Source organism: Lonchura striata, chromosome 5 (assembly GCF_046129695.1).
Source record: "Lonchura striata isolate bLonStr1 chromosome 5, bLonStr1.mat, whole genome shotgun sequence".
Lineage (NCBI taxonomy): Eukaryota > Metazoa > Chordata > Aves > Passeriformes > Estrildidae > Lonchura > Lonchura striata.
This window is the reverse complement of record NC_134607.1, coordinates 40,951,895-41,023,983: the sequence shown is the minus strand read 5'-3', so window position 1 is coordinate 41,023,983 and position 72,089 is coordinate 40,951,895. Positions and strand designations below refer to the sequence as shown.

General features: G+C 38.2%; 1 protein-coding gene and 1 long non-coding RNA gene across 2 annotated transcripts; one reads left to right on the top strand and one right to left on the bottom strand.

The window, feature by feature from the left end:
- Positions 1-28,896: 28,896 nt before the first annotated feature.
- LOC110479870 (uncharacterized) lies at positions 28,897-29,210 on the bottom strand. Its single transcript, XR_002467019.1, has 3 exons — positions 29,170-29,210; positions 29,029-29,087; positions 28,897-28,921 (listed from the first exon to the last, which is right to left on the bottom strand). It is a non-coding gene; the product is annotated as an uncharacterized LOC110479870 (long non-coding RNA).
- Positions 29,211-29,853: 643 nt separating this feature from the next.
- Positions 29,854-66,975, top strand: LRIG3 (leucine rich repeats and immunoglobulin like domains 3). The gene is made up of 19 exons (XM_021547417.3): positions 29,854-30,041; positions 37,104-37,175; positions 37,447-37,521; positions 49,529-49,663; positions 50,280-50,423; positions 52,324-52,467; positions 52,759-52,902; positions 53,306-53,449; positions 54,684-54,764; positions 55,412-55,483; positions 55,850-55,921; positions 57,004-57,167; positions 59,832-60,152; positions 60,648-60,929; positions 61,378-61,830; positions 62,040-62,198; positions 63,303-63,446; positions 63,531-63,806; positions 66,254-66,975. Exons 1-19 carry the CDS (start codon positions 29,854-29,856, stop codon positions 66,496-66,498), a joined length of 3,315 nt encoding a protein of 1,104 aa, XP_021403092.2. The 3' UTR covers positions 66,499-66,975.
- Positions 66,976-72,089: the final 5,114 nt, after the last annotated feature.

The window sequence follows — 72,089 nt, the reverse complement described above, 5'->3', positions numbered from 1 at the left end:
AGGTTAGTAGTAAAATAGAAAAGATTTATATCAGAGTTTCCACTTAATGAAAGTATTTGTGTTGGTGATCTCTGTTTAGTTACTGTTAGTAGGAATTTTGCAAGACGTAATTTTCGACAAAGCAGCAGATTATTTTATTGAGACTATTATCAAAAGTTCATTAAATTAGGGGTGTAATACAATGTAACTGTTGTTACTGATTTTTTGTATTTTTTTCTATGCTGGAAGAGGAATGACTTACTAGAGAAACTAATACATCTGCTGTTCCAAGAGCAGAAATTGAGTCTATTACCTGAATATCCTGTACAGGTAGAAAAGAAATAACTATATAATCCCATCTCATGGTACCTGTGATAACGTACAGGAAATAGGAAGAGGGACAATTTTATGGTTCTTCTGTAACACATTTATTGTTGTGTCATTAGAGGGGGCCAGACTTAACACAGGAGTGAAAAATGAGGAATCATGTGGACATCTCTTTTATATTCACAGGAGTTACTCACATATACCCGTGTCTGAGGTATTCAACCCTGTCAGGTGGAATTCCTGTCTCCACACTCTTACCAGGACCACAGTGCTTCCTCTCCTGTGCTTCCCAGGCAGTCACACTGTTAACCTGCGGCTCTGCTGAAGCTGGTCCTGTTTGAGCCATTAATTGCCCATACTGCCCTCAGTCAGATCCTTTTTGTGTCCTTTCCAGGTTCTCGCCTTGTCACAGGAAAGCCTGTCACCTCTGCTGTCACTTCTCTAAAGAAAAAAATGCCAAGAGGCAATTTGCCTACAACAGCAATGAAGTATTTAATAGCAAGTGAAATTACAGATTTGATAAAAGTGACAATGTAAATAAATCAAACATTATTTGACAGGACACCACACAATGTTATGAACAATAAACAAGAATGCTGTAAAGTCAATAGAGCACACAGCACAGATTAGAAACCAGCAGCTCTTGAAATGCAACTATAAACATGGAGTAATTTTTGAGTAAAGTCCTACAGAGACAATCTTTGACCCTAATCTGCATATATATTTTAATTAACAAATTAAATGAGGGGAAAAAAAACCAAGTCAGATATCACTACGGTTTGCCTTTGGCACTTTTGTGAGAGGGATGATGAAAAAAATCCAAAACCACTGCTTTGCTGGCATTGTTTTATGTAATTTGCTTAGATAATGATATGGCTCTTGTCATGATCAAAAGTTAAGTCATGTAGTGAATCAGGAAGAATAACCAACTGTTCTCCCAGGACTAGAGAAGGAGAACCAGAGGAGGAGACTTAGACTGGACCTGAGCCCCTGGCAAGTAAGACTTCCTGAAGTGATGGTTGCAAAAAGACAATAGAGCTCATTGTCATATAAAGGAGGATAACAGTTTGAAGTGGGAAGATTTCTCTGTGGTATGCTGCAGTTGAATCAGACTTGAAGCAATAATTAATATACAGCAAATGAGATGCCTTTGTTATGTATGAGGTCAGATGAACAGTCCCTTCTGGTCTTAAAATATTAATTTATGTATAGGGGAAAAAATACCCTCACAAAGCTTTATCCAACCTGAGAGAATCAGTGGAGTGCACATGGAATAGTAATTAATTTTCTAGTTATTATCTTGACAAGAAAATTTCAAAGCAAATCTCAACAATTTTTTAGATAATTCAAGGTTTTCCAAACTGGAAATTCAAAGATTTCAACTGCCTAAAGCTTTGTATTCTTGTCTTATCCCTTTCCCCCTCCATGTCACCAGTGAATGAATGATTCTCAGGGACTTCATTTCCAGCTCTCTTTCTCCTCCCTCCCCACTTCTCTCTTTATTATTCTCAGGAATTCCTAATTTTTGAAAATGTTACAGAGCAGTTCTAGGAAAACTGAAAGTCTCCAGTCTCAGTCCCTGGCTGTTTCCCCCTAGCTCGCTCTGAGCAGCCCTGCCTCTCACCAGCTGCCAAAACCCACACAGGGCAGCAGCCAGACCCCCCCAGCCCCACCAACACCTTCTCCCTCCCCTCTCCACCCTCTCTGCTGGTGGCTGGCAAGAGCTTAGCTTAGGAGCAGCTCCTGCAACCCACCACCACCTGCACTCTTCCCCAAGGAAAAGGATCTGGAAGTTTTATGGGGCGATTCACAGTGGCTACAGCAGTTAGGAAAATCTGGGCGTTTCTCTCCTTTTTCCTGTTTTCAATGAGGTGTTTTATAGTAAATGCAAATTGTCTTGAAGAGAAAAAACAAATGAGGAACCTCACACATGTTCATAGAGTGAAATTCAAACTGCCTGACAAAAGGACCGACAATAAGTTAATGATTGCTACAAAATCATGTACTCACAGGTTATTAAAAAAATCCAAAAAACACACTGTTGTCTTCAGACAATTTGCTAATATGCAGTATGTAAAGTTTTCTTCAGAGCTGTCTGGCACGAGAGCGGGGGAAATGCAGACTCTACCATTAGAGCTGTTTTGGAGTAGTTTTATCAACAGCTGGATTATGAATGGATGAAAATATCAATTGTATCCTTTCAAATTGCTAATTAATCTGTTTTTAATAAAAACAAAAACATTTAAAAGAAGAAAAGGTATCACAGAAAGAGTTTTCTTAAACTAGCACAATCTGGCATTGAGGAATTTGGAAGGTGTTTTATATGGATTTTTGTGGGTTTTAGCTGGGTGGCTAAAGTATACTACATTAATTTTGAGTCTGTACTTACAGACTGCAACAGAGTGAAAAGTAAACAATTAGGTTTGTTTGCTCTCTGAATTGTGATACTTTTGGCCTTTCATTGATTTAAAGGTATGTTGATCATATTTTATGCTTTGCCAGCACCTGCCAGTCCAAGATCTGAAATGCTTTATAGTAGCTAATTAGCAAAATCTACAGAATATTTCTCCCCTTTTAAGCCAGATACTGTAATGCTGAAATGCAAATACGTTATATTCACTGATGCAAAAAAAAAAAAAAAAGCATGATACTGACAAAAAAATCTTTTGTTGTGACAGGTGTTAGGAATCCTATTTTGTATACAGCGTAAAAAAAAAGGCAGAAAAGTTGATAGACACAGTCAGTAAGCAGGAATGCAAACATGTACAAACTACAACCACTCTAGCAGTAACCAAAACTGGAATATGGATTTTGAGAGGTGCTCAGTACCTAGTAATTCCTGTGCTTCTTCAAGTAAATGCCCAAATAAAACCAAAAAGAGCTCATATAAATAGGCATCTGCCAGTTCCCTTCTTTACCTTCTAAACAGGTTTCTTCTCGGTCAGAGATTACAAGATGTGAAAGGATTGTTTCTGCTGTGATGGTAATGGGAACATGTGGTAAGGAGAGGCCGAGAGAGAGCATGTGCTGCTCCAGGCAATGCTAATGAGGGGGCCATTCATTAGCACAGTAGCCTTCCCTGACATAAATCTGCCCTGATCTGTTAACATTTGCTAATATGTAGTTTACTGTAATAAATTAGAATAAATTGTACTAGCTAAATTGCCTGTGAAGTTGCAGCTCCTCTTTGCAAGACCTGAGCTGCCTATTTGGTTCATTGGCTTGTTCATTGCTCTGTGTGGCTCCCTGCACCACCAGCCCCAACTCCCCTCTACAGATCCACATGCACCCAGGAGGTCTAAGCAAAACAAAATCCCAACCGTTGAGTTTCACTTAATTTAATTCTGAAATCATGCAAAACCAGACATCTTATTTTTAGAGAAGGGAGTGAATGAAGTTCACAAATAAGTTTTCTAAAAGGCTTCCAGACAGCCTGGGCTGCGATTTGGAGCAGGTAGGTCCAGACTGAGATGTTAAGCCAAGACAGTACTGCTCAGAAGATCAAGCTCTTTTGCAAGTGGGTATTGTTGCAGCATATGCTGCCATTAGCACTGTTGATCACAGAATCTAGTTGAATGAGTAGAAAAATTAAACAGTTGCTCATTAACATGTTCCTTTTCTTAGGATGAAGTCTGACATGGGAGAAAACAAAAGAAAGGGGAAATTACTTTTGGCCATTGGTTGTGAATTCACTTATACCACTGATGCACGTGAGCAGTTTTAAGAAACTAAACAAGAAGAAAGAATCATTTTTTCCCTCCATGGGTTTAGTATGCTGATGAGCCAGAAAGCTGAACCCAGTTCATTTAAGAGTCAGACAACTCGCTCAAGTGAACAAAACCATCAGTGATTACAAAAGAGGAAGTGTGCTGCTCCCCTTTCATAAGAGCAGAAGGAACATAAGTTGAGATGTCTTTCTATAAAGCAAAACTCCACCCTCAAAGATCCTACCTATTATTTAAACCAGTAACATCCCTATGTAAAAATCATTAATAGAATCTAGATACAGTATCACATAATGGTTGAGGTTGGAAGTGACCTATGAGGGTCACTTGGTCCAACTCTTCTGCTCAAGCAAAGCTGCCTAGAGTTGTACACAACTTTCCTGCTTTCATGTGAAACTTCTGCCAGTGCTCTGTCACCCTCACAGTAAAAAGTGCTGAAATTCAGAGGGGTCCTTCTGCATTTCGGTTTGTGTCTGTTGCATCTGGTCCTGGAAAAGACACAGGCTCCTTCTTCTTTGTACCTTTGCTTCAGATATTTGTACACAATAGTGAGACACCCCCCATCAGGCTGAACAGCCCCAGCTGTCTTGGCCTTTATCCGCATGACAGACTGCTTATCAAATTCTTTCAGGAAAACGCTATATAGTCCTTTTCCTGTGAGGTCAAGTGATAGAAGATAGGATACAATGTACATTAGAATCTCTTTGATTATATTGAACTGTGTCTTTTTATAATAATTTAAAATCTTGTGTATATGATCAATAGAATCTAAAGAGTGATTAAACCCATCTTAAAGTAACTGTCTAAAACAGATGAGATAAACTATGCTCTAAAATTCCCTACTTCAGTAAAGAAGGCATAATGCAGTTATTCACACAGAAGGAGAATAAACGTGGACAAAATTGTCTTTTGTAAGTTACAGAGACCTCTAAAGAACTTGCTACAACATAAACTAAAAATAAAACTGATGTGTTTATTCTGCACAGAAGATATGCAGGAGGTATTCTAATGTGCTAAATTAATACTATGGTCCCTAAAAATGACACTCAAATTATTTTTTAAAAATCTGTTCTCAACAGCAGAAATCTTATGTCTTTGACATAACAAGATATACATGTTTCAATCCTTAAAAACAAATTTACTGGCAAACAAATTTACTACAAATATGCTATTATTTGGTTCATAGGGAAATATTACACAAGTTGGCCTAGACCACAAAGGTTTTTATATCAGCTGCTCTTACTGTGGTAATTTATAAAGCAGGATAGGATACAGGATAATTGTCATTGTAAGGAAGATATTTAATGTATTGGATATTGATCACATAGCAATTTACTGTAGAAATTCAATTTTGTTACACTAGTTTATTATTTTTGTTTCATCAATAGCCTCGGGTATGTCTGAAGCTTTTTGCACATGAAAGTATGTACAGTGGGAAAAAGGAGAAATTATGGATGAGCTTCAGAGGAGCTTTGATAGGATACAGATTCAGCTTCCTTTTAATCATCTGGATATCATCTGGACAATCATCTGCTTCTTCACAAAAGAAAACAAACAGCAGAGATTTTTGGCATGAGATATAAGTTGGCTGGCATTAAACAGCAGCTGTAGATCACGTCCCTCCATAGTAAACCCTCTGTCCCTCCCTCAGTAGTGATATTAATTTTAAATATTTAGGTTTCCATGTAGATGAGATTATGTATTTCTGGAGACGTACTCATGCATTTGCTTATGGAAAAGGGGTTGAGATGAAATTAGGTGTGTTTTATTATTTGAAGATTTGTTATACTGTGCCTGTCAGGAGAGGTTTAGCACTGTAATTAATATTTCCATGAATTAAACACAGAAGTCTAGTGCATACAGAGACAGTATTTTAATAAAATATATGGTTGCTCTATCATCTGTTTAACAGACTTTGTCAGTTCATAATTCACGTTTATTTTGAATATCAGTCAATCTCTGATTGTTATTCCGCTAAAATACCATTGTTACATTACATGGGAAAGAAATGTAAATCTATAGTACCACAAAGAACAAGACAGTCTCTTCAATATTCTCCAGGTACTCAGAATATTTGACATGAAGTTTAGGTGCTGATATATATCTGGGGTAGCACCTCTGCATATGCTTTATTGGTCCTGAAAATAATTCCAAACACTGAAAACACTGAAAGTTGAAACAACACTTTATATATCCTATTTCACTTCAAAACGCTGCAAATAATATTTTAAATATTTTTGCCAGTTTACAAGAATGTAAGCTAATAAACAAGTAGATAAACATGCTTTACTGGAATATCTGAATTCAGATTTTCAAAATCTGAAGGGTCTGAAAGGAAAATAAGTCATCAAGATAGTTCAGATACCCATTTTCACTATTGTCAGTAAGGTCTTTGACAAGTAGGAGAAATTGAAAAGTCCTGGTACCTGTTGTAACGAGAACTGCTAGACAGATGTTGTGAAAATCCATTTGATAAAGTGAATGATCCCTCAGTCCAGTTGATAGTCAGTGCACACTAATCAGAAGGATAAAGCCAGTTTGGTTTACTCTCATTTATTGTTCTATTATCTGTCTGCAAATTGGGTCTTAAAGAATTTGTGATTTCAATGTTTCTCTGGAATAACTAAGAAACTCCATGAACTAAAATCTTTCACCCAAATGAAGGGGGCTGCAATCAGACATTATCTTTCAATATTCTGAAAGAAAACTCCACAGCAGCTGAAAGCGATAGGAATGCAGGGGAGCCCAGAAGCATCATCCAGAATGAAATACATACAGAGAATGTCTTACAAGCTCCTACCATTCAGAGGCTAGCCACAATGTTATTTTATTGATAGCAGATAAGTAAAGAATAGCAATGACATTGAGAGATGGATTTTGGGAAACACAAATGCAGGAGAAATATGGTAGGCTACAGGATAGAAATTAAGATAGAAAACCACTACAGAATATAAGGAGAGGTTTTCTTATTTTACCATTTCAACATTTTTTTAAATGGTTCAAGTCCTTTATTCTGGTTGACAATGCAGGGTCCAGATAGTTTCAATGAGAGAGCTGACTGTATCTCATCACAACTGTACTGCTCCTGAGATAAAGAATACACAAACCATTCCTTAGGGTTATATCAAATAAAGGATGTTCAGAGATAAAGAATATTTATCTATTTTATTCAGAGAGATGGAACTACTATGCTTTGGAGTTTTTCAAGATTTTCATTTTCAGAGAAAAGGATGTAACATGATACACTTGATATTTCCAAAGTTGCTTTCCAAAAGTATACATGAATTCACAAAAAACAGTTTTTCTACATATATTTAGCACTTTTTTTACTATTGAAGCTGTTAACTAACTTATTCCACATTAAATCAAAAAGCTATAAAAAATATTTACATTACATTTATTTTGAAACACAAACTTAATTGAACATGTTTTTACCTAGAGAGGAGCCTGTTTATTTACCTGTAACCATACAATGTGGTGAGATTGCCACATAAATGGAGCAAGTGAGTGATGAATTTGGTCTCCAATATTTCTGAACTCTCATTATATCAGTGAGAAAAACATAAACTCAAGAGATACACAGTCAAGTGAACTTATTCCAGATAAAAACAAGTAATGAAAACTGGAATATAACAGAGAAATAGGTGAAGATTTCACAAGAGAGAATAAAAATAATTTCTTTACATCATTTATTCCTTACATTCTTTGTGACATTATATTCTAATTACTTTTCAAAGCTGATTTTAACTCTCCCCATTTAAATCAGGAGAAATGTAAAAAACTCATGATAAAATGAATCAATTGGACACCTATTTAAGTCTTTTTCTACAGTTCTACCACTGAACCTTTGACATCAAAATAGCATGTTCCTTGAATTGCTGACCAGTTACCCTTAACTAACCCATGAGGCAGTTTAGTATGTGCAGAACATAATTCACACTGCATGTGACTTAATCTTTATAGCAACAGACTTTTCTGACCAATAATTTATAAACACAAGCCATTCTTTTCTTACTCCAGAGGTAAAGAACCAGATTTTGCTCTAGAATGGGCAACACTTTTCCTCTTTTGAAATGTGTAGAATCAACACAAACTTGCACCCAAAAACCTGGAAATAGGGTTTTTCCCTCTGTATGGTGTTCATGTATGGATATGATCATCCACACTGAAGTTATGCCCCATCCTGATCAGTGAGTGTGGGGGAGGATTGTTTGTCTCACTCTGGGTGGTGCACAGGAGATACAAAATTCTTAGGAGGTTCAATAACAAACTTTGACTTGCAAACTTTAGAACATTAAGGTAGTAAAAGATAGTAGATAAATTTTTAAATGTAGCCATTTTGGTTAGAACTGCAAAAATACAAAACCATAAAAATAACACTTGAGAAAATGTTTAAGGGAAAAGGAGGAAAGAGAAAGAAAGGACAAGAGTAGAAAGGTAATTAATCACCATCCATGGATCCCACAGCAAGAGTTGATTGTTGCAATTTTGATGTCTGCTGGTCAAAGCGATGGTCACGGTCTTGCTCTGCCGGGACTGGAGGGAGCCCAGGAAACACAAAGTCCAATGGGTTAATACATGTTCAGGTATAGGTGTGAACACCCAGACACCTCCCCTGGGGTGAGGAATTTTACACTGTATGGGTATGTTTCCTAGATCAGAACGGAGGATAATTTAAGTGATTTGAATAACTTTTTGAAGATGTTATAAAGAGTAACAAAGTTACTCTTCTACTTTCAGTGTGTAGGTTTGAATCATACCCAAACTAGATATTTCAAACAGTAAAAGCTCTGCTCTAAAATCCCCCTGGGGTCTCTTTTGGGTTAAAAAAATTACAGATTTCAGACTTTTTATGGTGGAAAAGTCTCTTCCACCACATACCTGAAGACTGTTAACATTAGAATAATTCAGATTTAGTCTGTTAGAGTAGCAATAATAGCATACTTATAATAAATGGACCTGAGATTTATTACCATGAAAATAATTTAGAAAATATATAGTAGTTAAAATATTTTTAATCGGACTACATTAACATACCCTCTGTTACTATAGCAACTGCAGTGGAGTGATGAAAAAGGGGAAAATACCCAAATACTGAGAGTTTAACTACAACTGGTTTGCCAGATGCTAGGTAGAATGAACACAGCAGAACGCTATTAAAAATTGCTCATAAACTAACTCGATTTAGCCACAAAGTGAGCCCCAAAAGGATATTTTAACAGTCATTTATTAAATAAAAAAAATGGCGGTTTACGTTCACACAAGAGCAATTGTTGTGGACGCATAGAAGAAAACTGATGCTGTACATACTTCTGAGACTCATTTTGGACTGCTTCTGCTCTGATTTTATAGACTGAATACCCATGTCTTGGTTAAAACTGATAGTAGGTTCGAAATGACAAGAGGTGATCATAGAGTATCTGACTTGGAAGTGACCCAAGTCAAACTCTTGGCCCTGCACAGGACAACCTTAATCCTTGATGACCTGACAGACAAAAATATGGAATGACTGTTCAAACCTCTAAACTTCATTTTTATAGAAAAATGTAGAATAAAGCACCCAAAACATTACCAAAACCACTGCAGAAGTCTCAAAAAAGTATTTTCTTAAAGTAAGAAATACACAATTCTTTATAAGCTTTACAATCAAACCTTGGGCTGCCTCACCCAGCGTGTGAGTGCAATGGGACGCTGCAGATATTTTAGCTGGAGCCACTAGCTGTTAAGCAAACATCTTTCTTTCAAACTATTAGCTTCCCTTTTGGTTTTAAGTTACAAAGGCAAACAGAGCTAAAAGAACAAGCTGAAGAAAAGAGGCACTGAAATTCTGCAAAGGAACCAATCACAAAAAGGCATTCCTTCATTTTCTCATATTCGCACAAATGGAAATCTGAAAAGTGAAATGCTAAGGGTACTTTCAAAGTGTTGAGTATCTTGGGCAATTTAAATCCTTACGCAGAGAGAAAGACATTTCCACAGAGTTATTCTCTGCCAATATCAGAAATTCCCCTTTATTAAACAAGTTCAAGTAACAGCTCAGTGTTTCCAAACTTAAAGAAATGTGAGCTGTTATGTTTTCCACAGAGCAAAAGAGATATATTTTCTTCTCTGGAATAAGTAATTTTACATTAAGTGAAACAACTCAACCAGAAAAATATAATAATAATAATAGTAATAATAGTAGTAGTAATAGTAGTAGTAGTAGTAGTAGTAGTAGTAGTAGTAGTAGTAGTAATAATTAAAAAGTGTTCTATGCAGAAACCACAGATAACACCAGAAAGAATAAAGTCCTAGAAGCATATCCCACGTGGAAAATGGATTTTTTACTCCTGTATGTGACAGTTTCATATACCTCTGTAATGCCACTTCTGTTGCATTCCTCTGGAACTAGAAACTATTTTACTCCATGATTCAAAAGTTTGACTGTATTTGGTATTCCTGACTTTCTATCAGAAACAGTCCCTATTCTAGAAGATTATAAAATATTTGTTATAAATGACATTAATATGACTGGTTTGAAATGAGATAATTCTTAATCTATCTAAGGAAATAAGAATTTTTTTTCAATCAAGGAGCCAACTTTTTTCCTCAAATTCCAATTTGAAGTAAATCCTAGAGAACAAGCAAGGATAAAGAAATTCAAGAGACAGACTGACTGCAAATGCCTCAGCTAGGATGGTACTTTGTTTTGAGTTTCATATTTGGAACTCAAAACAAAGACAGGAAAAAATTACCAATATTAAAAATATGAAAACCAGAACTCCATTATATCTTAATGTCATATTAAGAACTTAGAAAGCAGCAATGCATCCAATCATGAGGTCATTGATAGACCTGATCCAGGATTTTTTATATCTTTAGGATTTTTAGATGATTTTCAGAAAATATAATATAATTCCAGATCTTTGATGAAAGAGAAAATGTTCCCAATGTACAGAGCAGCTAGAATTGCACTTTCTGGTACAGTAGTACTCATGAAAACCCAAGTTCATGTTCTCTGGAAAGGGACAAGTTACTTGGATGCATGGTCTCATGGTTATTAACCATCACAAAGAAACCACCACATGTTGCAAATTACTTTACTGAGATGCTACTGCCAGGATAAGGACAACTCTCTAACAGCGTTACTAATGACAGAGATACACATCAAAGCATGCCTTCTGGAGACAAGCATCCTTACAGCTCTATAAAGCAGAAAGTATCTGCAAAATAAAATACTTTGTTTATCTATTAAGAGTGTTCATACTCCAGATGTAGCCATATCTCAGGAAAAAACACCTCAGGAACATAGTTCCTATTATGGATAAGCCATAAGATGGGACTGTGGTTTAAAAAAGCAGGATAAAGCAGCAGCTCTAGAGGATTTGGAAGATGGCACAAAAGCTTGCATCACATGTTTGAAATAAGCTGAGGCCCATCACTAGAAGAAATGCTAAATCAGTAGCATACACAAATTTATCAAAAATTATTACTAGGCGAGCAATCAACAGAACTAGGAGATCTGTAATATATCTTTTATTCATTAAAAGTTACAGGAACTACAAGATAGCAGCTGATTAATACTCCATTTTCTATGAATTGCACTGAATGGAGGGCAAAACTAAGGTCATAGGCAAAGATGTCTGCATTGCTTATAAAGCCTATTGCTCTGCTTGTTTTGTGACCTAACACCACTCAAGAGTTTCTTATTTCTTCTTTGCACTTCCCTATCATCATTTCTACTTATGTGCACTGATTCTGGCTTACAAATTCAGGCAGAGACTCTTTTGATCTTTGAAAGATTTGTAACAAATCTGACTTGCTGAGACAACAGGCCTCCATGCCCCATGGTAGAACACAAATCAGTCAGTGTCAATAGAGAACTTAAGCACAAATTATCATCTAATAGGTGCTTTTCAAGCAAATGAAGACAGACTTGCAAGACATCCTAGACTGTCACAGCAGTTACCAAGCATACAATTAAAGGCCTCAGAAAAGAATGCATCAAATAACAATGTTTTTGTTTCATACTAGTAGGACAATGAATGACAGAACAAAAAAAGCAGTAAAATATAGGGGATTATAATGATCCAATGCCCATGTACTCAGGTCAGCAGATCTGAGTACATCCCTCAAGAAGTACTTTTAAGTACTTTCAGTTAAGAATGCAAAACCTAAACTGCATTGGAACTAACTGCATGGGTGACACATGGCAGCTTGCCCTGCAGTAGGCAAGAGTTATCAGTGACCTTGCCATATGCAGTTATGTCATGTATATGTCAGGATCTGAACTTAACAAGAATCTCATTGGTCAGTGACACCCAGTGCTTCTGATTTTTCTGCAAGATTTGCAAACAACATCAACAGGAATCCAGAGATTACATTAAATACAACCCAAATAATCATATAGAGAACACTAGTACAACCATAATGGTGTGAAGGGAGGGGATGGATTCCTGGAACATCCATGCAAGAAAGTCTGGCTCTAGCAGGTCAAGAAGGCTTTATGGAGAATACAAAGTAGTTACTAAAGGAACACGTGCATACAACTCAAATCAAGGGACATGGACTGGATCTGTTCATTAGTTACCTCCTAAAGTGTGAACAGACGTTCCCTCACAACAAAGCTATTCATGAAGTACATGCTGAGCTCATACAATCTCAGTGGAGAAAGTTATAAACAATATGCAATGAAGACTGCTTATATTTTCTGAAAAATGTGTTAAATTGTGCATGCTCCAAAACCATAATCTTGGAAACACCTCCAAACCAGACTTGGTGCTCTCTGTTAGTGCTAAGAGAGGATTTCACTGGGTTGGTCAATAATCCACAAGACTACTCTGATGGTCATATTGGAGGCAGCTAGTACTTTTCCTTCTTCATCACTTTTCCCTCTTCATCCAAGCTGAAAACAAATAGTATGAAAGCATCCCTTATTAAGACAAAGTAAGTATTATATGTGTATTAGAGATTAGGTTACACTGAAGCAGATATATAGCAACCAAATTTGACTGACAAAACTGACAAAATCAGTGGAGTACTGACAGATACAGGGAGATGGCCAAGAAAGACACTACAAGTTTCTTAAATGTTGGCTGTAGATGTCTATAACTGTATTCTTTAAGAATCTCTCAATCCTTACTTGGTGAATTAACTGCTTGCAAGATAAGGAACTATTCTTGGCATGTTGCTCCAGGCAGTGTGAAATGTGTACTAGGGATCTCCTGCAACAAATACCCAGGCAGGACTTTGATAGCAGTAGTCTCAGGATTAGGAACAATTTAAGGTACCTGACTGCTGCTATGGGCCTAAGTCACTTGCTCTACATTATTTGAAGACAGTGGAAACTGATTTTTCACTTAAATGCTAGAATTCTCTGCTCAAGCTATCCTTCTGTGACTGAATGGAAGCTGAATTTACCAGGTTAATAATCTAGAAAATATATGTGGAACACTGAACACTGTCCTTGACTATCTTAAAGCAGAAATAAACTCTTTTTGTCTTTTTTTCATAGACTGACTTCATTCTATACATCACCTTTAAGAATGTTCTTTTTCTTTTATTCTTTTTCTTTTTCTATTTCTTTTTCTTTTATTCTTTTTCTTTTTCTTTTTGTCTTTTTTTTCTTCTTTGTCTTTTTCTTTGTCTTTTTCTTTTCTTTGTTTCTTTTTCTTTCTTTCTCAGTATTTTGGGAGAGAGAGGGAGGGAAGGAAGAGGAGGACATCAGTAGTTCCCTTTCCAAGTCATTTTCCAAATGCAGATTATATTTTTCTGTATATACAATTTTCATCAACTTGTAATATCCATTTTGCCTGTTGCTGACAGTCCTTTCTGCTTCTTTAAGGCAGAAAACTAAGAATTATTGAACTTGTCTACAGACAGCTATATGTCTTTATGTCTCTTCACTCTGTAGAAGCTCCTGGCTTTGAATACCACAAAGTTTTGGAGAAGGAAAGCATGAAGAGATGGAGTCCATCTGCTAGTAACAAGAGCTTCCCCTGACAAGCACTAATATTTGCAATTGGAAATCCAAAGAGTTAATACCTGTTTCAAAGACTGCTTCATCTGAGGCACAGATAACTTCACTTTCCCTCTACCCGACTACAAATCAGAGCTGCCGGTCTTCTTATTATGTGGCAGCCAGTCAAAATTTGGTCTAAATTGGACCCTAGCTTTCCTCATTCCTGTGAATCAAAGAATCACAAAATACCTACCTATTTCTAGACACAAACAAAGCTTCTATTCTTACTGACATTTGACAATACTATTCCAAAAAAGAGCTCACACGTCCACAGGCAGTGTGATTCCCAGAGAGCTCCATATCAATGCACTGAGAGAGTTGATTACTGTACATAGTTATGAGGTAATTAATATGTATTTATTACTTACTATTTTATTACATGTTTATTTTGGAGAGGTAATAAACTATCTGCAGGGATTTTTTAAAAGACATTTTATATCTTAGACTTGTCCTGGCTTGAAAATTACCAAATTGCCAATTTTGCTGGCAATGGGAATGGGTTTTGTTTGGTTTGAAAAAAATATGTCCTATTGTCTCAGGTATCAAATTCCAACTCAGAAACAGCAAAGGAAGTTACTTTTTTCACTTAGTTAATTAAGAAAGCAAAAGACATATTTTGTCCAGCTTTGACAAGTTACTATGAAATCAGACTATAAAGCTGTAGTCCTTCCATGAATTCCATCCTTTCCAAAGTCTGTGCAGTCACAAAACCTGCATGAAGTAAACGGGCATTTGCCTATCCACAGTTCATAGCCCATATGCAAGGGCTGGTTTATGATCTGTTTTCCATTTGTTTCACAGGCATTGCTCACTGTCCAATGGATAGGATATTTGGTCGAAACCTAAGGAAATAAACTAGTTAGAACTGAAGCACTGCAAGTTCCTGACTTGTATGCATTGTTGCATTTGCATTGTGGATTTTGGTTTTTCGGTTGGTTGGTTGGTTGGGGTGGAGTTTCTTGCTTTGCTTTGCTTTATTTTTGGGTTGGGGGGTTGTGGGTTTGTTTGAGGGTGTTTTTTTGTATAAGCAATCCTCTTAACAAAAGTTTGTGCTCTTTTTTCCATTACTTAAATGCAAAACCTTGTTCCCCTTTCAATTTGGAGGTAGAATGGTAGAAAGTGAAACATTTGATTAATATATTCCTTGGCAATTTCCCACCAGCACAACCAGAGATACAATTGTTTTTCATAATAATATCTTCTCTCAATAATTCTTAGTAGAGGTTCCCTTTAAACCTGCCATGGGTGAGCCCTGGCAGTCCTCAAGTGCAGTTGGTTTTACCATGCTTCTTTAGGTATGTAAATGAAGTAGTTTTAACAATATTTTTCTGTATTCCTTAAGGAAAGAAATAGAAGTTGACTGCTTTTAAAAATCTGAACAGTGACAACCATCCCATTGACTTCAAAATTTTTACATGTCTTATTTTCTCATTCTATTTCCTTTCAATATTTTGTACCCATACTAAATTAATTTTTAAATGAAACAATATCTAAAAAGTGCTAAAAGGTTTTTTCCCCATTTTCTTAGGCAATAAACATCTTGAGACTTCACAACAGGTCTCTCATTTCTTTTGTTAAAACACATCTTTATTAACTATTTCAGCTAACATTAAAAGGTGCAAGCATTTTGCTATTCTAAGAGCTTTTTGCTGTGCTGAGCTCAGAGGAATAAACAGACTTGAATTTAATAGTGATGCTCTTAAAAAGTAATTTCCAAGGCGCTGTCTGGAAGGATTAGTGCCATTTAATATGCTTAATCAGCTTCTAAATAGCGAATTTGTAAAATCAAAAGCAGTTAATACCTAAAGTGTGTTTAATTGTACAAACAGAATTCTTTTGAGAAAGGAAAACGTGTTTGGTAACATCTTTAGTGCCTATCTATTCTGTCTGGCCGAACATTTAATTTGAGGGTTTACTTATTCTGTCAATAACAGGCAAGAAGCGCCCCGCGGACCTGAATGGGAGCGCGGCCGGACCGCTGTGCCCCCGGAGGACACCGCAGGGCTGGCGACACCCGCTCGGTGATGGGCTGGCACCCCGGGCACCCACCCCGGGGAGCCAGAGCTTATCCACCGGCTCCTGCAGCTCTAACTACAGCTATGCACTGCAAAGGGCTCCTGAAAGCTTCTTATGACCTCTCAGTCAAAGGCAACCTGCAGAAGCAAAAAAAAAAATAGCAGATAAATACCTTATAAATACCCAGTTAGAATTATTATTTCCTGTAACCTAGGAGTGCTCTGCCTATTTCTTAAAAGCAAACATAATTTGCAAATGCTTCTTAAGTGGCTTGTCACACCCATGTCTTCACATGAACTTAATCAAAGTGTCAAATGTCCCGTTGGGTGAAACAGAGTCCAAACTTTCCCCTCTGCTGCAGCTAAAGCAGGGTACTTCCCTGGTCTGTCACTTGTACACCTACTTGTACACATGAATTTTCTTGCATTCTAAGTAGTCTCCTTTAAAACAATCTAATTTTCAAAGTACATTTCACTGTATATATGGATTTAACTTGTTGTACAAAAAATCTCCAGAAAACACTGTGCTCCTGTCTTTTGTGACCTCAGATATAGGAGTAGACCGCTGGAATTAAAAGACCCTCACATTCTTAAAAATAAACAGCTCTATAATTTTTTGCAGAATGGAGGCCTACATTCCTTCTTGTCTCTATTTCTAATATCTACAAGTTGCACTTATTATTTGCTGTCCTTTGTTATGTTTACAATCTTTACCAATTCTTAATATATATATAAACCACTTTTTACGTATTCTTTAAGGCTGCAAATTAAAACAAAGAAGACAAGACACAGCATCAGAAGCTGGACTTCAATGATCCTTGCAAGTCCCTTCCAACTCAGGATATTCTAATTCTATGATCCTACAGGACATTTTTCACCAGTGTCTTTCCAGACCCTTTGTTGGCTTTTACTGAAGTTTTCAGCTGAAAATTTGATATGTCAGGGATCAGTTAGGGAAAAAAAAAACAAACAAACAAACAAACAAACAAACAAACAAACAAACAAAAACAGAAGAAAAACCACAAAAATCCCAAACCACCACATCAGATTTAATGATACAGTCTATTGACCACTCAATTTACCAGAATGTAATTTACCAGAATGGACCAAATTTATTCCCAAAATAATTCACCAAATCCACAGCAGCTGTAGGACTGTGTTAAGGTCACTGATAGACAATATGAGATAACACTATTAACTGTGGCATAGAACAGCATCTTTCTGAGGATGAGAAATGCCTAGCCTTTTCTTTCATGTGGAGAAATATCAGCCTTTTTAAAACCATGCAATAAAACACCCATTAGCTGCAGTGTTATCCTCCTTACTTGACGGTTTGTTTGTTTTTTTCTTTTACTGTATGTGTGGCAATAACAATATTCCAAGTTTAGCATCAAAGAGACTAAAAGTTGCAGTTGTATAACAATTTGGTGAGTTTGAAAGAGTGAAGCAAAGGTTTCTCATCTGGGAACTTCTAATGCCTCAGCAAGGAGGATGTTTCTATCAACACTGCAAATCACAGAAATCCGTGGGGTGCAGCAGGATTTGCAGGTTTTCCTGCCAGGCTGTTGAGCCTGAGGCTGACAGAGATAGTCTCAGTTGAAAGCTGCACTAGCTGTGCTTGGAACCTACTGCACTTGTGACAAAAACACATGCAGTACGTCAAGTTAGATATATGCACAGAAGATTAAAGTACATACAAAATATATGTATGTGTATATATGAATTTACATGTGCAATATACAAATGAGTGTCTGAGCATTCAAATCAAGAAGCCAGGATAAAATTGTACATTAAAGAACTGTAGCATGCATGCAAACTTTGTGGCTTTAGACAAGTTTTAGACAGCACTAGAAATGGAAGAACTTAAAGTACAAGCCCTGATGCATGCTGTCAGGTTTGTTTTCAACTATTTTTCAAATTTTGAGCCCTTACACATTATTTACCAGCATTATGAATGTCTGCCAGGCTTATGAAAATGAGCTTGTTTTTCTTGTACTGCAGGTTCATGATCATTTATACCACACCTGTGCATTACTGGAGTAAATGGAAGTGCATATTTGAGATAAATCAGGTTTGAATCCACAACTGCATTCTATCAAACTGGACAGTAAGATTTTTAATTATGTCTTTAGGATCTTATACTAGCTTTTTTTGAGCTACAGATTGATCCATTCTGATCTTGCATAAAGCAAAACCAGGGGAGACAACATTTGAGACAGCAAAGCTTCAAGATCAAAGATGAATGGAAAAACACCTGAATTCATTTGAAGAGGCAGAGTGAGGTTTTTGAAGTTCAAGGGGCTGTTATGTTTCTAGACTCAGAATTGGTGCAAGAAGACTGGATTTACCACCACATTAAATAGTAGGGCACAATGTATTTGACACACTCTTTTCAGAGGTAACAACCATTTCAGGTGCACCTAGGACCCCTAATGCCTTGCCACTGGCTCATATTATGGCAGCCAGAATAATTTGTGGGGCTAAATGACAAACCAAACAAATCAATAGAGACAGGTTAAAATAACTCTAACAAAAAAATCATGATCTGGTTTCATCTAAGGCACCTCAAGCAGCTGTGCTCACACTGCGCAAAGGGTGGTTAGGGCAGGTCTGAGCAGGCAGTGTGCTGGATGGGAAAATCTGAAGCCACAGCTGCTTGAGAAAATTGTGTGGGGAGCCATTCACAGGGATACTTATTCTGTTTGCTCTCCACTGCCTCACCCTGTCAACTTGAAAACTTGTCTATAGGTATGGAAAGGTCCCCCAGGCCACAGGCAAAAGGTTATTCAGGCACACCTGCTCTGCTGAGGGAAAAGTGCTAGAGACAGCTTAGGGAAACATACTCAGAATGCTGGCAGCTATACTGACTTTCCCCATCCACTGTATTCAGCGTTGTTAGAAGTCTAACTCTCAAGTCTAGTTCATGAAGGTGAACCGGCCAGAAAGGGTCCTTGCCATCCATTTACTGAGCTTAGAGTTCTGTGTCCAAACCTCCTTCTTAAATACATGCTCAAGGGCTCTTTGAATAAATGACATTTTTCAATAGTCCAGCTCTGGAGATCAGTGTATGCTCCTAAATAAAGATGACAACAAAAGATTGTTTGCATTTGCAAAGCAGCTCCTCTGGTAGAATTATTCATTTCTGTGAACTGCTTTTTCATATTTTATTATTAATTATACACTTAATTTTATCTGTTTAAGAAAATTAGAGAATGAAGTATTTGGAAAGCAGTAGAATAAGTTCAAGATATTTAAAATGCAAGAGATGTCAGACAACTATACCTAAAAAATTTTAAACAAAATTCTACCCTTTTATATTTAGCTGTTGACATTTTTTAGACAATCACATTTATTTTTAACTTTGAATGCTCTCCTGTTGATTTTATTTTAACATAATTTATGGTTGATTTTTTATGACATACATTCATATATATGTGTAAAAAGAACATTTATTTATATCTTATGATATTAATTTTTATAATGAAAAATACACAAGGCTAAGTATCTTGGATAGATATCTTTTCATCATATTTTTAAATAGTATTATTTTACAAATAAGATGCTAGTCCAAGGGTTTAACATTGCTCCAGGAGAATTAGTCTCTGAGGAACACATTGCTCAGAGCTGCAGTGAAATATCCACCACTGAAAATTTCAGCACTTTTAATTCCATCTCAGTGACATCAGTGGGATATCTGAAATATTACTCACATGCACTACTCTGTAAGGCCATGTATGATTTTATCAAAATTCTAGAAAACTAATTTTGTGTTTATCATTAACATTTTTTTCTAACAAAAAATCAGAACAAAAATATTACTGTCGTAACATGGTATATTTGTGGCGGATTTTTTTTTTTTTTCATTATGATTACAATAAGATGTAACTTTCCCAAAGTTTAAAATTATCAGCAAACCTCTTCCTGTTTACTTTAGTTTATAGCTTATTTCTTTTAATCCCCTCACAAAATTGGGAAATTCATAGTGTAGCAGTAGCTTAGCCAACTTTATGGAGACTTTGCTGATTATTTCACAGAATAACTAGGTTGGAAGAGACCTTCAAGATCATCCAACCCAACCCTAACACCTCAACTAAACCATGGCACCGAGTGCCATATCCAGTCTTTTTTTAAACACATACGTCACTCAAAGGACAAATCAATTATTGAGTGTCTGCAACTCAATGAAAGCCATGGTTTCTTAATCACCACTGCCAGACTTGTGCCCAGCCTGACCACGTGTGATAGCACTGCTTTAATTTTGACACTGTACATGTGCACCAAGGTACATAACACTGTGGCACTGTGCCTTCTCATCCTCAGATCCTCATACCTCAGATGTGGTAGGATGCTGACAGTGTTGTTAATACCTTTCTAGAAGATTACTTTTTCTAATGCTAAGGTCAGTACTGTCCAAGGAGAACTGTACACTAAACTGTTTGTCTTGCAGCAATGTTAATGAATTGAACCTTGTATCCTGTTTATTTCCTCTCCACAAGCTGAACAGTGCAGTGGTGTGTCTTTAATTTGATATTTGTTCAATATCTGTTCCCCCCCCATCCCTAATCTCCTCTCCCCATCTGTCAGTATTCCCTAGCTCTCCAAATTGTCAATCCTCCTTTACCCTGCCCCCTTCCCTGGAACCTTCCCTGTCATTCCTCCTAGCCCCCTCCTCTGCTTCCAGAGCATTCCCTGTCTGTTTGGTGAGACTCGAAACCCTATTGCTTACTTTGTGTTATTCCACTCCCCTGCTTCCCCTGATAGGTTTGTGATGGGTTAATTCTGCCCTAAACTCCTCCCCTGCTATTCCCTCATTGGTTGCTGTTCCTACACCCGTCTCCCTGAATTCTTGTATAAAACCTCTGCTCCCCCTCCCAAGGGGGTCTTGGGGCTCACTGAATAAAACCATCCTGTTCACCCCCAAGTCCCGTGTCACCTCTGTCTGTCCCCACACCACCGACTGGGACAGCAGAGCTTCGCAGGGGGAGCGGCCGCCCGTTCTCTTCCCTCTCGCCTGGCACGCTTCCGCTCGGGTATCGCGGCGAGGGGAGCGCATGCCGCGATACTACAGAACAGCAACAGAGAACACAACTGCAAGAAGAATCCCTGAACCAGAAGCTCCTTCTTTGGAGATTACAGTACACTACCAGGAAAGTATCTGAAGACTTGACATATGCAACTCTCTGCCCTGCTAAATATTTTCTTTGATAGATTGAAGAGTGTAAAGAAGTTAGTGAAAAGATGAAATTACTGAGAGGAGATTACTAGATTTCAAATCTGTGAGGGAAAAAAAACAAAATAAAACTTCACAACTGAAAACATTATGGAAATGCATGCTGATGATTATCTTAGCTTACCCTAGCAGAAAAAACACTTGATAAAGTTACTTGGGGTCTAAAGAAATCCCATGGCCACTAGGAAACTGGCAAATCTCAGTTTCGCAGGGTCTCCTGGCAACTACTGGGGTATTGGAAAGTGATACCTTAATTTCAGAGACTTGCCAGACTGACATTGCCTCAATGTCAGAGATGTACAAGAGGTCACAGAAACTTTTGCTTGTATAAGGTTCTCCAAAAGGATTCATACCAGGATCCCTTGAAGTTTCTTCTGATTCCACATTAACAAGATCAAAGCAAAGAGTGTGTTGCAGACCATTGCTCACCAATCTGGCCAGCTGGTGCACAGGAATGGTGTTGGCTACAGCTCCTGCTGGGATGTAGCTGGCACTCAGCCCATTCAGATCTGCAGGCTGCGTGCTGCTGTCAGATCCAGCCTGCTCTTTGATGCTCCAGCTCTAAGTCAGACTTTATTGGCAAACATAGCTATTTGAAGTAACCACTTGAACAGCTGTGGTAGTGGTGCAATGTGTGTTTGGCCAACTCCTTACCTGGATAGTGCTTGATTATTTTGTTGCACATAATGATTGGGAAAGCAAGAGGCAGCAGACAGCAGAAGTGGGGGACCAAGTCCAGGTAACACTACAGCAGTGTTATTGGTTTCCCAGTGATGGCAGTGGGATAGCTTTGTGCAAAATTTCAATTGCTACTTGCTGCACTGCAACACTGGGTATTCATTCTGTTAGATATGGAAACTCTGTCCTCCTGACCTTGCTATCAGCTTTTTGTAGCCGACTCCGTTCCTCTCCTTTAATATGTGACTTCCAAATAGGATACAGTACTTCATCTCAGTTGTCAGCAGAACATTATTTCTTTCTCGCACATAGAAAACTCCAAGTGATATATCCCGACATGTTTCCTATATTGTTATTGTTAACACATACTTATTTAGTTTGTGATGCATTACCAGATATTTCTTCCATGTGGTCCTCATTTTGTATTTGTACATGGTACTTCACTTATGCATAGAACTTCCCCTTTGGTTTACTAAGTCTTGTAAGATTTAACCAGTTAATGAATCGTTACTAGAACTTGTTACATCAGCAGGAAACAAAGTAAACTATTACAGGGGTATAATAAAATTCAAACCTACAATTCATATTTGTGATAAATTTTGCTTACTATTGTTACAATGATATTTAAGGTACTGTCCTGGGTTGATGCTGGCCAAATGCCAGGCACCCACCACAGCTACTCACTCCCTACTGTAGCTGAAGAGATGAGAAAAAATACAACAAAGGGCTTATGGGTTGAGATAAGGACTGGGAAAGATCACCCATCAAATACCATCATGGGCAAAACAGGCTCAACTAACAAAATCAGAGAAGGATAATGAGAAGTAAAATAAACCCTGAAAAATGCTTTCCTCCCACTCCTCCCTCCTTGGAGGTCTATCACCTACTCCAGTGGCTCAAGGAGGCAGGGAATGGGGGTTATGGTCAGTTCACCACCTGAGGCTTCTCCTGCTGCTCACGGAGAGGAGTCATTCCCTGGCTGCACCACGGGGTCCTTGCCATGGGAGACAGTTCTCCACAAACTTCTGCAATGTGATCCCAACTCACAAGCAGCAGCTCCCCACGAACTGAAGCAATGTTTGTCCATCACATGGGCAACAGTCCTCCCCAAAACTGCTGCAGCACGGGTCACTCTTCCATGGGGTGCTGTTGCCGTGCGAGACCGGCTCCGGGCAGATGCCTGCGGGAGCACGGCGGGAGGAGGGGAGAGGCGGTGCCGCTTTTCCCCTTCGGCTCTGCGAGGCTCAGTTCTAGCGCGGGAACAGACGAAATGGCACACGGGGCTCGGGTGCAAACACGTGTTTATTGTGGGAGCGTGTCCCCGAGACACCGGGACACCGACCGCGGGTCGGTTATACCCCGTGCCGGGGCGGGGGGAACCTGAGCCACGGACAATGGGACGGGAGGCAGGGGACAGGGGCAGGGAAATCCCGGGGACCCGGGCGAGGCAGGAGCAGCGAGGGGAAAGGCGGGGAGCGGACCCCGTGGCGAGGGGGAGTGATAAGGGAACAAAGGATCGGGACAAGGGACCGCGGCGGGAGGGGGAGTGATAAGGGAACGCAGGGTCGGCGGTGGGGGGGGAAAGAAGAAAAAAATTACAAATCCCTCAGGGTGCAGTCCTGCAGTCCCAGCATGAGAGCAGGGCTCCTCTCTCCATGGGCCTCCCACAGGATCACAGCCTCCTCTTAGGCATCCACGTGCTCTAGTATGGGGGTCCTCTATAGGATGCAGGTGGATCTCTGCATCCCCATGGAGCTCCATGAGTTGTAGCAGCACAGCTGCTTCACCAGGGTTATCACCACAGCCTACAGGGGAATCTCAGCTCCAGCACATGCAGCACTTCCTCCCTCTCCTTCTTCACTGACCTTGGTATCTTCAGAGTTGTTCTTCTCACATTTTATCACTCTGTTCTTCTCTTGCCAAAATAAAACTATGCCACAACTTTTTTAATCTTTCATCTTAAATATGTTAGCACAGAGGCATTATCAGCCTTTCTGACTGGCCCAGCCTTGGCCAGTGGCATGTCCATTTTTTGAGCCACCGGGGACTGGTTCTGCTGGACACTGAAGAAGCTTCTAGAAGCTTCTCACAGCAGTCACCCCTGTAGCTTCCCCACTACCAAAAGCAGGCCATGCAAAACCAATACAGGTCCTCATTATAGAAAGAAATTTGAGAAATATGCTCCCATATTATTCTATTTAGCTTAATGTGTATGTTTGAAGGCAGATACTGACAATCATCTGAAAAAACAGGATCTAGACTAAACTAGTCCTAAGGTTCTTTTTATACAGAAGGAGAAAATCTCCAAAGACTGATTCACTCTAAATTCTTTGATTGTCTATTTTAGAAAGGTAGTAATCACTTCCTGGATTTGTCTTTTTCCACTACAGAAGAAATACAAATGCTTTAGAAGAGATACCAAACTTCCAAATTGCTAAAATTACACAAGATGAGTCCCAGCTGTAGCTTATTCTTCCCCTAGAACAGACAATCAGACATAAATTTTTCAAAGATTTAGGGCCTAACTCCCATTGATTCCTCACTGTGAGATTCTTTAAGCAGTTGACTTCAAGGAGAGCTACACACCTCAAAGTAGTGAATAGTTGAATACTTAACATCAAGACTGCAAAATACTGACATAAAGCTTAAAAATCGGTCTGTGACTATTTGAGCAGATACAGCCTTCAAGCCCTTTTTCCTGTGGCAAAAACTTTCGTCCCCACTGCAGAAGGTACCATAACCCCCACTCCAAGGAAGGGGAGCAGGGAAGAGCCAAAGACATTACTGTCTGGAAGAGCCACTGCTAAGTTCAACAGAGCACTCTTTCAGATTCCCTTTTGGACCACTTCTTGGCCTTTCTCACCACAAAATGTTTACTTGAGAGATTATTTAAAAACCCTCAACAAACTAAAACAACAGGTAGAACAGACCTCGCAGGTGTTTTATTACAGTAGCACCATCCTGAAATTACATATACTTATTTTTATTCAAATTGACATTTCAACTTGAGTGTTCCTTAATGACATAAAACTAAGTCTTATTTTTTTTCTCTTTGAAGTTACATCACTGTAGCTGTTGATTGTTTAATTGCCCTTCCAATCAAGCACTTAACTTCCTACTTAGCCCCACACAGGACATGACTTGAAGACATTAACAATTGTCACTAATGCAGATTGCCTTAGGATGTTTTAAGTTTATTTGTAATGGAGGCAAACACTCACTGTTTGGATGAATTCTATAAAAGCTGAACATTTTCTGCCCTAGGCAAAGTTTTCAGAGAGTTCATATGGTTTTTCTGGTCGTAATCACTGCATTCAAATTATGTATAATTTGGTTTTCATGGTTTCACTGTTGGATCACATAAAGTCAATTATAATTACTACCAAAAATAAATTTCTGCATGCACCTTGGAATATTCACCATGAAGTTATGACACACTAGAAGGAGATTCACAATTACTAGGAAATTATTTAAGAGTATTTTATTATTTTCCTCAAATGCAAATGAAATTGCAATGGTTAATCACAGGGTTTGAAATAAATGGTCATGAAGTCTTAGTGCTACTATAATCTAAAAGTAGTATCAATTGCAATACCAAATGGGCAGAAATAAAGGAAGTTAGAAAAGCTCTTCATTTAGAGTAATTTCCATGAAAATATTTCAAGACATAGGATGTGATTATTGTTTACACACAAAGAAGTGAAAAAACTCCTCTGCATACAATACAGAGGTAACTTCCAGACAGGTGCCTGAGGCAAAACTTTCTCTTGCCTATTGCAAGGTATTTCATGTAGGCAAGCAGCCTCCAAAAAAGCATGTCCTGCTCCACTTCTGTTTTATAAGCAGGATGGGTCTCACTGGTTCATCTCTCCCTCCAGCTGTTATTTTAGAAAAAAAAAAATTGTTAGCCTTAAGATTATTCTTTTTAATGGACTAAATCGGTGAATCTCCAAAAGACAGTAATGATCTTGAAAGCACAAACTCATTTCCTTCTCTCGGATAGCTCTAAACATCTTCTTTGACAATAAATAAAACTGAACTGTGAAAGTTTAGGAATAAGCAGACAGGGCATTAATTCTGCCACTGCTCCTACAGGATCATTTACTGACAGGAAAGTAAATAGATTGGCCATTGGTTTCTATCTCACTCTATCAGAAGTGAAGTGTGTCAAAGTGTAAGCAATGTTGTTCTGCTTCACTTCTGCTTTTTGCTGCTGAACCCTACCCAAATCACTTCATTTACCCAAGAAAAGTAGAAAAATCTGAAATTAATACCAGACATAGATTTGGATTACAAGGTGATCCAGGAGTACATGGGAAGACTTTGAATTCCTGAGGTGGCCCTAGTGGACAAAATAATTTAAAATTTAGTAGATGTAACTGTTCAGTCACTTTGACCTTCGATATTAATCCTGCAGCTCTAACTACACATAACTATATATGACTATATGTAATTGTCTGATGTAATGACTTGAGATTCCTTTGCAAAATGAATAAAAAAACTGCAATTAGATTAATTGAACTTTTACTAATGTTATAAAATATGTTCTAATTGGAATTCAGAACAGAATATGCATAGTACCTTAATTCAGTTTTGCTTAATTTAGAAATAGGTACATTATTTTTAATAATCTGCTAAACCCAGTCTGATTTAGGGTTGACCTTTTCTGGAAGTAGATTATTTTAAAGCAGTACCTGATTTCAGTGCATTAATGATATTAAAAAAAAATCATACTTAGGTTCTGGGTGTGTCTTTAGCCTTAAGTGAATACATATTTTAAATAACATATGTTTGGACTTGACTCTGATTTACAATAATCAGAAAATGAAAACGATACCATTAGAATCAAGCCATAGCACCCAAAACTGGGCAGTAGCTCACTACATAATCCTCTGTACTACCAACTCATCCACAGCACTATGCTTCACAGTGTTGTGGAGGAAACTAATCTCATTAGCCAAAGAGAGAGCCTGAGAGTCTAGTTTTACAAGAATTTTCCTCTGAAGCCATGCTTACCCCTCTTCAACATCATTCCCTCAGGCTGACCTGTATTCAGGCTGTCATGGAAAGGACCTGTCTTTGCATAACCACAAGTAAAGTCTCTTCCTCGTGCAGCTACATGGAAAACTGGCTAAGGAAATTATTCCATCTCAGAATTAAAGTGTGTGTGTGCTTTATTATTTTTAAGGGGTTTCAGTCAAATCAGTCTCGTAATCCTGGTGAATTTGCCATTATGCTAGTGCCAATGCCAAAGAATAGTCACCAGAAGTTCCTTACTACATGTGGAGATAACAGGGTAGATGAATGGGAGACCTCTTATTTTGATATAAGCCTACTTTTAAGCTTCTAAGATATAGTCCAGCCAAACTTGTGAAGGAGGGACTTGTATTTGCTTATGTTCAGTCACAGTGCACACTCAACCTAAAACCAGTGATGAAAACATTCCTGGAACTGAGGGCTGCAAGAACTTGCAGTGCTCATATGAGGTCCCTGAGACTTCTGAAAAGAGCATATCTCCCTGTAGGAAGAAAGACTTTCTGTCATGGACTCTGAAATACACCTAGATATATATAAGCATTGTAGGATTCATAATATTGATTATTTTGAGAAAAGAAGCTGCAAAGACAAATGAACTAATTTTCTGAATTGATTTACCTTGCTTAACTAGCTGCATATGTTACTAGCACTAAATAAGCATAAGGTTTTTCTAAGGATACAGTATTCCCTGACTGCATGAGTGGTTTTCAAAATTACAAAACCAGAAGTTCCTGCCCTTTTAATCTCTTTCTTTCCTTGCTTTTGTTTCTCAGATTCTCTCCTGTTTCACAGTTCACATAAGCACCATATATATTATTGACTGCTATGATAAAATAAGTTCAAAATGCTTTGTTTCTAATTTTTCTTTTCCTTGGATGTTAAAACTGACAGCTTAATGATTCTCTTGCCACTTACTAATGAATCACCACCCTTACCAACACTAAAGAGAAGCTCACTTTTCCCAGAAAAGTGAGGCCTTTTGCTCTGCACTCTGGGAAATATAATACAAAGCTTAGTTACTTTAAATCTACTTTAATTTTTGTAGATCCTTCAATAATTACCTGGAGCAATATAAAGATCCTTCTCTTGAATTTTTGATTACTTTGCAAAATTAGCAAGTATTACCTATATGTAAACACCACATGTTCAAGTGTCTATCTTGGTGTTACAGTGTGAAACAATTGGATAGTGACAACAAATGCTGGAACTTGAGAAAAGAAGCTTTCCCATTTACTTCCATGGAAACAAGTACAGACTAATCATGGATAGCTTCAAAAATCGAAATTGAGCACTGTCCTTCTGTCTGTTTAGAACAGCTTAGTGTTTCACAGGCTTTGTTGATCGAATGTCACCCCAATGTTTTCCAAAGGAAGACTGGAAAAAAAACTGCAATACTGACATGCCAATGGTACAAGGATAGTTTTCATTCACTTTAAATAAAAAATAACTTGTAAAGACATGCTAAGTAATTTCTGTCCTTTATTTTGTTTCTTCGCTTGTTTGCTTGCTTTTATATGTAGAAAAAAGTGTGTTCCTGCAGCATTTGTTTGTTTGTTTTCCCATGGTAATTTCCTTAAGTAACACAAGTGGTCAATGGAGCACAAGCTGACAAAACATTGCAGAGCTCTGCACATCCTATGCATCTGAAACAGTCATGTTTAATTGTAGTTACTTAGGACTTGTCAGTCTGGCTTGCAAACTCATGACTCCTGGCTAAAGAATAGTTTTTTCTTTAACAAAATCCCCATATCATGAGATATACGTGGAAACAATAAAAACAAAGTTTCAGCCTTACAACAATTGATACGGGAGGTGTCAAAATTCTCGAGACTCCAAGTTCACAGCGTCTAAGATGTGTGCCATCTTTCAGGTGCAGATATGAAGGTGAGTGGGAAGGCAGCGTTCGTGAACAATTTGATGGCGGCTGCTCCTGCAGAGTAGGGGAGTGTGTAGCCTTCAGTAACGGAATCCGTTGCAGGGTCCGCACTTACATATGGAACTTGAACAATAGGTATTTACTTAAATTACATCGATTACCTCAGACATGTGGAATCTGTACGTCCTGCCCACTTCCCTGAACCTTTGGAGCCAGGATCCTGTGGGGAACGTAATGGGCTTAATTACGGTGTCTGGACTAGCCATGTAGGACCCGGAAGGCAGGAGTTAACCTCACCTCACCTTTTACATGCCAGTGACCCCAGGCTTGGCTGGGAAGCCTGGGGCCTCTGGAGCAGCTTCTGGATTACCACGACACACCGCTACCTGGTGTGATGGCAAAGGGAAACGCCGCGCGAGCACGGCCACGCTGCCCGTGCCTCCTCACCTCGGCCCGGGCGTGCTGGGTGACGCTCGGGGCACACAGGGCCCGCTCCCGCCCGCCCATGGAGAAGTCGAGGAGGGCGGCAAAATCCCCCAGTGGCGGCCGCCGTGCTGCGGGGCGGGGGCCCGGGGGTGCCACCGCCAAGGCTCGGCAGCAGCGGGGCACGAAGCCGGCCCACCCGCCCTGACCCGCCATCCGCCCGCCAGCCCGGGGGCCCGGCCGCGGCTGTCACATGGCACGGGGAGGGGGCTGCGGCGGGGCGGGCCGTGCTCGGGCTGCCCGGCCGCGCGGAGGCGGGCCGAGGTGGCGGAAAGTTTGTGGAGTGGCTGGCGGCGGTGGCGGCGCTGCGGTACCCTCCCGCTTTCTTGTCTTTACTTTTTTCTACACACCCGTCTCCCATCGCCTTCCCCTCTCAGCGGTCGCTCCGGGGCATGAGCGGCAGCCGCCACCCGCGCTGAGAAGGAGGAGGTCGTGCCGCGCTCGGCTCTGTCCGCGGGGGGAACGCCAGGGACGGGAGCGCGGGCAGCGGCTCCGAGCCCGCCATGCTCCGCCGGCCCCGCTCGGCGCTCGCCATCCTCCCGGCGCTGCTCCTGCTGCCGCTGCTGCTGGGCGGCCGCCCCGCCGCCGCCCGCTGCCCCGCGCCCTGCCGCTGCGCTGGGCGCCTCGTCGCCTGCAGCCGCCTGGAGCTGAGCGGGCTGCCCGAGCGGCTGCCGCGGGGGGCGGTGCAGCTGTGAGTATCGGGGCGGCGGGTTCCGTGGCGGGCTGGGGGCGCCGATCTGCGTCTGCCCGCCCGCCCGCCATCTTCTCCCCCGGGGCCGCGGACGGGCCGGCTTCGAGGGGAGCGCGGGTGTGGTGGCGGCAGCGCTGGGGCTGCGGCCGGGCTGTCAGCGGGCGCGGCGAGGTCGCCGGCGGCCGCAGCGGGACAGCGTCCCTTGGGGCGGCTGCGGCCCCGAGTGGTGATGGCGATAAGCGCCTGGCTGAAATGGGCCCGGGAGCGCTGCTCAGTGCCGGAGCGGGGAGGAAAAAGTTCTGTAGAGTTCTTGGACAGTGTGCAGTAATCATCGCGTTAGCGCTGATCGGTGTTGGGAAGGCTCCCATCGGTTTTCTTCCCGCGGCTCTTCATTCCTGGGTAGTTTTGGCGCTGGCGATGGTGCGGGCCCGGTGCCGCGCAGCGGCCGAGCCCAGGGCAGCGCGAACTCAAGTGCCAGCTAAGGAAAAGTTACTTTCAGTGACAAACTTTTATAGAAGAAGCATAAATTAGGTCAGTTTTCTAAAAGCTTGAAATGGACGAGGGGCTTCTCACATTTGTTTTTAATCGCTTGTCACTGAAAGATCTATATTAGTAGTATTAATTTTCTATTACATTTTCAGTGCAGATCGAGATAAGGGCTTTAAAGTAAACAGGAAGACTTTCAATTAGTTGTGGCTAATTCTGTTCAATTGCCTCGTCTGGAGGTCATGCTGCTTTACTCATGAAATGTGGATGGCTGTATTGACACCATATGGAACTGAACACAGGCATGGCTCTGGGAGTTGAATATTTCCAGAACTGGTATACGAAAGTGTGAGGGGAAAGAAACTTCTTTTTTTTTTTTTTTTTTTTTTTTGCTTCTCTGATTGAAACGTACAGATCTACTACTTCATCTGCTTTACATTCAGCAACTAGTTTTGCTTTCTATTACATTTCATTCCTCTTAGTTTTTTGAACTGTTTCAGTATGCCCACTTAAGTTTTCTGACAAAACCTTAGGATTTTGTTTTGATGTAAGGTAAGCTTTACAGTTTAATTTCTTAGCTTAGCAGACATTAATGCTGGTAAAATTCAGCTGTAGTAAATAAAAAGGGCAAAATCACAGAATGTTAATTTTTTAGAGTTGCTTTAAAAAGCATTTTTCGTTAGCAGTAATCCAAATTTGTTTTTTCCACTTATGTTCCCGAGAGACAATAAAACATATTGCAGGGATTTTTTTTGTTAGCACAAGGGACATTGTTCTAATTAGAATTCCCTTGGTAGTGTAAATTGCCCTTATGTAAGTTCACATTCCTTTAAAAGTGTGAGAAAATAAGTTCCGCTTGTATAAATAAGCTTTGGTCTGTTTTAAGAAACCCTGCTGTGATTACTCATTGGACAGCTGTGTCACTTGCTTTTAAACTCACAGAAGTACATCTTTGTAGGTGTCACCAAACCATGTGGTCTGGCCACTTTTGTGTAAATATTTCTTTTGTTTGTGACAAAAGCCTTAAAAGTACCCAGCTCTTTTCTTCCTTCCCCTCTTAATAAGAACAAGGAAGAGTGTGGTGTTGTCTGTTACCTCCAGCTACCTCAGAACTTGGACCTGGGATTGTGCAATTTGGTAATTAATACGTTCAGCTTTACATATGCAAAAAAGGTTTGACTAGTTTGGATTATTATTGCAACAAACTGCACATAACAAATTGTAAAAGACTGTTTATGAATTTTACTGCTATATGTCTAATATGTTTTCCATGACACTCTATAGTGGGTATAGCCAAAGGCTAGCAGTTTAATTACAGGCTTTCCAGTCCTCTTGAGAAAACAACAGCCTTTTTTACCACGTTCTTAACATACACAGGCGAGACCCCCAAGCAGGAGAGTGGAAGCTCTTCTGCCTGAGAAGGTCTAGGCCCATGTTAGGCTTTACACCTTCCTTTGCCCATCTGTACTCACCCGTACAGAGAGCAGGTTTTTGAAACTCCTGCTGCATACTTTCATGCCTGTTTTGTTAACATTCCCTACTGAAATAAAGTAAGAGTGACTTTTGAATGGACAAAGGGGAAAAAAATGAACCTGATTTCTTCTTCCCATTCTTCTTGGTGGCAGGTGTGAGTCTACTGCATTGTATGGAAGTGTCTTCATAAAGTAGAGTGTAAACAGGCTATAATTGTCAACTTCACCGTGATTTTAGCTAAATATGGCTTGTTCTATTACCTTGTGTTCATGAGAGGTAACAGTCTGCTGAAAACTGATAAACATTTATAATGGCTTTGTGTACAGACAGTTTTGAAGTTGGATTTCCATTTAATTCCAGGATGTGTATCTTGCAAGAATTTGGGGTTGTTAGAGCTGGTGGAGGAGGAAGAGTGTTGAGCATTGGCCAGAGTTCTCCATGTGTGCAAACTCTCATTGGCACTGCAGTACCCTTTGCCAGGTTCACTCAGGAATGCTAGAACTGTCGGTGGGGCAGGAGGGAAAATCTGAAAAATGGTTTTCACTTGTGTTTGTATTACATCTTTAGTATTTACGTTTTATAAATCCTCTAGTTCTCTACCAGAATTGCCACAAAAAAAAAGCTGTATGGTTTTCACAGCTGTTTTTCAATATTTTCCAGACTAAAGCTTGAACATAGCAAGCTGATTTATGAGTCACTTTGGATCAGTGTCTTGAAACAGCTACAGCCTGGCTTTTTGTTTTTCAGCTCTGCTGATTTCTGCTGAATTAGCAGCTCTATAGGCCCCAGTGGGACTGATTAAGGAACTGTTACTGGATTTGCATTTTAAAATTTGACTTGGGGCTCAGGTTTCTGAGTTCTCTAAGGAAGAAGATGATAATTGTGACTAAGTGCTGTAAATTAAGTTAGAGTCTAAAAGTTATATCTATAAAATGTGTGAAGAAGCACTTGCCTTCTCCGTCTATGCATTAGGCTTCCTTTCAGCTTTTAATCACACAAACACAGATGTTCAGAATTAAGTTTCAGCTAATGCTGGGACTTGTGAGTTACAAAAAATGATCATACAAATGTAATGGAACAAAAATGTCCAATCACTATTAGAAATATGAGGTAAAGAACAGGTATATATGCTTACTTCTGCTCTAAAGAATTTCTTAATATATATCTGATTTCTGACTTTTTGGAGTGTGTTCTGTTCTATCTTCTATAACTTTTGAAATTCTAGTAGCAAAAGTAATCATAGAGGGCATTTTCTTCCCTCTTGTAATTTGGTTTTAACATACAAGGAAAATTCAGAAATGGAAAACACATAGTAATAATGTTTGAACAATGTCAGTTCCATTTTTGTGAAGGAAAAATAGAATCTAATTTTCCAACTTTTTCTTTGTGCATGTTTTAAGGTATGGTGAGAAATGCATTGGACTGAAATAAACTTCTAGCTTTGCAACTGGGATGATGGATTTTTATATTTAAAAAATGTGCCAATCCAGTGCTTATTAGTTTGAGAAACTTCTACAGGCTTAAGCTTCACTTAGATTATCAGTAAAAGGCAAATGTTTTAACTCTTGGTTCATTTCCAACCACTGTGATTGAACTTGAAATGTAACTTGCAAGTATTTTTTTACTGAATTTTCTTGAAATTTCCTATGCCAGTAGTACTGAAGTAATGTTAATAAAATATTTATATGTATTTTTTACAACTATTGGTAGACAAGCATATATACTGGATGAAACAGGCAATTCAGTATTGTCTGGAGGGTTAGGCATTTTATTTGGTTTTTTGCTTTGGGATTTTTTTTTCCATCTTGTGTTTGACAACCTGGTGTAAGTAAACCAGGCATAAGAAATTTTTATGTATGTATTTTTTAAAGTAGGTGCTACTTGGAAAATGTGAATGTATCTTTAGTGTTAAAAAACAAACACCAAAAAAACCCAGTTTGAAACCTAGTGTTAGTTACGCTCACGGTTGCCTTGATAGACTCCAGATGGATGTGAGCTTGAGCTATGAGTGAAAGTGTCTGGCTCCAGTGTGGTGATCATGCACAGCAGTGGTTGTAATTGCAGGATTTTTATAGTTTAAGGACTCTGCCAGATTTTTTTTTTTTTTTTAACATGTTTTAACTCCAGCAGAACAAATCTACTCATGTCTGTTACTGTCTGGTAGGTCCTTTAGGCAAACTTGCCTTAAATAAACTTTTTGCAGTTTTTAGGTGTAATGACGAAATGCAGGTTTTTAGCAGTAATGTTGAAAACTTTGTTGAAATAATTACTGTTTCCTAAGTCTTGTCTGAAGCGTGAACAACAGTAACATGTTAGGCACTAACAGCCATAACTGAATTTTGGCTGTTTATTTGCAGAGTTCTTATAATCCCTACAGACTAAAGCCAAATATTGAATTAAATTCAAGGGCAAAAACTGTCTCTACTTGGACTTTAAGGACTAAGTTAGATTGCTGTCTAGATTTTTGTAGCAGCATACTTTTTCAGTATTTACCCTTCAGAATGCAGTGTGAGAATTTCAAATCTGTGCAGCTTATGCCTTCAGATGTTAAACAAAGGGATTTTTCTCCAGTGTATGGCCTGGAGAATGTTTGCACTAAATCTTTAAGCAGTGAAAGATGCAGTCCTCTAACATTAGTGTGGTTAACCCAATATATAGGAGAACTCAAAATCATAATGGTGGAACTAAAATTCGTGGGCTTTTGAAAACATTGACAATGTATTGGTTTTCCATTGTTAAGAGGAAAATCTGTAGGGTTGTAGACACCTGAAAATCAAGGTACAGATATATATTAGGTGCTTGAGTCCAGAGCTGTCTCTGAAAACATCCCCTCTGTGGCAACGTGGCCACGTGAAGGTGGTGTATTCCCCTTCTGTAGGTGGCTCTCCCCCAGCCCTCAGCCCCTTCTTTTGTTCTGGAAAATGCCATTCACACTTTGAGCTCTGCCCTGTGCAGTCCTGGCTTGTGAAATGGCACATCTCTCTCTTTTCCCTGCCTGTGGCTCTGAGCAAGGCTCACGTGCCACAGCTCAGCAGCTCCCTGGGCCTGGTCCAGTTGGCTGGCTCAGAACACACCTTACAGCTGAGTACTGGTGGTACCCCTCATAATACCCATACTTCCCTGGGATTATTTTTTATGCTTAATTTTTATTATTACTGGGGGATTTTTTTAACTGCCAACTGTAAGAGAGGACAAAAGTGACAATTAAACTGTCCTGGCAACATTGAACAAGTCATTTGGGAGAATCTAAAACAGAGTTTTACTATTCACATGTTCTGCTAAGGAAGCCTAGGTGCCTGGCTGAGTTGCAGAATTACACCTGTGTCTGAGGTTGTGTAATCATGGAAGCAGGGAAATTGGAGTTCTCTGGATCTGTGGGTTTTCAGGGCTTAGTCACAGAGCTGAATGCCTACCACAGACCCTGAACTTGACTTTGTTTAAGCCAGCTCTGGTCTGAGTGCAGCAGGCATATTCTGTTCATCAGCTTTTTTCACTTCTAGAACTGTGGATGGAGGGTAAACACATCCATGGCAGTCAGGCCTGTGTTTGGCATGCTCAGCACAGATGACTCTACTGAGTCATCTTGCCCAGAAAAAGTGAGGAATCATGTAATTTCCTCATAGATTCAACTTGAAATGACACTTTATGCTTGTGTGGCTTGATGAGGACCCCAGGTATGGTGGATGACTCTTAAGTGCTTAATTGGTGTGGGGAAAAGTATCATAGAGTGTGAGCAATTTTTTTTCAAAAGTGTGCTTTTTCAAGCACCCTTTACCTGATACTACAGCTGCTCACTGCTGAGGTGCACTGATTCATTTCTTTATATGTCTGCATTATAAACACTCACTGGAGTGAATTTAAGAACTCCCTAAAATAATGTCATTTTTGTTAGCTGGCTTGGATAAATGCAGTGTTTTAACTTGGAACAAATGCTTGCAGATGCCTGGATTGATGCTGGTGAGGTAGTGATAATCTGTAGTAGGGGGACAGAAAAGTGCATGTTTTGGCGGATGAGTGACTGAGAAAGGGGAGGCCTTCAACAGAGCTAGTAGTGGTTGCAAGATGGGTTGTGGGGTTGTGAGTCTGTTCCACATGTGCAGAGATTTAGAGACGTGCAGGTTTGAGTTCTTGCAGTTAGCTTTTCTGTCTTTTACTTTATGGTCACTCTTATTTCTGTTACGTTTCCAGTCCTTCTGAGGCTACAGCAAAAATTTCTTAGGACTCTTGTATGTTGTCAAGTGTTTAAGAGGGTAAAGATGCATGACACTGTAATGAAAAGTATTTCTTGTGGTCAAAAAGTGGTGTTGCATTTTTAGTACCTGGCTTGTTTGGTAGCAAATGCTGCAAAGGTGTTAACAATTGCTTATAAGCTGCATTAATATATACTGGGATCCTCCACATGGCACAAGCTAAGCATTCAAGCTACTTCTTCAAGGGTAATTAACTGTGGTATTAATATCGCCAGTATACAGACGTCTTAAAACTCAGTATTTGCCCTTGCTATATCTGTTTTGTCTTGCTATTTCTTAAGACTTCTGTTAAATTTAGTTATGTGGAAATGGTGTCCACAATTTTGTGGAAGCATGAAAATACAATTGCCGTTATGGGCAGTCCTCATTGTGGATTTGTGAGCTGTGCATTGCTTTTGAAACGTGGATGAGAAGAGTGAAATACTATGATTATCCAAGGAATGAGACTGCAATGGCTATTCTTTTTTTGAATTTTCCTTGTTGAAGTAACCAAGAGGTTGTTATAGCCATGTTTTTTGTTGTGAAGGGGTGTGTGGAAGAAGGGTTGTTGGTGTATCTGAGTCAAAATCTTATGATGTTTTCTATGGGTCCTGTGCACATTACATTGAACTGTTCTGTATTGTTCAGAGATACTAGGAATTTCTTTGACACTGCTAGCAGTGATCAAAGGTATTTGCATTTGTATATTTTTACCTTGTGTAAGCAAATGAGTTTCTGTTCTAATTTTGCTAATTAAAAAAAAATCTTTATGTACTTGGAGACAAGTGAGAACATAATTTGGATTGAAATTGCACTTCTTTACCTGACATTGTATGACAAAACTGAGAGGGTGTTTATTTTTGTAACCTCATAGGGACTTAAGTCACAACAAATTATCTTCAATCAAGACCAGTATCTTGGATCACCTTCACAGTCTTCAGGAAGTGTAAGTTAATTTGTCTTAATTAAAAACCATACCAAAACATAAACCCCAACCAAAAATACCCAACCTGTGTTTGTGAATGCTAATTGTATAGTTATTTGTCTAGGAATGGTTGCTTGAACAACAAAGATACTTGCTGATATGATATTTTACATTAAGTGAAACTAGAATTATTTTTTAATTTTGAGGTGACACAGTTCAGCAGTTTAGCAAGTCCAATGTACCTACTTCTGATTAACATAAAAGCTAACTCTCACTTTTGTAATATTAATAGGAAGTTGAACAACAATGAACTGGAGATCATTCCAGATCTGGGACCAGTCTCAGCAAATATAACTCTTCTGTCTTTGTAAGTAGATCTTACTCTTGTCCCTGGTTAGTGGAACTAACTCTACAGGGTTCATGGAAATATGTGTATTACATAGATTAAAGTAAAATAATTAGAAATAGAGCAGCTTGTGGTTAGGAAGTTGATTATGTCATATTATTTAGTAGTTCTTTAAAATATGTATAATTGAGCTTAATCCCTGTAGTTTTTGTGCTTCTGAAATAACAAAGACTGCATTAGAATTAATTTATGTTGTGGTAGTACCCAGAAGCCTCAGTCCTGTTGTGCTAGGCATTGTACAAGCATCTGTAAATGTTACACAAATTTGTACAGTGCTGTCTTTAAAACAAGACTTATATTCTGTCGTTATGCATCTTGGCTGAGATCCTGATGTGTTAAATCATGGCAGAATTCCATTAATTTCACTGGACAATACAGGGAAATCCCCTCGAGATGCAGCTTCAGAACAAGTATCTGGGTTAGAAGATGTTTTGCCAGTGTCTTGAAAAAATTTTTTGAGCCCATTTTAATGTGTGGCACATGTTTTTTGACTGCAGTTAATACATAAAATTCTGACACATGATTATATCCATGTTCATTGCTTTTCATGAAAGAAATGAGTAGGTAACTTGGTGTTCATTTGTAATGTGAGTATGAAGTTATAAAAGGCATATAGAGCCCATAACCAAAAAAGTTGATTTTAAAGGAAGTCTTATTCCTGATGTTTTAATGATAAATTAGTTGGATTTATTTTCTGTGATTTAGTTTCAATAAACTGTTGAAGGAAGGTGTAGAAAATAGTTAGTATCATACTATTAGTTAGAAAAAAAACCTGGTTTGCATGTGTGGGATTTGTGTTTTATCAGTGGGAATCTAAAGTGTCTAAAGTAATATGTAGCCCTCTGGCCAAACCCTGTCCTTGAATACAAATTGCAATTACCTTTCTTGAAGAATCCTGAAGGGTTAAAACAATACAATAAACTTTGGAAAGCTGTTCAGTTAATTAAATTGATCACTATTCAATTGCTTACATCTGGTGATTTATAGGGGTTTGTTTTTACTCTAGGCCTAGGTCAGCCAAGTCAGCTGGTGCAGCCGCTGTGTCTGGGCTGCTCTGTTTGAATAAGAACTAAGTGACATTTGATACCGATGTGGTTTCTAACAGATCAGAATCAGAAAAGAATGAAAAAAAAAGCAGATGGTGTCTGACAAACTGTTGAATTTAAGCACATATTTCATTTTGCAGTAGCATTGGCATTCCTTTTACACTGGCATAATATTCTGTAGTTCAAAGCATCTAATTGATCTAAAAATTTTATTTCTCTTATATATATTTACCACCTTGCTAAGGTCCTTTTTAGCAAAAGGGTAGAAATATTAGCATAATAAAGTGGTTTATATAGTCTTGCTTTTTTTCTGAATTCTTAGCATTTCTCTTTCTCATGGAAACTCAACAATTATTGTTTAGAGGAAGCTAAAATAATTCTTTTGCAGCTGTGCAAAAATTTTGGTATTCCTCTGAGAGAATAAATAACTGTCAGTCACTGTGGAATAATTTGTTTCATATCCTTATGTCCCTGGCTTGGGACATTTACTCAGGCAGTCAAACATGGAAAAATCTTTGTTAGATCTGTGCTATGCACTGTATAGCCTAACACTTGAAAGAAAAAAAAAAGGATTGTCTAAAAGCTTTTATCGCACTATTAGTGCAGTTAAAGTTGCTCTGGGTGGGTGTTAGCTTGTTTTCATTAGAATTCTGTGTGTGGATAAGGAGATTGCTGAATGTAACTGTGCTACAGCTGAGATTTAATACCTATTCTATGGCTACAGCAGAGATTCCTGGAGTTTAATATGGGAGAAATAATTACTTTATTGTTTTGTCTTAACTTATGAATTCCAACCTACAATAGTTAAGATAATTGTTTGTTCTATATCAAAACAGAGGAACATAGAACATTAAATTAGAGTTGTATTGTATTGTCCAAAAATCTTGTCTCTTTTGCATGGACTTTTCTTTAAAACCTTGAGTACAATCATAGAATAATTTAAGTTGAAAAAAACCTTTAAGATCATCATGTCCAACCATTTAACTCAGCACTGTCAAGGCCACCACTAAACCATGTCTGTAAAAGCCATATATGCACATCTTGTAAGTACTTCCAGAGATGGTGGCTTAATCCCTTTCCTGTTGCAGCCTGTTGCAATGCTTCCCAACCTCTACTATGATGAATTTTTTAGAGAGCAATAAGGTCTCCCCTGAGCCTCCTGTTCTTACTGGTTGGATATTATTTATGTAAAGATATTAAATTTAATTTCATAGAAAATAATATAAATAAAAAGAAATAAACATACAGCTGTTTGGCATAAAAATAGATATGGTATTGTGGTATCATAAATGAACAAATAATCTAATACTTCTTTTTACAAGTGAAAAAATATGTGCATTTGGTTTTTCTGTGGTGGATGTTATTTGAAGGGATTGAATCCAACTGATTTAATGTATCTTACGTTATGTGAACAGAACTCATATGGAACAATTAGAATTTAAGTTTTAGAATCACTCTTCAGAGAAACAACTGATGACTTTCTCCAGGATTTTAAGCTTTTAAAAGAAAGGAGGTTGTGAAGCCTTTCCAAAGCAAACCACTGTTTCCATGTTGAGTCTTTGTTCTGGCTTTAAATGATGGCAGAAAAGAGGGTGATAGTTTTCTAGATTTGATTACACATCTTATGAGATACTTATAAGTGGTTTCATTACTGTCAGTTGAAAAGCCAGCTGGTTTTTTCCCAAGGAATCTTCAAGGAATGCTGTAGAAGTGATACCCTCTTTTCTTGCCAATATCTTCATTATTGAAGAAGCTCTATTACAAGATTTTTTTTCTTCCACTTGTGAAGAATTCTCACTGGGCTGAGGAGCCTTAGAATTTTGCCTGTTCTGCAAGAGCACTGCTGGTATGTCTCCATAGTAGTGCAGGTATCCCCACACAGCCATGTATGTCTAAATTCTTTGGATGATATAAACAAGTATGGGTGGATTATCATGTTAGTCCAGTTTCCATTTCTAGAGCTATCTCATTTCGAGTTATCTAACTGATATTTTATCTAAATGAGATATTTCCATACTAATGAATTATTCAGGATAAACATACCCAGAGCAGGAGATGATCCCAGTCTGTCTGTAACATGAAACAGCAATGCTAACATTTTGTTTTTACCAATGCCAGTTGAGGGTTGAGCATCTTGGGAATGAAAAGTATCAGACAGGCACGCCCCCTCACCACCACCCTGGGAAATGTGTGAAGGAATCAGTATACAAGGATATTCAGGCACACTCTGCTTACATGGCTGGAGATCTATGTATGATTTTATTGATGTGATGAGTATATATCTTGTTAGAGCTTGTAAGTGTCCTGGGAATCTGGATACTACTGTGAGCAACATGGGTGGTAGTTTGGGGTATATCTGGTTAGGAGGCGTAGGTCAAGTCTCTGAAAATTAAATTGCAGGGTGTTTTTTTTGCACAACCACCAAGCCCTTTTATATACTTTCTATAAGAGAAGGCATGAAGAGAGCAGTATATTAAGACAGGAAGAGGGAATTTTGGGTATATGCCAGAGATTGTCAGGACAATAGCTCCAACCAGGAGGTCAGGTCCCCTACGTGCTGGTAACATACGCTTTTGAGGAGAGTACTGGATTTAACAACTGCTTACCACAGGTATATAATGTACAGATACTGCACGTGGTAATGTAAGTGTATTTATCTATCCCTAGAAGTAAAATATGTTAGAAGTTTCCTAGTTTGCATTCCTGAAGTAAATGTAAAAACAGCTAAATTAATGGAGAATTTCTTTAAAATGCTGTAGTTGAGAATTACTCACTTCCTGGAGAAAAAAAAATTTATTTTTTACTGTTCCAAGATAGTTGGATTGCTTTTGTATCAGGTACAAAAATGGGCAGTAATGCCCTCATTCCAGGAGAGCAAGTGGAAGTTCTGAGTATTGTTTCTATTCTAATGACATTGCTTATCCAAGGTGTACCAGTTCTGTCCCATTTATCCTGAAAATCTGTCTGAACCAGTGATCTTGACACCTGAGAAGAAAACTAATACTGCCTTTCAGGTCTATCACAGTTGTAGTTTTGGACCTAGGGGAGAAATCCAGAAACAGAATGAAACCAAATAATGTTAAGTACAGTAGCCTTGTCTAGAAGTCCTGTTTGTTGTTTACCTACCAACTACTATTTGCATAGGGGTTTTACTTTAAAATTCTTCCAAAAATGTTAACTACTTTTAATATTACTAGTACTTCGAAAGGAAGAGACTGATTTGCAAATTCAGCAATGTTATGTAAGATTTTGTTTAAGGATATACAGTTTAAATAAGAAATGAATGCTACTTTTACTTGCAGAATTTTTAAAAAATACGTAGTTGTTGCACTGCCCAATATCATTGGTACACTGTATCTTTGAGTACTGTGAAAAATGGAAGGTAGCAAGTGACTATGAAGGGACAGAACAGCTTTGAGTATTGAAACATCCTGTCTCTCCAACTTGAATTTATTGTTCTTATGAAAACATATGTGTAGAATTAGTATTAATGCCCCCACGTTTTTCATTACCCACATCTACGATGTGTTCCATAGTAATGAACTTGTAGTCAGTAGGGACTAGAAGAGATATACATGCCCAAGTCTTTAGTGCATATAGTGAAATTCTAACATTAAACTAGTTTTCAAGAATTGAGTGTTTTAAATAGACTTGTAATTTTACATTTTATTGAATAGGAGATATTTTATTCAAAGGCACTAGAGTATATGGCATAGGTGATTCAAGTTGTTATGTTGTAAGAACTGATCATGTTAGTCTAGAACAAAAACAAATATTTGGTCATAGTAAAGCCTGAGAGGAAAATGTAAAAGTTGTGGTGTGGAAGTTCAAGAGTGCACAATTCAAGAATGTTTTTCAAGTCTTATATTAATGTGTGTCTTATATTAGGTTCCTGCCTCACTTTTTTTTAGACTGTGAAATCTTCTGTTTATGGGAGACATAATGAAAACGTGACATGTTAAAGGTTCTCTGCTGGGGGAATCCTCCAACCCTTTCTGTACAGGAAGCCTTTAAGGCAGGGACCATTCACTTTTGCGTTCTGAGATACTTAAAAGCCCTGCCAAAATTGAGGCGGTTTTTTGAAATACGGCTGTGTGTTTGTTAGACGATGAACAGAATCCACAGACCACTTCTCTGAAAGTTTTCTATAGCCTTTAGTTTGTAATGTCTTTCTGTCAATATGTGCTGAATTTAAATTTACTGACTTTGAAGATGTGTCTTGTATCCTGGATGTTTAAAGTGGTAAATGAACAAAAAGTACTAACAGAAAAGGTCAGGAGATAAAAATAGGACAAAAGAACTGTAAAGTAGGCAGTCCTAGGTGACTGCACAGGTCACAGGTTTTCGTAGTAAGAAATAAATATTCCAGCTTTAAATTTAGCTTTCTGATCAGCCACTACAAAATTAGCCTGATTACTTATCTTTATGTACAAACAGAGTTATTGAAGAAAAGTGGCAATTAATTCCTCTGCTCTTGTGAAGGAAATCTTTTTTAAATATGGTTTGTCCCTTTCTGTTTAAAATGGAAAAGTGTATTTATGTATGTTATGTGATAATGGGCATCCCAAGTCAGGCTTCAGATAGTCATATTGAGAAATAAAATTCAGCTAATTGAAGTAGACACTCAAAATAAATGATTCATTTGTCCCAGCTGACAGTTTGATAATAAGAGTGATAGTTTGCATTTTGTGGCAGTAACTTAAACCCCTGTGAAAGGCCTTCAGTGAAGACAGAAGGATTGGTATGAGAAGTTTGCCTCTTTGTCATCTCACAGTGGTCTGGGAGGGAAAGGCTGTGTGAAAAATCCAGGAGAACGCTGTCTCGGTATGCAGTTAGAAAGCTGCAGTCACAAGAAAGATGTTTAGATGAAACTCCTGAAAATGAAAGCTTACATTCAGTAGGAGTGAATGCCTTTCCCTTCTCTGCTTGCCAGAGAAAGTGGTATTGTTTGTTTATAAAGCTAGCGTACTAAACTGGAGTCTGGATCCCAGTATGAAGAAAACATTGGTCAAATATTTTACATCCTTGTCATCTCTTCAGCTACCACTTTATTATGGGAAGGATTAAGATTTGGATGCTGCCTGGAAGAGTTTGTTTTGAAGAAGGTTTGAAAGAAGGGATAGAGGAATGCCAAACTGGGCTTCAGGCATAAGGCTATTTGGAGAATGTCCCAAAACTAAGAGGAGTGGTAAACCATGTGTGACTTGGTCTGAAGTTGTGAGCAAAAAGCTAGAGCGAGGAACTTACTGGAATTAGTTCTTGCAGTCTTTGACATTTGGTGTGGAGACTTAAGAGGAAGTAAATGAAAGAATTTGAAAAGAAACCTGACTTAGTCAGACTTAGAGACATGGAAACTCTATGACAGTGATTTAGGCTGAATGATGGGAAAGAGAAGTACATAGAAACCCAGAGTTTGTTGTAGCAAAGATTGTGTGAGTGAGAGCCTAGATTAATGCTTTTGCAATGAGAATGGAAAAGAATGCAGATTTTAGAGCTATTTGCAGTGGATAAATCTGTCATGATTTTCTGATCAAGATGGTATAGGAACAGATGAATTAAAAAGGAGTGGCCTACCAAACTAGAAAAAACTGTTCTGATTATGACAGAATGGAAGGGTGGTAGAAATTTTACAGAGGAATAGGGTATATTATGTGGAAAATGAGAAAAGTGAGAATTAAATTGAGAAGTCAGGCTTAAGTGTTTGCATTGTATTTTAGAGAATTGGTGGTGGTGGTGATTGTAGTAGAGCGCTGAAATCACTTGTGCTTTGAGTGGAAGAGAAGGGGATGAGATAACATTGGTCACCTTGAATGATTGAAGTTAGGAGTACATCTAGAGGGGTGTGCAGTCTAAACTGCCTAGACTTTGGTCTGCACCCTCTAAAAGGGAGGGTTGCTCTAACAGTAAAGAATAGGTGTTCTTTTTACCTAGGAACTCTATACATTAGATTAGAAAAATTATAATACTGGAGGGCACTATGCTGGTTTTATCTCGGTCATGTTTTAAATTTTCCAAGATTTTAGCATTAACTGTCATACAGCTCACCAAGTCTGCAGTGGGCTATTATTACTGTTGTCAGTTCTTGCCAAAATAGTTATGTTTGCATTGCTTTTGTTACAGTTGTTAAAACAAAGGGATGAATTTACACATTCACTTGCCTATCACATGCTGAGTAACTTGTGATTATTTTGGAAAAGCCAGAAAACTGAATTGGAAACAGACATCAGGGTATTAAAAAGAGAGTTTGGAAGGAAAATTTAATTAGTTGCATATTGGCACTATGACTGGAATCAGAAGAGAATTGTTATGGAAGTATCATGTGTTTAAAAGTTTAGATTTGTCACTTTCTTCTTCTTGCTGAGGAAGATGTATCTGATCACAGAGTTGTTTCAGTCTGCATCTTTTGCCTTTCCCAGATTATGTTTGATTTGGGAATCAATAAACCTTTCATTTCAAGTTTTGGACAGGGTATCAGTAGCCTACAGAGTTCTGAGTTTTAATTTTCTGTTATGCTTGTATAATATAAAAAGCATGAAATATAAAGAGTCTTTCTGACATCTGACTTTAAAGCGGAATGAGAGGCATGGATCATGGAATGAAGGGGACCTTCAAAAGAAGGAACAAGAAGGCAAGAAGCTCATGTATGAGAGGCATCAGACTTGTAAACCTACCAGTAGAACTGGAAGTGAGCCAGAATCTGGGCTGTATTTCTGCTGACTTTGTCTTGGAGAAAAACAGTTTCACTTGCAATACTTCTATGACTAACACTTGCAAATATTAAAAAAAAAACCCAGACTTTCTTAATTCAGTCCAGTTGGGTGTCTTTATGGTAAGAAGAGCATGTAGTCCCATTCATATCAGAGGCTGCTTTTTTTGTAAGGGTAGTGTTCAATTTAAAACTAAAATTTCAGTATTTTAAATAATGTAATTTTTCATTGCAATGTTGCCCAGTATTCAAATGAGTAGAAATTGAAGAAAAAGAAAACATTTTTGCTCTTGAAGTAGTAGTTACTGAGGCTCTTCTGATAAGACTTCCTCAAAGTTGTCCAGTCTTACTCTAAAAGCAACAAGGTATGTATCTTCTATCAGTTCCAATTACAGTCTTGATCCTTTTTTTAAATATAATTTATTTTTTTCTTTTTGCTTCAATTTTCTTCCACACAGTATGTTTATATCATAGCTCTCAAAGGAGTTTGGGAGGGGCGGAGGGGGACTGCAAAAAAGAATATGCCAGCTGTATGAATGTTATGTCAGCTAGTGAGTGATGGGAAGAACAGGTGAAAAACACAGAAAAATTTAAAAGGAGGCTGTGAGTTTTAGTAGCACGCAATGAAGAGCACCCAGAACATGCTCAGATGTGGACAGTCATGTTGGTTCTGTAAGGACTGTGATATGGTTTCCTCCAAAAGCTCTAATTTGGTCAGACTATGCATCCATGAGCTTCCGTGTGTCGGCCTCAGCACTGGTCAGAAAAGATGCATCCAGTCCTAGCAGAAGTCTTTTTTTTTTTTCCTCTTCACTCCTGTTTTCCATCAGGAGATTCTGCTATGGTTTAATTTGGCTTTTTGTGATTCAGATTATTCTGCTTCTCAGGGCTTAGTTGAGGGACAGGAGGTACTGTATTAATACTGTGTCCAGATATACACATATGTTAAGACAGTTACTTTACATCTAACAGTTATGCAGAACAGGCTGTGTGGACTCTTCTCCAAAGTTGTCTCTCTATACAACTTGTTTTTTACTAGGTTGCTCCACCTCCAGACTCCTACACGTACTCCTTGTCACAATAGTAGGGTGAAATCCAACAAAGAAGTTTTCAAAGCATTGCAGAACAGGATACAGCTGGAAGAAGAAGTTATACTGGAAGTGCAGGAGTGGTTTTTTGTGCTGAGATTTCAAAGAGAAACAGAAGACAGGACTTCAGGTCCTAATTTATTCCTGCCTTGGATTTTCCATGTTACAGTGTGCATGATGAGTTACAACTCATCAGGACCATGAAGCTTACATGGATATTTGTCTTAGGTAGAAAACATTTAATACTGACAATCTTTATCAAGAGACAGTATGACTATGTCATAGCTTTAAAAACTGGGGAGGGGGGGATATTTCAGCATTTAAGAGCTTTCATATCTAAAAGGTGTTCACTAGATGCTCAGCAAAATGGATACAGAAGTTTCTAACCTGCTTTGTATTTCCCCAGAGTAAGGAAAGTACAAGTCATTATGTCAGATACATAATTATATGGAATGAATCTTAAGATCAGGATTAAGAGTGCTGTTACAGGATTTCTGAGCTATTGGTATGTTTAAAGTCATGAATGTTGAGAAGGAAAGCTAAGATTTCTTATACCCATAATGAGAACTGGTATTCTCTCTTAAGCTGGTATTCACACAGGCTTATGTAAAAGTAATTAAATCAGGTTGTATGCACTCATTGTCGTTGATTTGTGGGTTTTTTTGCTGCAAGTCAGGGTGTAGGCACTCAAATTGCAAAAGGTGCTTTCAAATTCATGTGGATATTTTTGGTGGGTTTATCTGCATTCCTTGGTGCTCCTGTTGCTTTAGCTGTAACAGGAGAAGTTGTAAGGAAGCTGCAGCATGTTGCTGGTCCTTTCACATGAAGAAATTGTTATCGAATTGCTGCAGGTTCGTTTCTGGGAGAACTTGATGTTCTGGTTTTCTTGTTGCAGGGAATCTCTGTTTCTGTCATCTTGCCTTCAAGGTCTGTGAAATTAAAACAATGGAGTGTATGCAGCTCCTTTTGTCTGAATACAGCAATAGTACCATCTCACAGGAAAGATTAGCTTTTGGGTTTTCTTACCCCCACCCTCCTCTCAGTGAAAAAAGTTTTATGTCATTGTCTCCACACTCATGCTCTGTGGTTCTGTCTTGACAGTTAGATAGGCTTGTGTTTTCAAACATGTCCTCGACTAATTTTGATTATGATTTGGCAGTTATGAGGAGGGTGATACACTGTTCTTTTTAATTTGCTTAAGTGATGATTATGAAGAAAAATCAAATTAGAGTTAAACTTTCTTACTTTAAATAAAGTTGGGTCTTAAAGTAGAACTATTTGGTTATCTTCAATGCTGAATAATCTTCTAGGTGTGAATTATTCTACTTACATTCTTTTGAAGAGAAACTGGACTAGGGTGTTGGAACAATAGGGAGTGAATCTAATTTTGCAACTCAGTAACTTCTACAAAAACAATTAAGCAAGAAGGTGTAGTGAGAGCTGTTTTGATTTTGATTGAGAGATGGGCTGGGACTACGATGTGTAGTGCAGTTTCAGTGAGCAAAAGAAGTTGCTCGTGACTCCTCAATATGGCCTTACCATCTCCAAGAAAGAAAAATGTTCACAAGCTGTGGGTTTTTTGTTTAGTGGTTTTTGTTGTAACTTGGTCTGTGTCAGGTAATTTGCCAGTTGGTTTAAGTGGTACTCTGAAGATGGTGTAAGAGTTTTATTCGGTTCCATTAGGTCCAGCTAAAGTTTGTAATACAGGGGCTATTATCCTGCCAGTTGTGAGGAATTTCTGTTTTATGGAGCAATGCTGACACAAAGACAGTACTGTGCAAGCCGTCTTATAACTGAACACTTTCACACTGCAATTTAGGAGGTGGGCAGTTCAGGAAATTGCTGGCTTCTGCTGGAGCACACTTTTACTGCAAGGAAAATTTTATTCATCACTCAAGTAATTGGCAGTTTTAATACCTTGTTAGTAATTGCCTTGTAAACAAACTAATGCATAAAGGCAAGGCTCTGTGACCTGTTACGTTATCTAACTCACATTCTTATTTGGCTGGTGGTGGTGTTTGTTGTTGCTTTTTATTAAAGTAATTTGTTTCCATTTATTATAAATACTTTCAGCTAAGAGTTAAAAAATGCAGTGTGGCTATACCAGACGGCCTAAAGAATGAAATACGATACAAGCTCAGCATTGGAGAGGCTGCCGGATCCCTTACCCATTCCCATATGTGGTCAGAAAGCCCATTAATCTCACTTCTGGTTCAGTTTGTGAGTTAGGACTTTTTTGTCTTGAGCAGTAGTTCCCCCACACCCCTTGAATAAATGAGAGTTGTCCATGCTACCCTAATGTGTGGGTTGCTGTTTGATCCAGAGCAAGCATTTCTAGTAAACACCTTCCGGGGTTAAGATTCTTGTTGGTAGTTTTATTAAAATCGCTTTTGCCTGCAATCTCTAGGATCTGGGAAAAGCTTCTGAATCTTGGTAATTATCAAACAAGGTGTAGAATGTACCACAGCTAGAACTGACTTGAATTTAAAAAGTAACAAGAATTATTTCAGGTTACATTTGTTTAATTGGTTCTCATCTGCTTTCACCTATGTAGTGGTAGCCCTGAACAATAATGCTGCTGATGTGTGGTGTATGATTTGACCAGTGTATGATTTGGATCACCCATCCTTTATAATCTAGCTCTGTGTTTCTTTATGGAAATTCAGTTGGACTTCTGTGCTAAGGAAGTTTTCAAAAAACCCCAAGCACTGTGTTTAGCTACCACAATATTAATTTGTTTAAAATAGAAAACAGCTCTAACCTTATTTCATTACAATACTGTGATATACTGTTCCATGAAAGTGACAGATATTTCAGCTGTTCAGAAATAGGTGATTATAGAGTCTTGCATCTCCTTTTAAAAGCCAAGAATTGCAGTAATTTGATTATATTGCATTTTTTTCATCATTTCATGGAATTATATTTTAAAGAAATATTAATGAAAATTTATTTAGACTATTCCAATTTGTGATTTTCAATTAATATTATGCATAGAGAACATTATGTATTGCTTTTCTGTAATTCAAAATTATTTTTGAGTAGGAGAATTAAGAACTAATATTTGCCCGAGTTGTGTAGTTCTTTGCTCTGGAAATGACAGTCTCTTACCTACTGCCCTTAAACTTCAGGACCAGTAACAAGATTGCCAACATTTTGTCTGACCATCTGAAGCCATTTCAGAGTCTAGAAACTTTGGACTTGAGCAACAACAACATATCGGAACTAAAAATTTCATCATTTCCATCATTACAACTCAAGTATCTGTAAGTAAATTTTTTTTTCTTTGAGGTTACTTTCAAAAATCTTATTGGATAATTTAGATTGGCAGTGGTTTATTAAGGTACTAAATCTTATTTTAATTGGAATGACATTAATATTCCTACCTGTCTAGTTTAACATAAGCTACTAACTTGAATATATGAGTTGTTACAATGAGATGTTTTAATTCATTAAAAAAAGCTAAGGCCATTATCTTGAGATGAAACAAATAGATGTGTCTCTTGAGAGAAATAATTATCTGATAAAATGAATTTAAGTTCCCCATGGATAGGCTAGTTTGTATTCATATGGAGTCTGATAGACTTCTTGTGAATATACTTTAATTCTTATTCAGGAATATTGGAATGCCAGATACACTGACTAATAAAAAAGGAACAGGATTGCCACATACTATCTTCTTCCATTACCACGCTCTGGCAGAGTAAAATGGTGGTGGTGAAATACTATTTGACTATAGAAAAAGCTGTCAAGAGCTCTAATTAATATGAAAAAATTCCATTTATAAGTGACTGAGCACCACAAGAGTTTTGTGTTTCACTACTTGGTGTTAAGAATTTATCAATAACTGTAAATTTAACATTCTAGACATTGTTTCAACAGGTATATTAACAGTAACCGAATAACCTCTATGGAGCCTGGTACCTTTGACAATTTGTCTACCACACTTCAAGTATTGAAACTGAACAGGAACAAAATTTCAGCAATTCCTCAAAAGATGTTTAAGCTGTCCCATCTGCAGCACCTGTAAGTGTAACCTACAATTGACTAATTGTTTTCAGGTTTTCCAAAGCACTGGCAGTGCTTGAACTTTAGCCTTTAATTTAACCAAAAGCAGAGTGAGACAGAGAAAACATTACTACAACCCTTACTAACTGCAGCATTGTACTGAACAAAACTAGTCTTATATGTTGGTGAGATGTGAACAGTCTTTGTGTTTAAAATTGTGTTTGCCTGTTAAAAGTTAAAAAAAAGAACTGGAAAAGGGGTAGTAGCAGTATTTCTGTAAAAAAGCATCAGGAAAATAGTAAGAAAAGTAAACTTCTATAGTTCACTGCAGCAGTCATTTACTTTTTGCTTTCACAGTGGAATGAAGGAATTTAATTTGCTTTCAGATGACATGACAATAAGCAATATGCTTGAATAAATAGACCTTCAGCTTTACTGATACGATGCTGTCCATATTGTTTTACCAAATAAATAATATAGTTACATGAAAGAGTCTGTGGCTTTTGTTTTAATTGGAAAACTTAGAAAGTGCAGAAAATGGACAAGAGAATGGGTTGCGCTTTGTCAAATCCTGGATAATTACTTTCCATATCAGATAGTCAGGAGTTAAAAATTACAAAGTCTCTTAGGTTAGCCTTGAAAGTGATAGGTTTTGAGAATGCTGAAATATTAAGAGTTTTTGACACTTCTGGAAAGAGTAACTGTGTTTCTTCTGTATACAAGTGCTGGAACAGTTTTATTTAGGCCTCAGTAGAAGAGAATGAGGACAGTCCTGCGAAGCTCAGGATTTGTTAATGATCTTGGTAGACTTTCAGATTCACCTTAAATTTTGGATGTTGGTTATATCCTTGCTTAAAAATGTTCCCTTTGTTCATAGTCATTATGCTGACTGAGTTATGTTAGGCAGCTTATCTGCAAGGAAGGCAAAAAATTTGTTTTACCACCTGACAGTATTCAAAGAAGAATGGAGAAGAACTAAAGCCTGTTCTTAATGAATGTTCTTCACTTTTTATTCATATTTAAAGACAGGTTCATAAGATGTAGAGTTCTCCCTCAGGTCTGTTACCAGGTAGATTTTGTGTCAGACTGCCATAGAGACAAGCTGAATTCTTACAGGGTTGTGACTGAAAAATAATGATGGTATAACTATGAGGAGAAGATTATTTAGACCTCTACTTTGCATGAGGAAATAAGTTTTGGAAGGAGACTTAGGAGTCTTAGTAAACCTAAGACTTCGCTGAAGGGGCAGGTGATCACTCCTTTTACTACATTTAGGTAGTATTGCCTAATCCTGTCACTTCATCTTGCCCTCCAGCCAGTTATGCCCTGCATCTACCTCACAGGATACACATTGCTCCCAGTTTCTGACCTGCACAGGATGAGTGTAGTGGCAGAATAGTGAGTGCCAAGACCACTTGAGAAAGAGGGAAGGCACTATAACTGTGTAACTGGTTGTGGAGGAGGGAGAGATGTAATAAGTGCTTGGCTACAGATACAGAAAGAGATCACCCAGGATGCACAATTTTTATCTAGTTATCACAACTAAAATTTTAACTTCTTTTGACTGTTTATTGATTGCAATTACAAACCAGCCTTAACAGCTCTACTGCTGGATAAACACCACTCTCAATTTTGAATTTGGGAACAGGATTAACCTAGACATTCTAGGTCTACAAGAATTCTTTAAGTCTGAAAATCAAGAAACTACCAAGTACTTGTTCTCCATATCAGAAAGGCAGGACAGTATTAACATGGTTGAACATAATGTGTTACAATAAAATATTTGACATTTATTACTTCTTGTCTTTGTTTCTTGTGCAAGAAAAGTGTTTAAATAAGTTGATTCCATAGAGAGAAGAAAGATTGTTGTCATGTAGGTAAAATTACTTTGCTGTAACTGTAAATTCTATTGATGCAGGGAGCTGAATCGCAACAAAATAAAAAAAATAGATGGGCTCACATTCCAAGGACTTCCTGCTTTGAAATCATTAAAACTGCAGAGAAATGGGGTTACGAGGCTCATGGATGGTGCTTTCTGGGGTTTGACCAACATGGAAATCTTGTAAGTATCAAACTTTTGCTGGTAGGTTCTGCTGATAACATATTAAGTAGATTTGCACAAAATTAATAGAATTGTGTGGTAAAATTTAAAGGCATTTTTGAACTGAATTGTGTTGTTGCAGTCTGAAAAGGAGCAAGTAGTCAGTAGTGAGTGTGTAAATGCATGCAATACAACTCAAGATTTAAATAGGCGCTCCAGCTATCTAGCCAGTGTCATGAGGTCAGTGGTGGACCTGTGGCGTAGCATGCATGCTGCTGAGTTTCTGAACCTTACATCTTTTTCTGTTTGTAGGCAGCTGGACCATAACAACTTAACAGAGGTAACCAAAGGCTGGCTTTATGGCTTACTGATGCTGCAGCAGCTCCATCTCAGCCAAAATGCTATCAGCAGGATCAGTCCTGATGCCTGGGAATTTTGCCAAAAACTCAGTGAACTGTGAGTACCTTTATTCTCTTCCATTCCAGGTACATGCCAAAACATAAGCGTCTTAACTCTGACCTGTGAATTTTTCATAGCAAATTTTCCAAGATTACTACGATTTTGCTGTAGACAGTTATAGACAGTTATATCTGGAAGTTATATTGGAAGTTAACTGAGATTGCTCCATTTCACTGTAGCAGTTGTACTAAAGCTGTAACACAGGAATTTTCAAATGAGAGAAATTAATTCTGCAGTAATTTGTGATTTGTTTGAAACAATGCAAAATGCTGTGTGGTTGGAAGTGGTGTAGTGTGTTCTGTGATAATCATCAGGAGAAAACCGGTGCTTCACCCCTGAAAATTCATGTGAGTTGAACTAAGTTAAATAAGTTTTGGTTTTTTTTCCCTTAAATTTTCAGAGATTTGACATTCAATCAATTAACAAGGTTAGATGATTCAAGCTTCATTGGTTTAAGCGTGCTGGTTGGACTGTACATTGGAAACAACAAAGTAAATTACATTGCTGATTGTGCCTTCAAGGGACTTTCTGGTCTACAGATTTTGTAAGTTGACAAACTCAATTTGCAAGGTCAAAACCCTTAAGAAAAATCCTGTATTTATAGGTTTATTTCTTTTCTTTATGAAAGAGACAACAACATTTTGTTAAATTCCTCTGATCAGTGTATAATTTTCTTACAGTAAGATTTCTTTCCAGACTACTTGAGAAAGGGAGGAGTTCCTCTTTTGTTAAGGCTGTGCACAATGGATGGTGGTAACTGTGATACACACTTCCAGTAGGATTGCTTGGGGGAGAGGCATATGTTTTGAAGGCAGCAAGCAAAGCGCTGCTACCCACAGTTTTAGGGATCTGGGTCTTAGTTGTGCCTTAACTGAATCATTTTACCTCATAATAGAAATAAGAAGACAAAACTCATTGTCATGACTGGACAGTTGCTTTAAGTATTAGACCATGTTTTGAAATAGCATTTCTTAAAGGAAGGAAAGAACTAATCTAAATACATTCATCTTCATTAAAACCTTCTCATTGCATACCACTGACCCATCTGTGAGCCAGATGAGCAAAACAATTGCTTTTGTCTCTAGGCTTTCTTTTCGGGGGTTTGCTCACATACTTATGCTTAGGACATCTAGCAAGGATGCAAATTAGAGTGTACACTGTGTTTTTTAAGAAGAGACTTGGAGATCATAAAGAGAAGAAGTTAGAGAATTGTGAGCTGTTTAGGTATTAAATATCAGGCATTTTCTCCTGGGCTTTTCTTTGTCCTCCAGCCCAACCCTGTAGATTGTTTGCAGACACACTATTCTGTACACAAATCTGTAATCTCTTTATGCTTCACAAATAATAAGCAAGTGTTTGGGGGTGTTAATATTAAGGACTTAAAAAGATGTGAGCATGTTCCATTTCAAAGGGACAACAGTTGGTCCTTTCCCTTCCTTCAGTGCATGTTTGCTTAAATAGTCCTGTGTCTGAATACCTTTGGATGGGTATGTGGATTTGTTTGTTCACAGTTCTAAAAATTGTTGAGTTTGTGATCTTTTTAATTATCAGTGGAAAAAATACTGATAGTCTTCAAAGTCTCTCAGTAAAAATTGAAATTTTAAAGTTAGTCAGGAAAAGCTTCTCTTAAAAAGCCCACAAAAACCAACTGAACAAAAATCCAACCTAACAGAAAGCTATTGTAGATTTTTTTTAAGTACTACATGCTGTTGAAGAAGTATGTGCCTTGCTCTTTTTAATAGTTTTTGTGCTTTGATTTCCCCTCCCCTTTTAAACAGGGATCTGAAAAACAATGAAATATCGTGGACTATTGAAGATATGAATGGTGCTTTCTCTGGCCTAGATAAACTTAAGAAGCTGTGAGTATTGATACAATATTTGTATCTTATCATGCCTTAAAAAAATAGTTTATTATGTGTCTTTTAAGGAACAAACAAAACACTTAAGGGTATTATATTTTCAGTAGCAGAGATTATTTTTCCTCTCTTACCACTTTGTTCTCTGTAACATCTTCCTTTTCCATAAAAGAAATTCAAGATTCTCCAAGTCAAACTAATCTGAAACATTTAAATATTATTAATATTTATGGACATTTTTATCAAAGAATGAGGTTTTCCCACACTAAAAAATAATAAGTGTATCATATGACAAAGGCATAGTAGCAGGCTTAGTCTTCAGTAATGTAAAGCAACATCCAGTGGAAGTGGCTCAAATTCATTGAATTTTTCAAATGCAGATTTATGAAATTAAAAGATGTTTATAGAATAATCCATGTCACTTAAGTGCACACCTTAAATGTCTTCTAAAATCATTGTAAAATCTAGTTATTTATTCAAGGGGAATAAATTAGTACCTTTTAGATGTGATGAGTTTTGCTGCATTGGAGATAGGTGAGTGGTGAATACTAGTCACAATTCAAAAATAAATACCAAAATTGCAATTATTCAGCTCAAAAATACTCTCATATAATTGCATTTCTTTTGCATTGTGTGCTTAAATTTTTCAGGCTGCTCCAAGGAAACAGGATTAGATCCATTACAAAGAAAGCATTTTCTGGTTTGGATGCACTTGAACACTTGTAAGTAGTAGAAATCCACATTTAACCCAAAATAGGAAAAAAATGAATTTTGATACTAACTGAATTTAAAGTAGGACTAACAAGCTTCACTTAGGACTTGGGATGAAATGCACTTACCATGATTACTAATGTGATCTTCAGAAGATTTTTCAGTTTTGGATTTACACTGAGTGTGAATTTTGGAATTAATGCAGAAATTTTTATGTATTAAGCATGCTATGAAACTCCTTATTTGCATCGCTTTTGATTTTGAGCTTGAGCGTCCTTTGTATAGCACTAAAATATCAAATTATTGCTTGAGTCAAATCCATTCAATTTAATAAATTACTATTTTCTTCTAATCCTGTTTTTCTTTTTTGTTCCTAGAGATCTAAGTAACAATGCAATTATGTCAGTTCAAGGAAATGCATTTTCACAAATGAAGAAACTCAAAGAATTGTAAGTTTCTATCAAAAGACATAATTTCTGTTAAGTATATAGATATTATTTATACATATAAATGCATAACTAAAAGCCTTGTGAGACATTGCCTGACTGCTGTAATCTCTCGGAAATAACTTAAAAAGCTTCTGCCAGTGTTATAGGGTTACATTTGGGGTTACCATAGGAGGCTGCATTAATTTTCTGCTACATTTGTTGTCTCTAAAGTCCTTATTTTAAATTGGGTGATCTCTAACGTGTTTTAGATAGGGAGACTTTAATGCAACGTGCTGAAAGACCAGCAGTGCTATCACTGAGCTAAAGCTCTCTGGAACAGTAAAATGCAGTGCTTGCAATTGGGTCCTTCTCGCCTGTAGTAGCAGAGAGACAGGTCTTCAGAGAAGTTGTGAAGCAGTCACTGCGAAAAGCGTATTTTAGTGAGGATGAGTTTTTGTCCTCTCACCCTTTTTTTCTGTTGAGCAATGCAGAACAACACTGGCTCACAGGTTGGGTGCAGAGGGTCATACTGAAAGGGTTGACATCAGATTGGCAACTTGTCACTGGTGGAATTCAGCAGGGCTCCATCCTCAACCCCATGATCTTCATAAATGACTTGGACTCAGGACTGGAAGGGATACTGAGCAAGTTCACAGATGGTGCAAAACTGGGAGGAGCTGCAGAGAGACCTCAACAAATGAGAGGGCCGGGCAATCAGCAACTGTATGAAGTCCAACAAGGAAAGTGCTGGATTCGGAACCTGGCACAGGGCAGCCTTGGGTGTATGGACAGACTGGGGAACGAGATGCTGGAAAGCAGAGCTGTAGAAAGTGACCTGGTGTCCTGGTGAATGGCAAGTTGGATATGACTCACCAGTGCCCTGGCAGCCAGGAGGGGCCACTCATGTCCTGGGGGGCATCAGGCACAGCATCACCAGCTGGGCAAGGGAGGGGATTTGAGCTGAGCAATAGTGCAGTCTTTCTCTTGCAATATGCATGTTTAACCTAAAGCCTTAGTTTTGTTATGAAAGTGTGCTCATACAGATCTGTATTAGAAACAGAAAAAAACAAACATTGGATTTGATTTTAATTGCTTTTTCTTAGGCACTTCAACACATCAAGTCTCTTGTGTGACTGCCAGTTGAAATGGCTACCACAGTGGATGTCAGAGAACAACTTCCAGAGCTTTGTAAATGCCAGTTGTGCTCATCCTCAGCTGCTGAAAGGGAGAAGTATTTTTGCTGTCAGCCTGGATGGGTTTGTTTGTGGTGAGTGTAGCCTCTAATTCTCATTCTATAAAACAGATATTGCTGTGTGCTTGAGATTCTTTTGTGGTTCCTTGTTATGTTGTGATTTCTGTAACAAAATTTAGAGGATACTTAGTCACATTTTCTTCTGTTCCCAAACTGTGATGTAGATGCTTAATGCTTGTGGCTGTGTACAAGACAGGGAGCAATGGTATTTTGACTTCTATACCAAGTACAGCTTGCTTACATAGAACATAGCATGGGAGTGAAAGCTCAGTACTTTGTGAGGGTAAAGGTACATGCCTCTAGTTTTAAAAGAGGCTGTTTAGATAACTATCATCTTTAAGTGAGACATATTTTGGCGAAATTATTTTGAGGTTGGTTATTTTTAAATTTTTTTTTCATACTCCATTAGTCTTGAGGTTCTCTCAGGGCTGATAAAATGTCAAGGTAAAAAAGCCATACTGGCCTCAGATCTGATGTTTTTTATGTATGCTTGTGTGCTTTAAAAATTACTTGGAGTATGTAAATTATTGCCTTTTAAATGTGTTTAAAAAATACCTGATTACCACAGTCATGATACTAGTAGTTTTTATTTCAGTTTGACAGATACTAAATGCTAGCAAAATATTTTTTACTTTAGGACCTGAGAATTTGAGGTATAGCATCTGTTTTAAAACCAAAATTTTTCTGTATGTGTTTAGTAGCATTCATGAACAACTGTGTTATGTTCTCTAGTTAAAGCAAAGTGAAACTAAGCATTCAGAGTAAGGACATGTTTGATTACTCTGATATATAAAGTGTGAACTTTGAAAATACCTGGAAATTTAAAAGCCAACTAACTGCATTTAATGTATTTTTGTTGAATAAGTTTTATTTTTCTTACTAAAGAAAATTCAAACATTATATTCTTTGGAGACAAAAAGTGTCTTCTCAATAATTTTGTCTGATAGCAAATATAACTGGCTAATTTTTACTGTTGCTACCCTTTTTCAGTGGGAAAGCAAGTCCAGAATATAAAGTAGTGTACCAAAATGTTGGTTTTTCCTTTCCTGTTAGCAGTCAGATATTTAATAAATAATGAGCATATTCTAGCTACTGCTGAGAAGAAAAGGTTGACATAATGCAGGGAATTACAGATTACTCAGTGGGTGGAGGAATATATATGGACATCCTAATTTATGCAAAATGTATTCTGTCAGAAAATTAAGCTGGGGATTTAAATATACATCTTCCATTTGTTAAATTGGGAAAATTGTGATCTTTCTTTTGGCTGCTGAATGCTATTTGTAAGAAATGAATTTTAAACGGTTTAAGATGTATTAGCAAAAAGTAATGTAGTGAATCAGTTTTTGTGCTTGATACTTAACATAATTGCCATGCAGAAACAACTAATTAAAGTCATTGATTGTTTCAGTTACATCTTTCAAGTGTGTTATCACTAGACGTTCAGGTGTACACACCTTGCCTTACAAGTTTACAATGGCTGCTTTTGCTTTAATAGAATTTTTAGGTGGAGTGTGTTGACTCCTGTCTGAAATTAAAAGGTGTGTATATATGTGGATGTCTTTGTGATACATTCATTCAAATATGCTCTTGGATTATTCTATTGTGACAAAACATGATGCTAGTCTTATCCTGGTGTGTTCTATATTCTGTACTGTATGCTTATTTGAGTGGCCTTTGTATCACCCCTTCCTGTCAGGTAATTAAGATTGAAGTATGTTCTGCTGTCCTTTCACAAGGTTTATTTAAGTACTTAAGAGTGTTTTACTTAGTTATTCCTGTGCAAAGTCAGTGATTGTATTAACTCAGTTTGCAAATGGCAAGATATGGTTATGAAGCATGAAAAGCAAATGGCCTGGGAGGTTCTTAAAGCCCATGAATCTGCAGGGAGGAATTTTGGGGGCACAGGGCTTTCCCTGCTGTTCCTTTGTTCAGAGATTGGACACATCTTGAAAGTTGGGAATATACTACTGCTTTTGGTTTTTGAAGACCAGGCATTTACTTGCCCACTCATTTTGTGCATACACTGTACACACAATTGAATAAATAATTTAGAAGGCAGCTAATTCTGCAAACTCACAACATAGCACTTCAAAGGTAACATTCCTATAGTAAAGGGACCTCCACAAATTCTTGAAATTCTTCTGTTCTGCCCTGCTTAAGGGACCTTCCATTGCCTTTGGCCCAAACAGATGCATATCACTGGTACACTGACTTTTGTACATGATTTTTTTTTGTGGGTTTGGGTGAAACGCTCAACTGTAACTTGCAGTTTCTGATAGCAGAAGAACTATGCTTTCAATAAAGAAAAACTCACAGCAGCCTGAGGTGTTGTAAAGATGAGAGGTAGGCTTCATGATTGATGTTCAGAGTAGTTCTTATGGATGTCAGGGGGTAGTTCTTCTATCTTTAGTGCTGCTATTGAAGAAACTATGCACAAAGTCTGCTTTTAAATGTGCTTTTTCTTCAGTAAGAGATGGCTTGGCACAATAAACTCATAAATACAGCATCTTTAAATGCCCTAAGGCTAACAAAATTTAAAACAAAATTGTTGTGGATCTATTTAATAAATACTTACCTGACTCTTCTGTCAAACCTATAAAATTAGGCTTACTAACTCTCTGGAAAGTGTCCTCAGGCATCACAGCTATTTTTTTTTTTTTCTTTTCCTCTGTGCAGATGATTTTCCTAAACCACAGATCACTGTCCAGCCAGAAACCCAGTCAGCAATTAAAGGCTCCAATTTGAGTTTTGTGTGTTCAGCAGCCAGCAGCAGTGATTCCCCAATGACTTTTGCATGGAAGAAAGACAACGAATTGCTGCAAGATGCTGAAATGGAGAATTATGCACACCTCCGGGCCCAGGGTGGAGAAGTGATGGAGTACACCACCATCCTTCGTCTGCGCAATGTGGAATTCAGTAATGAAGGGAAATATCAGTGTGTTATTTCAAATCATTTTGGTTCATCCTACTCTGTCAAAGCCAAACTTACAGTAAACAGTAAGTATGTTATGTTTTGTTTGTGGGCTTAGAATGATTTTAATCAAGATAGGGATTCATAGATTTTCCATTCTCGTCATCTGCATCTTTTAGAAGATCCATAATATGAGATTATTTCTTAAAAATTTATCCATTTCCAAGGTCACTGTTCAGTTGTACCTCCAGTCAGTGTACTGAAACATAGTATAGGAAAAAGAAAATACCATACCCAATTCTTAGTAAATCTGGGAAAGTCAGTGTTACAAGATGGAGAAAACTTTTTCTCAAGATGCTATGGAAAGGTCACGTAGGATGGTGTTAGCAAATAGCAGATTTTGGTCTAGGTGGTCTCACATACTTCACAAATTTCCCTCCTTTGATGCTGGCTACTGATCAATTTAGATTGTATGTTTCTCTAGTGTTTTTAGGCCCATTAGGAGTGTTCAAGAAAATACTGTACAAAACAGGAAAAGTATGTTTCACGTATTGATTTTGGTGTCACCAACTTTTCTTTAGTGCTGCCTTCATTTACAAAAATCCCCATGGACTTAACCATTCGAGCTGGGGCAATGGCACGTTTGGAGTGTGCTGCAGTTGGGCATCCTATCCCACAGATTGCTTGGCAGAAAGATGGTGGAACAGATTTTCCTGCAGCACGCAAGAGGCGCATGCATGTCATGCCTGAAGATGATGTATTCTTCATTGTTGATGTAAAGATTGAGGACACAGGTGTTTACAGCTGTACAGCTCAAAACACTGCTGGAAGCATTTCAGCTAATGCAACATTAACAGTACTAGGTAAGTTATTGGCAAACCTTAACAGCACAATCAGTATTATGATTCAGAATAATGAAAGTTAGTTATGTTTCTCAGTGTATACACATCTGGTACGCATGGGATGGAGGGAAGAAGGGGCTTCTGTTTTCATTTAGAGACAGTAGATTTGTTTAACTTCTGATTTCTTGACCTTTTATTAATAATTTTTATTGTAGTTCTGTGCAATCTTAAGCATGTATGATTTGGCATTTTTACCTTTTAAGGTAATCAAGCATGTAAATCAGATCAATTGGCAAATAAATTGTAGACTTCAAGTACAATTTCTTGAGTTTCTTCTTAGAATGAGAGTAAGCTTTATTAGGCCTTACTGATGCATTTAATTTGGATTTTCCTCTTGAGCTGTGAAGGAAGGGGACACTTCTTACTCTTGTGAGATCTTTAGAATATAAGGTTTGTGCTTTCTTTTCAGAAACACCATCATTTTTGCGGCCTTTGCTGGATCGAACTGTAACAAAAGGTGAAACTGCAGTCTTGCAGTGCATTGCAGGTGGTAGCCCTCCACCCCGACTGAACTGGACTAAGGATGACAGCCCTCTTATGGTAACAGAAAGACACTTCTTTGCTGCAGGCAATCAGTTACTAATTATTGTGGATACAGATGTGGAAGATGCTGGGAAGTACACTTGTGAAATGTCTAATACACTTGGAACAGAACGAGGCAACATCCGTCTTAATGTAATTCCTACTCCCACCTGTGACTCTCCTCAAAACATTGCCCCATCACTTGATGATGATGGATGGGCCACAGTTGGCATTGTGATCATAGCTGTGGTTTGCTGTGTGGTGGGCACTTCCTTGGTGTGGGTGGTCATCATCTACCACACCAGAAGGAGAAATGAAGATTGCAGCATCACAAATACAGGTGTGTAAACTGAAGGCTTACCTTGAAAAGGAAAACAAATGTTTGTGAGGGCCTTGTAGTGACTTTATTGTAAGAACATTTGTGTGCTTTGACTCAGAAGCAGAAAGTTGAATTATTTATTACTTTCAGTGCTTTGCTGACAAGTTTAAAAATGTTTCTACAAACTGAAGTGTGTTGATGGCTTTTGTATGTGTTTTGCACCCCCACAGATGAAACAAATTTGCCTGCTGACATTCCAAGTTACCTGTCATCCCAGGGGACACTGGCTGAAAGACAGGATGGATATGGCTCATCTGAAAATGGCAGTCACCATCAGTTCCTCTCATCTTCTGTAGGAGGGTATTTCCTGCAGCAGAGGGACAATAATGGTAGGTAGAAAATGCTAAGCAGATTTTTCATGTGACTTGAGGAGCTGCAGTTGGCTATTGTCTTTCTAACTAATAGAAAGAACTCTAAAGAAGCATGTTTACAGAATTTAATAGAGGACATGAAATTTATTGCTTGGGATTTTTTCAACACGATAATAACTGGAGCTTGGTTCTGTTCATCCAGATGACGTTATGGTGTTTATTTAAATCAGGAAGTTTTTCTCTAGTCTCAAGGGTAAATTTAAACTGACGAGGATATGCGCAAAACAAGAATATCCAAAAGAAATTACCGTAGCATATCTTCCACTCTTACAGCTTGAAAAGGATGCTTTTAGTGGAATGTAGGCATGTGTGGTAATACCAGTGGAACTTTAGTATAACTGTTTCAACTTGCTGGTTAAAAAATATCATTATGGTCACAGTCAATAAAGGATTCAAGGTGACTGCAAGTTAAAAGCTGCAATACTTGACATTTATACCTGTGACCCCTAGTAATCCTGTATGTACCTGCACTAGGGAGGCAAAGGCACCTTTCTGGGAAAGGGCTTGGGGTTGAGATACAATCAGGAGCTGGGATAGGTGGAAACCATCACTTGGTGGTGAGATAGTTTTGCAGTTGTGGGGTAGTACGAAGAACAGCCTCTTTGTGGATCAAGAACCAGAGACTGTGTCCAAAGCTTTCAGGAACCACTGAACTAAAAATCTTTATAGCTGTTGAGGCAGCCAGTGACTCCCTCCGATTCTTCCAACCAGGACTTTGACATTGACATTCTGCTTTGAAAGGTGCCTGTGAGACAGATCCTGAATTTGTCTTCTGTTCTTTGGAAGAAGGAAGTCCCCGGCTCTGATCCCAGTCATTGGTTTTGGGCTTTTTTTTGTAATTCAAGGATTGTACAGTGAAGTGACACATTCTCTGTCAAGCTAATTAATTGAACAGTTGTTAGAATTAGAATTCTTATCGAAAGGTTAGGCTAAATCTAAGAAAACTCTAAACTACACTGTGAAATGCAGTTGAACACATGGGGTTCTTAAAACTTACTCAAGAAACTCTTAAGTTGGAGATTCAGAAAAGACTGTGTGCTGACACACAATTTTATTTTTAAGGCATTTGCCATCTAGATAACAGCAGTGAAACAGACTTGGAGGGTGTTGCAGATCCATTCCTATGCCACTATCTGGGGACTTCAGGAACTTTGTATTTAAAAGGCAGCGCTTACAGTTCTGATGCATTTGAAGCATACAGTACAAGTAAGTTGGTGGGGGGAAGCTTTATTCTTAACTCAATCTTTATTAAGATGAATCTATATAAAATGAATTTTTCATTTCCTTTAGGTTGCAACCCTGACCAGAGAACAGCAGGTTTGGGCCCTTACGAGTCTGGATATTTAAAGAAAAAGGAATGCTGTCAGTACTCACCTCCACAGGAAGATCCTTTTGACCAGTGTGTTGGCATTATTGGGACACAGGCTACAAATAGCAGATTGATGAACTCTATTTATACTCAAAATGAAGGAACTGGACTGAAAAGCAAAAATCTCAACTCAGACACATTTGATTTAAACAGAAGTTTGGAACCCTCATCTATTACAAGTAAAAGCACTTTCATGGGTATGTTCTAGCTATTGTTTTTATTCAAGCTGCTGTTGTCTTTGCTGTCTCATTTCCTACCTACAACACCAAGCGAAACTGATTTCTCACTATTTTTTTTTTACCAAATGTTTGATGCTGAGGAACAGAAAAGTTACTATAGTAAAACTGTGTAATGAGGATATTTAGATTACCAGATCGTAATAGCTTACACTTATGTAAAAATCTCACCAATGATTTTACATCTTATCTTCTGTCTTAATAAGTTGGCAGATTTCTGTAAATGTTAGCATACTTAATTTAAATGTACCTTAAGAAACTTCAGGCATACCAGAAGTTTTCCCTGACAGGCAAAGGTGAGTAAGGAGGGCTCAGTTCTGGTGGGGAGACTTGAGCTTGTATGCGTATATATTCCATAATAGTCAGCCAGAACTATTTACCCTTCAAAATAAGGCACTATGTAAAGATACCCTCCCTTATCCTTCTTTGTCGTTTCTCATGATGTGCATGATAAAAGAATTCCCAAAATTAAGTTTAGGGTTTACAATTTTAATCCAGATTGCAGGGAGAGGTGGGGGAAGAAGAAAAGCATTGCTTTATCCTTGAAGCTCATTAAATTTTGGATGTTGGTTTGGTTTCTTGGTTTAAAATGAATACAAAACCACACACTGCTTTCATCTTCGTGATATCTTAGCGCCAAAACCAGCCCTGGTACCATGGATTGTCTCCCAGCTGGTGTGTCAGCACTGGCTGATCAAGACCTGGGTCTGCTGGCTCTGAAGGGGACCTGGGGGAATGTGCATCACTGGGCTCTTTGTTCTCAGGGGGTGGGGAGGGAGGCACAAGCTCTGAAGTTTTCCTTCTTCAAAAGCCAGATGTTTGAACTATAAAATGTTGCAGATGCCAGGACATCTGGCAGAGACCTTGGGATTGCACACAGCCAGCCTCCTGGCTGCCTGCCACTATTACTGTGGTGGGACTGTGCAGATAGGCCTTCAGAATGTCTCCTGCAGAAAGCAGTCCATGTGTATGTTCATATATCCAGGATTTAATGTCACCTCAAGGGTGCATAGTCCTCTTTCTGCCCTAAAAATTTATGCAGTTACTTCTTTCATCAGTTCTCTGAGCATACTACCCCACTTATGTTGCATTGTCATTGCCTTGGATGCTTCATAATCATTAGCACTCTTCCTCAAAGAGCCTATGGCTGGATCATGGAGATGGTGGTTGTTGTGTCAGATTTCTTGTCTTTAGTTGTGAATTCGCTTCTTCAATCCAAATTCATCAAATTCAAGCCCGGTTTTGCCTGTGCAGTCACAGTGAAGTGACTTCACTGTGACAGCTGGAGTTAGCATCACAGTTGATGCACAAGCCAGAAAGTTCATAGCTTGGATTTTTGTTTTTAAGACAGTTCATTTGTACCTTTGGTGCTGTAAGGAACATCCTTCCATTTTGCATTAGGTCAAAATTGGTTTAGTCCAATTCCTTTTTTAGTAACTTCTCAAATCACAGTTTTACTTGAAACCCTTGCTTCCAACAAGTAAACAAAAGCAAAGTGGTGCATTTTTGGTTCAAAATTTATTTTAAAAAGTAGTGTTAAATTATTAATAAAAGTTGAGTTCTTCAAAGTCAGCCTGCAGCACATTGTCCTCTGAAAATAAGTCCTTACAGACACTATGACTTAGGATTGCTGTATCTTTCTGCAGTGAAAAAATAAGGCCCTTATTGTAGAGGTGTTGATACTTACAGCTTCCCAGTGGTGAAGAATGACACACACTGATTGTTTATTGACTAGTAAATCCAGATAATCATTAATAACAGTTTAACTGAAATGTGTAATTCTCTTTGGGTTGCTACTGTTCTCTTTGCGCACAACTGACTGGATGATCAGTGGTGAATGGAGCATGTGGTTATGTGCATCTTCATTATTAATGGGAGTTGCTAGCCAGAAAAGATTGTGTTAGCATTCAGATTGCACTTTGGGACAATGTTGTAAAAACTGATAGAGATTTTGAGGTTACTTTTTTTTTAATTCTTGTCTTATTTTTTTCTGAACTGCATGGCAAATTCCATGTGCCATTTATTGAAGAACAAAACAGGCAGTGACTTTTGTATTTGAAAGTGTCTTTTGATGTGTTTGCAGTTTGATCTGTGTTTTCACCTCGCCCCTCACCACCCTCCCCAAAGAAAAATGGGTATGGAAATAGTCAAGAAAACAAAAAAAATGAAGTTGTGTATGGCTATACAACTACTTGGAAATGTTTTTAATGTCTCTGGTGGCAGAATCTTGCCTTACGCTTCTAATCACATGGATGTTTTCTTTAAAATGGTGGAACAACATTTAAGTAAAATCTCACTTTGATGAACTTCTGTCAGTCTTGCATTTCAATGTCATTTATGTACATTAGGGTAAGACACAAAGCTTTTAGCATCAATATTTCTGTGCTCACTCTTTTACTGTCTTTCAGGAACATTTGGAAAGCCTTTATGGAGGCCTCAGCTGGACTCTATTTCAAGCTGTAGACAGCCAGCAAATTGCCAACCAAAAACCTCCCATAATAATCATCATGTCTCACTGGACTTTGATTTAGAGGCAGATGAAGAGGGAAAGGAAAGGACAGTTTCTAGAGGAGAAAATAACTTTTATGCTTGCAAACAGTCCTTTGAAAACTTTAGGACTTCTACTTTCCAATCCTGTGATTTGGATACGTAGCTCCTTTTGGACTTAACGATTTCTGGAACCAAAGAAATAATTTGACATACTACTACCTCAGTATGGAACTTTATTTAAAAAGGGAAAAAGGAGAAGAAGGGAAGAAAGAAACCACATGATGCTCTGAAATCAGAAGAAAGAAGTTTTTTTTTCCAATAAAACATAATTTCCAAGATGCTCTACATTGGTTATACAGGGAAAAATCCTTATAAAAATACTATATTTGTAATTATTTTATAGCCTTTTTTAATGCAAATAATATGTTTTGTAAATTAATGGTGGAAATATTACAGTGTATGTATTTCTGTGACAGACTTAATTTTCTTGAAATGAGCAGTAAGCATTCTAATTTTGTACTGTTACTTGTACCTTTTTTACAAATGGAATCTCCATGCTGTTTGCAGGTATCATGCATCTTATTTGCACATTACTTTAATAAAATATGCTGCCATGTGGTCTCTGACCCACATTAGTGTATGAAGAATGGAAAGTGTGAATTACATTTGTAGACAGTGTTGCAAATGTAGGTGCTTTCTGATGCATATTTGCACCTTCATTTGACTTAAATTTGTACCTTTAGATTTAGTGTGTAATATATGTTCATCTTCAAAGAGTGGGTGTAGTCCTGCTACGCTACTGGTAAGGTGGGTTGCAGCTATTTGAACTAAAGCAAGGCTGTAAATCCTCCAGTTTGTGAATTTCCCCGTCAGATGTGCACTCACATGCTCTCAGTTTTCATGCCTGTGAAGCTGTAGTACCAGCAGTTTCCCTGTGCTTTTGTTATTGTGCCTGTATCTGTCAGAGGGGTATACACAGTAGATGCACAAATTCATATCAAGCTATTTAGTAAAAGGGAAAAAAAAGAGGCACTGGGTTATCTATCTGATAACAGCTTTTCTCTGAGTGGCTTAGTGTCAAGTGTTTGCCAAATATGCAGTGCGTGCCTGAGTCTTTGCTTTCCCATACCCTTTCTCCCTCGTTTTTGCTTCTGCAACCACTCCCTGCTCAACATGACGAGGTAATCCAAGAACAAGATAATGGGTTTTTTTGTTTAATTCATGGCTTCTCTTCCTTACTTGGCTGCCCTTCTCTGGATACAGATGAGTTCTGTGCTTTATTTAATTGTTCAGTCAAGTTGAGCAATTGTAGACTCTTGCTGGATTCTATTTGTAGTAATGAACCCAGTATCTTTACCTATACAAGAGGAGGAGGATTGCTTACTATAAAACAGTAGATAAAACTGAGTGAAAACAGTCTTTGTGTTTCCATGATGCCTGTTGTTTTAAAAACTGTGAATTCTGTTGTCATCACTGCACTAAAACAGTGAGACTTCAAAATGGTTAATTCTACAGGATACTGGCTTTTTAAATCTGCCTGCTTTGAAGGTGCAAACTTACATGGTTGCCAAATAGCTTCTTTTAAACTAAATTAAAAGCAGCTGTTAGAATAGGCCATCACAGGCATCATGGCTAAAGCGAGAGCAAAGATTTTGTTGCCTGGTGTAGCTGAACTGAGAGCTTTTAGTTGTCTGCAGCCAGAAACCTGGTACCCAGATTGCAATGCAATTTCCCTTTAATTTAGGCACTGGTATTAGAGACAGGAAGTTAATCTGTCCTTAGTCACTGGTGGTCTAAGCATACAGAATGTATTTTGCGTGCTTTAGTTGATCATATTGCCAGATTTTTTGACTTATTGTTAATTTGTCTTCATTGCTGCCAGATGTGCTGATGTGGTGAAAGACATTGGTACGGGTATTTGATTATAATTAAATGCATTTGAAAGAGATTAATTTTTCCTCAGTTAAGCACAAACCTGTAGGTCAATAGGGCAAGAAATCTAAAATTTGATTCACTCAGTATCTCTCCTTTTTCTCCCCCAAACCCCACTCCTCAGTGGCCATGCTTTTAGGGAGACGAGTGCTGGGGCCTGTGATAGCTCCTATTTTTAACCAGACATTGCTTTCTGACATATTAAAAAATACCCAAGTTAAAAACAGTAACTTCAGATTTAGTGTTTGTCCTTTAAAACTCCATGTTAAAGGTCCGTCATGAGAAACAAGCCTTAAATTCTGTCATAGGTGAAGGTTGAAAACATTGCCAATGTCATTCCTTTTTCATCTTCTTTGCAAAGATACTAATCTTCCGAAGGCTTGGATGTCTGTACCTAAGTAAATGTTCAAGGTCAACAACTGAATTTTAAATGCTTTTTATCAAGTTGCATTTAACAATCTAGACATAGGAATTACTTAAAATTTTATTTGATGCTTTAAATGCCAAGAAATGGAAATTAAAGTTCCCAAGTCCTCTTCTGCTACCTTGAGTTTTTATGTTTTATAAGTGGATTGTGTTTAAGTATACATTTGGTATCTGTAAAGTGCAAGATATACTGTAAAGTTTCAAAATCTTTGTAGTTCTTTTTAAACCAGTGATGTAACCAAACTCCCACTTTAAAGGCTTGGAAGTTTGCTTGGCTTTTTTTTTTTTTTCCCTCCCCTCTAAGGTGCAGATGTTAGTGAGCTGGTAGTTGGGTATTTACTCAGCTGAAAACTAAATTGTAAGTTGATGTGATGGGAAAATAAATTGTAGCCAACCCTGAGTAAAGCTTACACTGCATCTCAAGAGTTAGAATGAGAAACAAGTGTTGTGTTGCTGAATGACCAAACAGACATTTTGCAGTTTTATGACCAGCAGCAGCTGGAATCTTGCCATGGGCTCATTTAAACCTTACAGAATGTTCTTTAAGGGCAGTATCCACTTAATGCTTTACACAACAGAACATTTTGCCTGTTGAACTCACACAAGCAGTTGCTGAGGTATAGTTTCTGCAAGCCCTAAATAGTTTTAGATAAATTGAGTTAATAATTTACCACAATTTCTGTGGCACAAACATTTCCTAAATGAGTCACCTAAATTGTGTGTGTGAGATGATACTAGGGATACCTGCATACTGAGCGGTGTTAAAATTTCAAACACAACCTTATGGAGTACTGCTGTATTTCAGCAGCAAATGCTTTAATTTAGAATTTGTAACTTAAGGGGATCTTGAAAAATGGCTAAGAGTTAGATGCAAAGCTTCTGCAACTGAGAGCTCATTAGTGTCACTAAACACTTCTTATTTCAGTCTCAGGGATCTCTTGAACACTTAAGCCTTATTCTTTGAGCCATTTCAAAGAAGCTTAGAACTAAGATTACCTTTGCACTGCAAACATTTCTGTTCTGCCAGCCTTACAAACCAGGACTATAATTGAGCATTGTGTTCCTTCTTGAATATAAATGTAAGGCAAAATTCTATTAGCTACCTGCAAGATTTCTTGTTTGGGATATGACACATCTCAGAGAATTATACTTTGTCAATTAAGTCTTCTTTTTTGCTCACTTTGTGTATTGCTTTGTCATAGAGAATGTGTCTTGACTAGTTGGATGTTAGTTTACAAATCTTGTGAAATTATTTCATTAAAAAAATAGAGAGGGGAACCTCCGCCTGTTTAGTGAAGGGAGAAAAAACATTGTATAACAAGACACAGTTTGCATGCATACCATTTTAGTTTGATTAGGAACTTCCCAGATGCATTCTGTTATATTTCAGGGGACTGTTACAGGAAGGAATAAAAGCAACACTGTCTTGACTCACTAATGTGTGGCAAAGGTGCTTTTCCTGGTGGTTGTGCTTAAGTATTAAGGGGTCATTTGTTCCCTTGAGATAAGTATGTGCACACCTAAGCTGTTACTGAAAGGTGCAGATGGACTCTCCTGTTTCCCGTGCTGCTCTTTTTCTCATAGCTCAGTATTGCTCCCATGTCCTTGGGGGACCCTCTCTTGTAACCTATGCTCCTCAGGTTCTGGTTTCTCTGCTTGCCCTGGCACTGTGGTGACAGTCTGGGACAAATTGATTCAGTTTACAGAGCACAGTGCAATTGCAGACAGTAAGAAGTGGTTGTGTGCTGGAAGAGAGGAGGGGGAAGTGTTGGAGAGAGACAGACTAGCCACAGCTTTAGGAAGAACTTGGTATGAGTGTACAGAAAATGCATAATTTAGGACACAGGAATTAAATATTAATAACACAATGTTATAAGCATAATAAAGAGCTTTTTTGTACTTTACAAGCTTTACAATGCTTTTTGTATATTCAATTCCACTCACCCTCTATGCTTTCAAGTGCCAGAAGCAGCAATGCACCAAAAAGCACGTCATTGGGAGATTTACCTCTTACTGCATCTAAAATCTCCTTTTCTGGTAGACAAACAAGATCCATTTGTTTTTCTGTGTTTGGGTTCAAGACTGAATATTGCTGGTATAGTGCATAGTTTGCAGAGTCCTGTGGTCTGTGAGGTCCACTGTGTCAGAATGAGTGTGATCACTGTGACTCAAGAATGCCATGGCACAGCAGGATCTGAGGGTGAAGTTGGTAGCAGTTCTAAATTCACTGCTTATAAAACAAATTTTGGCCTTGTTACTTCAGAAACTTTCTTCCCACACAGCAGAGAACAGAACCATAAATTAACTCTAGATTAGGGGCTACTGAATAGCACTTCTGCATGATCCCTGGTCCTCAGCCATCCACAAGGGCAGTGGTGTTGCTGGTATTCTGTTTGGCTGTTGAATAAACTCTGTTCTGAAATTAATGGTGGCCAGTTTTAGGGCATGTGAATTTGAAACATGCTAACTTACTTGACAGAGGTAGTAAGATCATCTGGATATAAAACAGGCTTTGAGATTTTGTAGACCTTTGCTTTGGAGGGCTGGTATGCAACACAGTCCAAAGACTCATTTGCCATAGCAATATGGGACCTACTTATTTTCAGCACTTCCTTTGTAGATGTGCATGGACAAGCTATGACATTATTTGGGTCTGCTGCTGGATTATCAAAATTCAGGTATTGATTATAGAGACAGGTGAAATAACATCTTTTTGGACAGTGAGTTTTTGGATTCTTTTCTCAAGCTTATGCAAAGCCACATCAGTTCCTATCCAGTTAAAGAAGTGACCTTTGGTACTATTCCTGGTGTTCAGCCTACTTATTTTAGAAATCACTGAAAAGAAACTGTCATGGAGGAATAGACATTGATGTCCTTCAGTTGCTTGCAAAATGTTTGCAAAGTGCTGGTGTTTTGCTGTGACGTGGAGAATTTGGGGCTCCATTCAGCCTCTGTTCATCAGCCAATGGCGGAGTACTCTCATCCTGATTTTCATAGATGGGCCAGCCCAGACGTATCCAGTTCTGTGTTGCGCTGGCATGCTACATATTAGGGAAGTAGTCAGTGCTACTGTAAAGTAGAGCTGCAGAGATCCCATGAAGGGAATTCAGGGGAAGAGGGCTATAGTTCCCCTCTATGGAGGGGTTTTGAATAGTTCCCTTGTTCTAAGGGAGTGACTTGTGCAGGTTTTAATATTTACTCCTCATAATTCTATAAGCTTATCAAGGTGTTAAAGTTGCCACTTTATTAGCCTTTGAATGGGGAAGGTGTGCATTTTCTGCGGGGCAAAGTACAATGGAGTGTTTGGAACTGCTTTTCAATCTCTTTGTGATTCTAAACTCTTAGAAGTAAACAGAAAGACTTAGTCCTTCCTTTGGCATAAGGAGATCCCTCATG

What these genes read in the sequence shown, in the direction of transcription:
- LRIG3 (XM_021547417.3), top strand. Translation starts at nt 29,854, where the DNA reads ATGCTCCGCCGGCCCCGCTCGGCGCTCGCCATCCTCCCGGCGCTGCTC. An exon ending in CTGTCCCATCTGCAGCACCT is followed by an intron (nt 50,424 to 52,323) that starts GTAAGTGTAACC and finishes CTATTGATGCAG; the next exon opens with GGAGCTGAATCGCAACAAAA. An exon ending in TGCAACATTAACAGTACTAG is followed by an intron (nt 60,930 to 61,377) that starts GTAAGTTATTGG and finishes CTTTCTTTTCAG; the next exon opens with AAACACCATCATTTTTGCGG.